Consider the following 71,637-nt stretch of genomic DNA (forward strand, 5'->3'; position numbering starts at 1 on the left):
CCTGAGCTTTTCTCGAGCCATGGAATGGTCGACCCAACGATGCACGGCTTTAACCTCGACACCAATTCTAGGAGGCTATCAAACGGATCCTGACTTCATAGATGCCTCCGCACAGCTAGAATGCTAGCGTTTGGACCTGTGCAGGCTATTGACAGAGGACATCCTGTTCCTATTCAGGCTGAGCCACACTCCCTTAGAATTACCCCGCTCCCTAGGTATGGTTCATTTTACTCCTACTAACCCTTAGTTCATTACTCTGACTTTGTCCTTATCTCTACAGCCGACAGCTTAGCCCAAGCGTCCCCGGTCAGGCCACTCCCCTTGAGTGATATGGAGATACAGCACCGGGGGTGAATAATATTGGACCGGAGGAATGCATCGCATCTAACTCCCCTCCCCTCGGAGGCAACCGTTTCCGCCACTCCCCGGTCATCTTCTCGAGCAACCCCCCAGGTTCATTTCGCTATGGAGCCTTCCCGACCTACTCCTATTGTGCCCCGCACTCGCCGACCTAGGACCCTGCCAGATGAAATAGACTCTGATGACCAGACACTCTCGTGTCGTCCCAAATATCGACCTGGGAGACCCGGCCTGGTTTCTAGACCTCCTATTGCTAAATCAGCATCCCGACCGGTCCCTAAGCCTACCCTAGAACAACCTTCTCTAAGAAATTCCCCAATGGCTTCTACGACCCGAGCTAGACCTAGGCGAGGAAAGACTCCGATCATTAAAAAAGAAGTTATTGCAGAGCCTTCTCCTGTTCCAGCAGCTCTTGCCTCAAATGTCCCTTTTCAACCTCCCTCTTCAAGGATGCCTCCTAGGACAGAACCAGATAAAACCACTGCAACTCAAACTAACCCTCCTACATCCCAACCTTCCACCTCTGCACATCCGCCTGTCCGTGAGACTGATGCTGGTCCATCAACCTGCCCTCCTTCTGGTGAGACTGGGGCTGCACCATCTCATTCGAAGTCATCCCAGTAGTGGTCTGTGACAATCACTAAGGCTTCAGAATAGAACATGTGTGATCAGTCAGATGCCCCCACTAGTCGTCTCAAGCTGAGGGGCCAATTGTCGACTCAATGGGAGGAGTGTCTTCGCCAAGTGCAAGCTCTTCATATACCTACCCAGCTGGATCAGTTATCCAAAGGGTCTGTTGTGGTAAGCTTTTACGACCCTTTGTCATTCCTCCTTTTTCTTTATTCTGACCCTTCGATTCTACCTATTCATTTTCCTGCCTAGGCCTTTGCTGATTCCATGGCGTCGGGTTACACACTTTCCCTCCTTCATCAGCAGAATAAAACCTTGAAAGAAGAGGTGGCTGACCTGAAACTTCAATTGTCTGATCTGACTTCATTCGGGTTCTTGCTGAGGGGAGAAGTGGCCACCCTGAAGAGAACAAGCGCTACTCAACAACAGCTTCTCAAGGAAACCAGCGAGAGGTTGATCTCCTCCGAGATGAAAAGAGCAAGTTTGAGTCTCTTTTACAAATGTCCGAGATGAAGTATCAAGAAGCCCAGTTGAATCTCTCGGGAGCCTTAGCTGCCCTGGAGACATATAAGGCAGAGGAGGTTGATCGGCTAAGAGCGCACCTAGAAGAATACTAACGCTCTCCAAAGTTTGGTACACAAGTGGGGTATTGGTTAATCCTAGGAAGATCGTACCGGTTCCACTGTACAAAAATTTTCTACAAGTGTCGAACCTTTCCTAAATAACCTATTGTGTTCTTTAGAAGTTAAATTAGGAATCGCAAACGGAACTTAACATTATTGATTTCAAATTTAACTTATCTGTTCTTAATGGTTTAGACTTGGATCGTAAGCGGAACTTAACAATATTGATCCAAATCCACCTACATTATAAATTCAATTATATATTAATTTACAAAATTGGCTTCCAGGTTAAACATGGTGAGGCACTAGGCCTTCTTGGATATGGGAGCAACCACCACTTCCTAGACAAAGCCTTTTAAGGAAAGCTAATATTTAATTTCCTTATATAACTCTAGGTTTAACCAAAAAGAACAATTGAATCACAAATTCGAAAAACAAAAAAACACAAACACGAATAACAAATTCGAAAAACTAGAATCTAATGTCTCTTGTGTTTAGAATTCATACAAAGAAAATAACTAGCATGATGCGAAAGAAAATTACTAGTTATACCTTCTCTTTGTATGCTAATGACCTCGAGATCTTCTGCCGTATTCCTCGCCTCGCCTTGGACGTCGTGTGGGCGACGATCCTCCAAGATGAACACCACCCTAAGAGCTTCTCCTCCTTCTCTATGTTTCGGCCACCACCACCACCACCACCAAGGAAAAGAGAGCAAGGGAAAAGGAAGAGGGGAGAGGTCGACCACAAGAGGAGTGATAACCATGATTTTGCTATATTATTTTGAATCATAATGCATATTTTTATTGGTCTATTCATAGCTTAATCTCACATGTACATCATATTTCATAATTGCATATGATTTTGGACCTAATTGTAAATTAGCCTATTTTCATGGTATTTGATGCTAATATTTGTTTATTATTTTGTAGGCATCAAAAGGGTCATGGACTCGATCAGATCAGGTCACACTTGGGCTCAAATCTAGGGCTAAACGAAGCGATCAAGCCTTGGAGTGTTTTGGACCTTCCATTGAAGATCAAGCATATCGGAGCCATCCATTGAAGATCCGGCTCATCCGACCTAATGAGGAGCAGATCTGGATCGTAGATGAAGATCAGTACTATTGGATCAGATTTTAGGCGATTTTCTACCGTTGATCAAACTCCAAAAAATCTCAGCAGTTGGATCAGATCTAAGGAGATTTAAAACCTGCGAGAAGCTACAATGCTTCCTGGGCTCGGGCGTTCACGATTTTCCACTGTTCCTGCGTCTTCTTCCTCAGCGACGCCGAGTTCCCGTTCCATAATTCAGATCCGAGAGCAGACATTCTTCTCTGACGGCGATCCTGAGCTGCCGGCGTCCATCTTCCGAGATCGGAGAGTGCTAGAGGGAGGTTTCTCGGCACAACTTGGAGTCTGTTTCATCGCCGCGATCCTGTGAGAGGGAGGTTTCTCGATCAGCGATCTTCGCATCCACCAGAGCTCGAAGGGAGGTTTCTGAGAGTCTCTGATCATCTTTCCGATCTCCATTCCATAGCAAAACTTGGACGATGTGGCCATTCGATCCGGTTTGCGAATTTACAGATTCATGCTCTGTTCTTTGTTTGATGGGGTTACTAGTCGGATGTGAGTTTGAGGGGAGGTTTCCAAGAGCTGTGATCGTTCTCTGGTGATGGTTGGGAGCTTAGTTGATTGTTTGTTGGATGTTGGAGGGGAGGTTTCCAAAGACATATCTGTTGATAGCAGATTGATGAAGTTTGGTTACGGTTTGGGTTTGTGGAATGTTTTAGGTTTAGGTTTATTTTGAATTGTTCATCACTTGGCTCAGATCTATTGATTTGATATACTTTCGTTGCTATTTTGTTCTGGTTTGAATTCCTTTTGCCATCCAATTTCTGAACTCGTATTTGCAAATCTGATTTGTTTGAATTACTGCAATCCAACCCCATGTTCAGCTACTACTTAGTTTTGCAATTTATTTCCTATTTAGAATTCTTTATTTCAGTTTATACTAACTCGTGTTTAGCTAGTGTTTTGCCTTGATTGTTTAGCTACTAGCTTGGTTTTCCTTTATCAGTGTTGATTTGGTTCTTGATCTTAGTGACTGTGAATTAATTTAGATGTCGAATGTATCACTTGATGCTCTTCATTGTTACCTATGTATCACTTTGTTGATTGAGGGGAAGAATTAGAGATTTGGTGATTGAATTCATTGTTGAAGTTGATTGTGTTTGTGACTTAGATGCTATTTCGGTCTCTAGAAGTGTAGTGAGATCTTGAGTTTAATGTTACTGTGATTTTGAATTGAAAAGATAATAATTGATCTATTGATTAAATGAGGCATTAGAATCCGAGTTTAGTTGATTTTAATTTGATGAGAAGGGAATAAATCATGTGAAGATGAGAACAATAATGTTTTGCTCCTATTTTAGATAGTTCTAGTGCACTTTTGGGAATTAAATGTATTCAAGTTGAAATGAGATATCAATTGGAACCAATACAAGAATTCTCACACACACTCACTAGTTATCCTTGGAGAAAAATACGACTTGGGACTCCATACTACAATATTTGTCTTAATTTTAATGAGTTTCAATTTTAATTAATTTGATGTGCCACGTGACATGTAAAAAGGCTGACACTAAGGAGCACCAACAAGAGAATAAGAATAGTTATCTCATGAGGCCTCCTCTCCCCTTCTTTTATATTACTTGCCCAAGGTAAATAAGAGAAAACTTTTTACAAAAATTAAAATCTTCCTCTTGTTTTTCCTTTTTCCTTTTTATTTTTCCTTTTATTTCCTCTTGATTGATTCAATCATCAAACATGGTTTGATTGCCTTGATTGGCCGGCCCTTGCTTGGGCACCAAGCAAGGGTGGCCGGCTACATCATCAAGAAGGAAAAATAATTTTTATAAAATTTTATAAAAGAAGAAATCCTCTTATAAAATTTTACAAGCTCTCTTTCTTAAAGTGGATGTTAAAAAGGGAAAGTTTTAAAAATTAAAACCATGTTTTAAAATTTAAAACTTTTCTTCTAAAAATTTCCTTTTTTAACATGTTTACAAAAATAAAAAATTTTAATTTTAAAACTTCTCTTCCTTTTTTCTAAAACCATGAGGATGGTTAAAAAAGAAAAATTTTAAAACTTTTAAAACTTTCTATTAAACCATGTGGCCTAATTCAAATAAGAAAAGTTTTCATTTTAAAATTTATCTTTTAAAACTTATAGTTTTCTACAAAGAGAAGATTTTAAAAATTCAAAATACCCCTTCACTTTTGAATTAATATGGCCGACCCCTTCTTGCTTGGACACCAAGCAAGGGGTCGGCCCCTTAAGAGAAGATAGTGGTCGGCCCTTGGCTTGGTCACCAAGCCTTGGGACCAAGCCTTGGGCCGGCCCTCTCTTGGACACCAAGAAGAGCTTTTATTTGGATGGACTTGAGGCTTTAATGAGGCTACGACAGGGACCTAGAGAAGAAATTGGTTTTGGCCTTCCGATGAGCTTGAGTATCCCGTGTTCGCCCCGAACACACAACTCAAGTTCATCAATAATAGCTCATTCCACTAGAGAGTTATTATTACACTACCACACCAATCTCAAATTACATTATGGGCTCCTTCTTATCATGAGTGTGTTAGTCTCCCTGTGTTTAAGATAACGAATGCCCATTAATTTAATTTAGTTACTGACAACTCACTATAATTAATGTCTTAGTCCAAAAGTAGTATCACTCAACCTTATTGTCATGTCGGACTAGTCCACCAACAGAGTTTAACATGACAATCCTTATGAGCTCCTCTTGGGGACATTCTCAACCTAGATTACTAGGACACCGTTTTCTTCTATAATCAACATACACACTATAAATAATATCATTTCCCAACTTATCGGGTCTATTGATTTATCAAGCTAAATCTCACCCTTTGATAAGTTAAAAAAATAAATACTAAATATATATACTTGTTATTATATTAGGATTAAGAGCACACACTTCCATAATAACTAAGGTCTAGTTCTTTTATTAAGTCAGTATAAAAAGAACTTACCTAAAATGGTCCTACTCAATACACTTAGAGTGTACTAGTGTAATTTATTAGTCAAGATAAACTAATACCTAATTACACTACGACTATTCCAATAGTTTGTTCCTTTCCATCTTAGTCGTGAGCAACTATTTATAATTTATAAAGAACTAATAATATGATCTTCTGTGTGTGACATCACTCGTCATATTATCTACATTATAAATTAATTGAACAACTACACTTAACAAATAAAATATAGACATTTGACCAATGTGATTCTTTTATTTCATAAATAAATGTTTACAAAAGCTAGGCTTTTAGTATACACTCTAACAATCTCCCACTTATACTAAAAGACTAAGCTGTCATATCTGCTGTCATACATCTGATTCTCATCCCCTCTACATGCCGATCAAAAGCTTTCGCTGGAAGGGCCTTAGTGAAAGGATCTGCTAGGTTATCTGCTGATGTAATCTTGGCGACGACAACTTCTCCTCGCTTGACAATGTCTTGTATCAGGTGGTACTTGCGCTCTATATGTTTACTTGCCTTATGGGCTCGTGGTTCCTTCGAGTTTGCAACTGCACCGCTATTATCACAATAAATTGTGATGATTTTGGGCAAATCAGGAATCACATCTATGTCCATTAGGAAGTTCCTGAGCCATACAGCTTCTTTGGCTGCCTCAGAGGTTGTCACATACTCAGCTTCCATGGTTGAGTCTGAAATGCATTTCTGCTTAACACTCCTTCATGCAATGGCTCCACCTCCTAAAGTAAACACATAGCCTGATTTAGACTTACTGTTGTCCCTATCTGATTGGAAATCTGAATCTGTGTAACCCACAGGGAGCAAATCGTTTGCTTGGTAAACTAGCATATAATCTCTAATCCTTCTCAGGTACTTCGATATATGCTTTACAGCAGTCCAATGTCCTTGTCCAGAGTTACTCTGATATCTGCTAACCATGCCCACGACAAAACAGATATCAGGCCTCGTATACAGCATTGCATACATTAGGCTTCCCACAGCCGAAGCATAAGGAACTGCTTTCATGTCCTCTATCTCCTTTGATATCTTCAGAGACATCTCTTTAGATAAAGTTACTCCATGCCTAAAAGGTAAGAAACCTTTCTTGGAGTTCTGCATGCTAAAACGAGCAAGAATTGTATCTATATATGAAGCTTGAGATAGGCACAACATCCTTTTTTTGCGATCCCTTATGACTTTGATCCCAAGGATGTGTGCACATTCTCCTAAGTCCTTCATATCGAATTGTTTGGACAACCATACCCTTACGTCCGATATCACTTTGACATTATTGTCAATTAACAAAATATCATTTACGTATAGTACAAGAAATATTACCACGTTTCCGTTACACTTCTTGTATACACAAGACTCATCCGGACACTGAATAAATCCATATGACTGGATCACTTCGTTAAACTGGATGTTCCAAGATCTTGAAGCTTGCTTCAGTCCATAAATGGACCGATTCAGCTTGCATACTAGATGGTCTTTACTTTTTTCAATGAATCCCTCTAGTTGCTTCATATGGATGTTTTCTTCAAGACTTCCGTTATGGAAAGCTGTCTTGAAATCCATTTGTCAAATCTCACAATCCATATGAGCGGCAATGGATAAGAGTATCTGGATAGACTTAAGCATAGCTACCGGCGAAAAAGTCTCCTCATAATCGACTCCCTCTTTTTGAGTATACCCTTTCACAACAAGCCTTGCTTTGAAGGTTTCTACCTTCCCGTCTGTCCCTCTTTTCCTTTTGTAGATCCACTTGCATCCAACGGCTTTTACACCATCTAGTGGATCTACAAGCTCCCAGACCTTATTAGAATACATAGACTCTATTTCAGAATTCATTGTCTTTTGCCAAGATACTACATCTTTATCTTGGAGTGTTTCGTCATATGTCCGGGGATCAGGTTCATATTTATCCGGAATCAAGTCCGAAGACTCTCCCAAAAACATGAATCTTTCAGGTTGCTTTACAACCCTCCCATTACGACGAGGCACTATCTCTGGTTGTGTATCATGTGTGACACGTGTTACAGTCTCTTGTGGTACTTCATCTTGTACTGTTGGTACTCAAGTAGACGTGTCCTCTCTTATTTCTTCTAGTACAATTTCACTCATGGGCTTATGGTTCATTATATAATCTTCCTCTAAAAATCGAGCATTGGTGCTTACAATGATCTTCTAATTTTTAGGATTATAAAACAAACCTCCTTTCGTTCCCTTAGAATATCCCACAAACAGACATACTTCTGTACGTGATTCCAACTTGTCAGTATCTCCCTTCAGCACATGTGCTGGAATACCCCATATCCAGATATGATTCAGACAAGGCTTATGCTCATTCCATAATTCCATGGGAGTAGAAGGAACTGTTTTAGAAGGTACCATATTCAGAATGTATACTGCTGTTTTTAGAGCATATCCCCAAAATGAATTTGGCAATTCTGAATAACTCATCATCGATCTAACCATTTCCATAAGAGTCTTATTCCTTCGTTCTGCTACACCATTCTGTTGGGGTGTACCAAGTGCAGACAATTGGAATTGGATCCCAGTTTCTAATAAGTAATTTCTAAACTCTCCAAAGAGGTATTCGCCACCACGGTCAGACCGTAGTATCTTGATACTTTTACCAAGACGTTTCTCTACATTAGCCTATATTCTTTGAATTTATCAAAGCATTTAGACTTGCGGCGCATCAGGTAAATATATCCGTATCTTGAATAATCGTCTATAAAGGAGACAAAGTATTCATAACCACCTCTTGCTTAGATAGATATAGGACCACACAAATCAGAATGAACCAGTTCTAACACATCTTTGGCTCTATGCCCCTTGGCCTTAAAAGGTCTCTTGATCATTTTACCTTCCAAGCAAGATTCACAGGTCTAAAAGTTTTTCACTACTAATGAGTCCAAAAGTCCATCAGCTATAAGCCTTTGAATCCTACTTAAGTTAATATGACCAAGCCTTAGATGCTAAAGATATGTTTGGTTCATTTCCGAAGGTTCTTTTCTCTTATTAGAGTTAGAAGATGTGTTATTAATTTACATTTATTGCTTTATTGGAGAAATTGGATTTAATGTATATAAATTGCCAACCAATGCACCAGAACAGATAACAACTCAATTTCTCTTTATAACCACATTGCTATTAAAAGAAACAGAATATCCATCCAAATATAGTTTAGAAACTGAAATTAAATTCTTTCTAAAACTGGGTACATAAAGACAATTTCTTAAAACCAAACTTCTATTCCTATCAAAAGATAAGTAGACGTCTCCCACTGTAACAGCCGCCACCTTAGTAGCATTGCCCATGTAGACGGTTATCTCTCCTTCAAATAGTCGTCAGGTTTCTGGAACCCCTGCAAAGAGTTGCAAACATGATCAGTGGCTCCCGTATCTACACACCAGGTGCTGGTAGATAACACCGCTAAACATGTTTCAACTACTAGAGAATGAGATATACCTTTATTGTTCTGATTCCTACGAGGACAGACCGCCTTCTAATGTCCTGACTGCTTGCAGATGAAGCACTTGCCCTTCGGCTTCTTCATTCCAGCTTTTTGTGCTGTACCCTGAGGTTTATTCACTTTCTTTGCTGAAAAGACTTGTTTCTTCTTCTTCTTGACTTTCGACTTAGAAGTAGAACTATTTTCAGGATAGTGAATCTGAGAACTGTGACGAAATATACCTTTTGCTGCCTGTAGTTCTCTCAGAAGTTCCGCCAACGTATGCTCCCTTTTATTCATGTTATAGTTCAAGCAGAACTACTCAAAACTTCTGGGTAGCGTTTGGAGAATTATATCGACCTGGGTTTTCCCATCGATTTCACCTCCAAGGACTTGTATTTCGTTCAAATAAACCATCATTTTGAGGATATGATCCCTTACGGGTGTCCCCTCTGACATGGTGGCTGTCATTAACTTTCTCATAGCCTCTTGCCTAGCAGTCTGACTCTGGTGCCCAAAGAGTTCTTTGAGATTGTTCATTATATCATAAGCAGTTGATAAATCTTGATGCTGATATTGCAATACATTTGACATTGAAGCCAAAATGTGACATCGTGTCATCTCATTTACTTTTACCCATTTCTTATGATACTCAATCTCCTCTAGGGTAGAATCACCATTAGTTGTATCTGGGCATACCTATGACAGTACAAACTTATAGCTTTCAGTAGTTAGAATAATGTCCAGGTTTCTTTTCCAATCTATATAGTTTGGACCAGTAAGTTTATTCTCTTTCAGTATAATAGCCAATTGATTGAAAGACATCCTAAGAATCACAAAATAAACTTTGGTCAGGACTCTAAATTTAAAATAATATTGATTCCTCAAACAATACTATTTAAATTTACCAACACCTCAAAACACCGTGAATATTGCATGCCACGTTAGTGTGGACGTATACAAATTCAACATTTGTAAGAGGAGGGTGTAACCCATTAATTTTATTATCTTGTCATCCTAACTTTATGACAAATAAAATTAATAGCTGGTTTTCCTTTGGTCACACAAAACAATAGCAGTGACTCCGTTGGGGAGGATACTATTGAATGCGTCTAAGTGTATATCATTACTTAATACTTAGTCCATTAAATAGGATTGTGCCCCTTTAGTTGGAGAAGATCACACGCTTCTAAATAATTTCCTATAACCATCCATAAAGGAAGTTTGATCTAGTGATCCGCAACAAACCCATCCGTTGTGGAGGGAGGCACTCAGAGTTAACACGCAAGCTTGTTACATCACTTACAAACCAGTAATGGAGACCGTGGAATTTATTTAAAAATCCCTCTCCCACTTAGTTATATAAGGTGAGGAATTTTAACCTATACATGCACACATCACATGCACACACACACATCATAGTAAATAAAAGCAATAAATATGGAAATTAATTTTTGAACTATTATGACATTTTCTGTCACTGTTCTCCGTGTGCTCCAACCCTAGCTGCTACCATCTTTAGCCACCGCCATCGGGTCAAGTTGTCGCATCTATCTTGCTTCTTATTCCGCTGCGCCTCTAGTCCTCCAATAGCACCACGCTTCGCAAAGATACGATCCGTGACAAAAATAGAATTTTACATATATCGATCCTATATTCCACGAAGGAATGTACATGTAATCTAGATCGAAAATAAAATTCTAATATCATAGGGCTAATACAGCTCCTGCTGTATTAGTTACATACAATCATGCACACACAAAAATAATGCCCTTGACATGTCCAAGGGTCCAATCACACACAATATTTATATGCCATAATAGTTGGAGCCTGCAACCACAAAGTTAGCATATCCTACTATTATACTGCCTAAAATATGTATGACAAGTGCATAATTAATTTGAATTCTAAACACACAGAGACAAACCCTAGCTCTGATACCAATTGTTAGTTGGTCCTAGGAAGATCGTACCGGTTCCACTGTACAAAAGTTTTGTACAAGTGTCGAACCTTTCCTAAACAACCTATTGTGTTCTTTAGAAGTTAAATTAGGAATCGCAAACGGAACTTAACATTATTGATTCCAAATTTAACTTATCTGTTCTTAATGATTTAGATTTGGATCGCAAGCGGAACTTAATACTATTGATCCAAATCAACCTATGTTATAAATTCAATTAAATATTAATTTCCAAAATTGGCTTCCAGGACTATATGGCGAGGCACATGGCCTTCTTGGATATGAGAGCATCCACCACCGCCTAGACAAAGCCTTTTAAGGAAAGCTAATATTTAATTTCCTTATATAACTCTAGGTTTAACCCAAAAAAAAATCGAATCACAAATTCAAAAAACAAAAAAGAAAACACAAACTCGAATTACAATTCGAAAAACTAGAATATGCCTCTTGTGTTTAGAATTCTAAAAAAGAAAAATAACTATCATGATGCGAAAGAAAATTATTAGTTATACCTTTTCTTTGTATGCTAATAACCTCGAGATCTTCTGCCGTATTCCTCGTCTCCTTTTGGAAGTCGTGTGGGCAACGATCCTCCAAGATGAACACCACCCAAAGAGCTTCTCCTCATTCTCTAAGTTTCGGCCACCACCACCACCAAGGAGCAAAAGAGAGCAAAGGGAAAAGAGAGGGAGAGAGGGTCTGCCACAATGAGGAACTCCACCAAGAGAATAAGAATTGTTATATCATGAGGTCTCTCCTCCCCTTCTTTTATATTACTTGCCCAAGGCAAATAAGGAAAGACTTTTTACAAAAATTAAAATCTTCCTCTTGTTTTCCCTTTTCCCCTTTTATTTTTCCTTTTCTTTCCTCTTGATTGAATCAATCATCAATCATAGATTAGATGATGATTTAATTTGGCCGGCCCCTTGCTTGGGCACCAAGCAAGGGTGGTCGGCCCCTTAAAAAGGAAGGAAATAATTTTTATAAAATTTTATAAAAGAAGAAATCCTCTCATAAAATTTTACAAGCTCTCTTACCTATTGTGGATGTTAAAAAAGGAAAGTTTTAAAAATTAAAACCAAGTTTTAAAATTTTAAACTTCTCTTCTAAACTTTCCTTTTTTAACATAGTAACAAAATTAGAAATTTTCAATTTTAAAACTTCCCTTCCTTTTTTCTAAAAACCATGAGGATGGTTAAAAAGGAAAGTTTTAAAACTTTTAAACTTTCTATTAAACCATGCGCCCTAATTCAAATAAGAAAAGTTTTATATTTTAAAAACTCTCTTTTAAAACTTATAGTTTTCTACAAAGAGAAGATTTTAAAAATTGAAAACACCCCTCCTTATTTGACATATTATGGGCGGCCCCTCTTTGCTTGGACACCAAGCAAAGGGTCGGCCCCTTTGTGAAGGAGATTGGCCGGCCCCTTTGGCTTGGTCACCAAGCCATGGGTGGGCCTCTTCTTGGACACCAAGAAGGGCTTTATATGAGTGGACTTGAGACTTTAATGAGGCTACGACAGGGACCTAGAGGAGAAATTGGTTTTAGCCTTCCGATGAGCTTGAGTATCCCGTGTCCGCCCCGAACACACAACTCAAGCTCATCAATAATAACTCATTCCACTAGAGAGTTATTATTGCACTATCGCACCAATCTCAAATTATATTATGGGCTCCTTCATAAATGAGTGTGTTAGTTTCCATGTGTTTAAGATAACGAATCTCCACTAATTAAGTAAGTTACTGACAACTCACTTAATTAATATCTAGCTCCAAGAGTAGTACTACTCAACTTCATTATCATGTTGGACTAAGTCCACCTGCAGGGTTTAACATGACAATCCTTATGAGTTCCTCTTGGGGACATTCTCAACCTAGATAACTAGGACACAGATTCCTTCTATAATCAACAACATACACTATAAGTAATATCATTTCCCAACTTATCGGGCCTATTGATTTATCGAACTAAAGAAATAAATACTAAATATATGTGTTTGTTATTATATTAGGATTAAGAGCACACACTTCCATAATAACTAAGGTCTAATTCTTTTATTAAGTCAATATAAAAAGAACTTACCTAAAATGATCCTACTCAATACACTTAGAGTGTACTAGTGTAATTTATTAGTCAAGATAAACTAATACCTAATTACACTACGACTATTCCAATGGTTTGTTCATTTCCATTTTAGTCATGAGCAACTGTTTATAATTTATAAAAAACTGATAACATGATCTTCTGTGTGTGACACCACACACCATGTTATCTACAATATAAATTAATTGAACAACTACACTTAACAAATAAAATGTAGACATTTGACCAATGTGATTCTTTTATTTCATAAATAAATATTTACAAAAGCTAGGCTTTTAGTATACACTCTAATAGATGTCACTCATGATCGTTCTATAATTAAGTAGTTAATTATGGACGACCAAAGTAAACCGGGAACCTATTGGGTCACACGTACTAACGAGTCTCTAAAAGACATAAAATAAATTAAAGAATAGGATTCTTAAATCAAGAAATAAATATTTGATTGGACCATACATAAGACAAATATGGAAATATTTGTCGTAATGGAAGCGTGGAAGAGTCACATCTCTTATGAAAGAGTTGGACCATATTTGGTTTAATCATGAACCAACTTGGTTTAGTTATGAACTAAACCAAGGGATTAATGGGCTAATTTTTTGTTAAGGGATAATGGGTTGGATTTGGACTTTCTAATCCAACTCATTAATGAGGGTTATATATTGATAAGGTTGAGAGAAAATTATACACATGAGATCATTAATTGGCTTGTAAGATTTTTGAAAACCCTTAACTCAATTTCTCTTCTCCTCTCCCTCTCCCCTCTTTCTTTGCCGCCGCCAATAAAGGGAAGCCTTTCCCCTTGTTGTCGTGACTACCACAAGGGAGAAAACTCTCCCTTGTATGCTTCTCTTCCTCTTCCTCTCTTCCTCTTGATCCCTCTTCTTCGCTCATGGTTAGTAACTTCCGAAGAAGAAACTTGTACTCAAAGAGTTGTTTTGAGGAACTCAGTGTGGATACGAATAGATATGAGGTTCGACAACGTCGTTACGATTAACCCTTACGATATAAATCTACTCAGGTAGACCCTTGGATCCCGCCCTTGGTCCTTACTAATACGAATCTACTTCATGAAGCCTGACCAGATCCAAGGGTTTACCCGAGTAGAGAGAAAAAAAAATAGAGAGAAGATAGTTAGAATGACGATCAGGAGTAGATCTACTCTCCCCAGTTGGCCCTTACGGTGTAGATCCACTCGGGTAGACCCTTGGATCCCGCCCTTGGTCCTTACTCGAACGAATCTACTCATGAAGCTTGACCGGATCCAAGGGTTTACCCGAGTGGATCTCCTTTACGAAGTCTGACCGAGATCAAGAATGTCATATCGGGATTCAAAGGACTACCCGAGCAAATCTTCCCTCCTCCTTGACTTTACTGTTCAGTTAAGTAATAATTGTGGTAAAAGGTGAATACGCTCGCCCTCAGCGCCCCCATCAACCCGTCTTAGGGCCAACACGGAGGAGGTAAATCACGGGCGGCTACTAGCCTTTGGAATAGTGACTAGCACATAAGGGAGGCATTTATCTCGACTTTATCAAAATTCGAATCTCAGATCTTATTGTGATAATATCTCATGCGCTAGCCACTAGACTCATCCGAGGAGACGTCCATTTAAATAATAACGCTCGACCCTTGAATGATGTGGGGCTCTCGTATCCACCAAATCAAACATAATGCCCTAGGCGAATCCAACGGCATGGATAAGTTCCCTAAAACAACTGACGGCTCCGATCTCGCTTCGCCTCTCCAGATCGAGGCCCATAGGCGGGGATCTCCCAAACACTCGCCGCCGACGATCGCCTCGACATCTTGATTGACACCTTCGTCGAGGTAATTAAACTGACCAAACCCTAAAAAATCGATCTGTGTGAGTGTCATGTCGTAGGCGGATTAGATATGGAGCTGGTGGTTGTGGGCGGCGGGCGGCGAGGGAGCTGATCATGCTGAGCCAGGAATGCCTGCGAATGTACGCGCCGGAGGAGATGGAAGCGATGGAGTGGGCGGAGGTGGAGGCGTCGATCACTCTCTGGATCCGACACCTCGAACTGGCGGTGCAGACTGCGTTCGCGGTCAAGGAGCACCTCTGCCGCGAGATCGCCTACCGCCGTCTTCTCCCGCTTCGGCGAGGGCGTCGCCCGGAGCTCCAAGCAGCCGATCAAGCTCTTCAAGCTCCTTGACATGTTCGACGCCTTGGACCGCATCTGGCCGCAGTTGGAGTCCACCTTCGACGGCGAGCCGGGAGGCGATATTCGCGCTCGCTTCCGCGAGCTCCAGAAGCTCGCCATCAACGCGGCCGCCAAGGCATTTCTGGGAGTTCGGCCTCCTGATCGAGGAGTTGCAGGACGCCGCCGGGTGACGGGTTGGTCCCAAGGTCGTCCGGGACGCCGTGCATTACCTCAAATGCCTCGCGACAGCCGGATACTCTGGGCCGATGGTACAATCGCTCCGAACGCAGCACAATTGGAGAACAGAACCGCAGTCTCGTCGCACGGCGGCAGACGTCGGCCTTCTCCGCGATGCGTCCCGCGACATCCTGGAGGCGTTGCAGAGGAACGTGGAGGCTAAACAAGCGAGGTTCGGGAAGAAGGACCTCGCGCTATGCAAGTCATGGCCACCAACGCGGGAGGGCGTTCTGCCGCCCGACTCGATACGGCGACTTATACGAAAGGCGCTCGACGCAGCCGGAGAAGGGGAGGAAGAGGAAGGAAAGAATACGACCACCGCTTCTATTGCCGGAAGTGAGAGAGTTCCACTGCAGAGCCGGCGGTAGCAGGGAAGCCCTGCCGGAGTTTGGAGGTTCCGGCTCCGACATTCGTGCAACGACTAAAGCCACGGTTTTCAACACGAACAACAGCATGAGCCCAACTAGAGACCAGTGGGCCGGTCGAGCCGTTATTTTCCCGATTCATGATCGTTCCGGTTCAAATGGAAGTATAATATATACATATAATCGATTGGCTTGTAATAAGAGCAAATATTATATAGTAGTTGTGCCCTGATTTTGTCTAGAAGGAAAATCCAGGGAAAAAAAACACTACCTCCCAAATTAATTATATAAAAATCCGGACACCTTTATTAGGGCATCTCCAACAATTTTACAAGAGAGATTTTTTATGGCCCCTACCATCAAAGGAAGAAAAAGAAAAAAACTGGGATCGATTTTTCGAACCTGTTGTTGGAGATGCCCTTTTGGAAAAAATATATATTGTTTATAAGCTTTCTTATAGAGTGTATTTAATTGTGTATATATTTGTACAAACTATAGAGACAAAAATGGAGGAGAAATACAAGAAAGAGTGTTACATTTCAACATAAGTACATAATCATTAATTCAATGGAATTGTGTTTTATGAGATGCGCAGCATTCACAATCCTCTAATGTTTAACAGGCAACTGATCGTGAAATTTCACAGAAACATTTTCAGCTACACTACATGAGATTTGGCGACAATCCTATGTCGCACCGAGATTACAAAACCAAAAGGATGATACAAACACACAACATGAGAAATAGGCACCGACTTATGAAATGGATGCCGATAAAATGAAGCTAAACATCTAGATGAGTCCTAACTTCAGTAATAATACCTAGTGTACACTGGCCAGCATACGATCCACTGAACATAGAACCGGACATCAAATAGCTGGAACATTTGTTTTGTTCCTGTCAAATACACTGACCGGGATATAGGTGACCATCACTTGGGTCCTCTTCCACGCCCTCTTCCTCTTCCTCTTCCTCTTCCTACTTTAACTATTGCTCTTTTCTTTGGGTTTCTACTGCTTGGCTGAGGTTCAATCAGAATATGCTCGATTGACTTGAATGTTGTGCCGTTCTGCGATTTAGTTGCAGTGTTGTCCGTTTCTTGGGCGACTGGTGGATTGACAGTTGGAGGCACGTAAATTGTTGCTTCAGTTGTGATTGCAGTTTGGTCGCCATTGCTACATTGGGTAGCACTCTCGTTTACCTGGCACACAGGTTGTGGATTGGGATTTGACTCCGAGGACCCACTGAATGAAACAGAACAAGCAATTAGATTAAGACGATTAAGAAGAATGGTCGCAAAGATATTCTTGTGTATTTATTTACCCATTGGTGTTGAATTCATTTGCCAATCCATCTATTCCATGCAGTGAACAAGTAACCATGTCGTGCAGGTTTGATTCTGTCACATATCATATAGTGCATATTCTTTTAAGAAATATTCAATACAGTATACAGGTATTAAAGCATTCATGCATAAATATAACCACAATAAAATGGGACATCTAAAGTGCAGAAGTAGGCATCTTTGGCACAAATGTTTTTGCCGAGCTTGATTCCGTTCCATTTTAATACCAATACCAACATCTAACATGAATGGTTGATGTGTGATGATTATCACCACCAGCGACCAAAAACTAACACAATCCAAGAAAGGATAACCAGACGGTGTATGTTAAGTGATTACCAGATTACTATGCAACAAAAGAATTGAATACCAAAACTGTAATTTTATTTTATTTTTTTAGTACCAAAAAAAAAAAGAGCAGAGAACTTGAAACCTGAATCTAGGTTCAATTCTGTAGAATTATTGGCCTTGATTACCCCAGAAGTAGTTTTATTTGCGCTAGAAGCATGAACCATATTCTTGAGATATGTAGCATCATCAACGTCACTGGCATGAAAAAGAAAGAATTCACAATAGTCATGGGTTAGTAAAACATGCATGACTAAGTTGTGTTAACAAACCAAACAGTCATACACCATACACAATCAAGAATTATGGACTGATTCTTAAATTGATAATTATGTTATTGTAGAAAAAGAGACCAAATCAACAATGTTGATGCAAACTCTTGTTTTGATTGAGATAGAAGCTTTCATGAAAAGGAGTGAGCATATTTCATGAAACCATTTGACAAGTGCGAGTTACTTATCAATGACAAGAGGCACGTCACCTATTTCCCAATAAACTGACTTTCCCTTGCTTGACCAGCAAGGTGGGGCAGGCTTCTTAGCAATTTGTAGCAGCAAAAACAAGCTAACCTTCTGTTCGATCATCATAAACTAATTCTGCAGATGGCTTGCAAAGGTATATGATTGACCAGTCCCTTTAACTTAACCACCCAAATAAGGCATGACACCTCCAGGGTCTCAGCAGAACAGTTCTCGCCTCTCAGCAGAGCAGTTGTCACTTCTAAGAGAGCCTCTAAATTTGGCAGGGCCCTTGACTGAGTGGTAGATAGTAGGGACCAAAATGTTTTCATCAACCCCCTCAGAAAATTGTGCTAATCATCCCAATACATTGTTCCTTGAGCCTAAAAATCAGCATCTGACCATTCTTTAAGATGAACATGCATCTAGGATATGTCGACACAAACATCAATGAAGGTTTCTAAAGCTTTAGAGCTGGTGAGATGTCAGAGGATAAAGAATGTGGGAATAACTGTGATAGAATGTCTTGCATCACTAATCCATTACAATGCCAGTAAATATGAATCCTATACCCACTTTACGAGCTTGAGAGAGTTTAAAAAGAATAAATGGCCTTAATCAGTGATATATGTATCATCTTAAAATAAAATTGAAGAAAAAAAATTATGAAGAAACTATAAAACATGTCATCCATGGCATAACTATAAATAAATGTATTGACTCACCGATCTGGTGTCTCAATTACTTTTTCAATATGAGGCGTGGGGTATCTGGAATCTCCTGAATTCAAACAAAATTAAACAATATTATATATTTATAAACAAACTGTTACTCATAGTACTCCCAGAAAGATAGTTTTTTCTTCAACAAAGAAATTACCGCCAGGCACCATTGATGTTGAAGCTGAAATGAAAGATTCACGAGGAACATTATTCTCAACAATCTCTTCTTGCACAGTTGACAAGTTGCTGACATCCTGATGACAGGAGATTTTCATAGTTTATATTCAACAATAATGTTAAAGTATGTGTTAAAATTCAAAGACATGCAACGACATAGAATATACAACAAAGGAAAATCATATAATGTTTAGTAAAAACAAGAAAACATTGTTTACCTGATTTGCATCCAAGTAAATATACAAGTTAGTCCCTGTAGGTCCATCTGATACAGTGGAATCTAAAGTGTTCACAGTTGGCATTGACAATGCAATTTCCTTTGGTGCCACCACTTCCTTAAGTATTTTCTTGGGTTCTGATGTAAAGGTAGTGGAGGTGGATTTATCTGTGAGTGGTAGTGTAGACGGGTTGGCAGAGTAAGTTTTATCAACTAAGTTACGAACGTCCTTGGAACAAAAATTTTCAACATGCTCAGTTAATGACTTCGCAGGAGCACTGACATTCTCCATAGATGATAAAGAAGATGAAAATTGCATTGTTCTTAAAAAGTCATGATCCCTCTCATTTGCTGCTGATGAGATCTTTGAAGTTTTTCTTTGAAATAATTCCCGGGAATCAATTTGTTTGAAGGAACAACTCTCCAGCCAAGTATCTGCCAAACGGGGTTTCTTATTACTAGTATCGTCTGGGCTTTCCCACAATCTGGCAGAGAGATACTTTCTCTTAAATTCCTGCAGCAAGCATTATATTGTCAGGTAAGAAACATACAAGCATCAGCTTGGCTTAAGAGCAACAACAACAATATGTCTTGAATTCAAATTTTCCATGAGCATTCTTAAATTGCATGGTTAGAGAAATCTGTGCCATGTTGCAAGAGTAATTTTGGCACTAAAACAACACATCATCGAGTAGTCATGCTATTCAGAATGGTGTGTGCCTTTAACATAGACATTGGATGTGCTTGTGCATTATCTACTTCCAATTGCAATTGCCTATGTTTTAATACTTTACCTTGAATGATGACAAAGAATTGGTACTTGTTGCCTGGTTGCTCCGATCAGGGAAAAGATTCACCCTGCTATCCATAGTAGATTTCAGAGTACTAGTATCAAAGCTCGGAGACTGACAAGGAGGAAGGGATTGCATATATGATTTCGCCAAATCCACTGGTGATACATCATCATGAGCATCCTGTAGAATGCGTGAACAGAAAGTAACTTCATAAAAAAACTTTCATGTTGGGAATAAAAACAGAGTACTCAAAACACCTCGTACGGTTAATAAAAATGACTCAAGTATAATGAACTCTCAGATAGAAAATCCAGACGTTAAAGGCAACACTGTGCCCTACGCCATACTTCGTTAAAAACGTGAGCCAGTGAGTTAGGAGCAATAAACAAGGGTGAGTCAGACTCAACAAACAAAGATGCATACATCAACATGCAGATCAATGTCAATAGTGCTTTTTCAATCAAAACAGATAGTGTAAAAGTAATCCATTTCTCTGATATGTTCTGTCACATGATCAAGCCCATGAAGCAAGGATGACTATAAATTATACAAAAAAATACTGTTTCTAGCAATAAGAGGGATTAAAAAGATTCCTGTGAAAAAGACTATTGGTTACAAAATCGAGACAAAGTAAGTGATGAGATCCATCAAGCAAGAACCAAGTATACAACAACAACCAAGCCTTAAACCACTAGGTGGGGTCTATGTCATTAAGCTCTATCTCCTATTATATCATCATATATATTTAAATAAATTTTATCTTATTTTATTATTACTAATTGAGTCTTTTTTGGTCTTCCTCTCCCTCGCTTGATATGCATATTTATCATAGTTTTACATTGTCTAACTGGAGCATTTATTAGTATCTAAGTACATGTTTGTGTCATTTTAAACATGTCCTCAATAAATCCAACCTCAATTTTTTTCTCTAATGTTCTCATTTCTTATCTTGTTCATCCTCGTATGTCCACACATCCACCTTAACATCCTTATCTCTGCAACTTTCATCTTCTACTCATGTGATTGAGTCATAGTTCAACATTCAACTTCATATAACATAGCAGGTCTAACAGCCGTTTTGTAGAACTTCCCTTTAAATTTTAGAGGTACCTTTCGATCATATAGAACACCCCACACTCTGCTTGTATTCTATGTTAAGACATCTCTCTCAATCCCTCCATCCTTTATTTTATTAAGCCTAAAACATTTCGCTTCCAGTGTTTCTGCCAAGATTTAAGTTTAGCATTTACTCCTTAATATGTCTCATCTAATAAAATCATATTATCTACAAACAACATGTATCACGTTACCGTGTACTGGATGTGTCCAATAAGTTTGTCCATGATTAATATATATAACAAAATAGGGACTTAGAGCTAATCTTTGATGTAACCCTCGTATTTTTATGTGAAATGTTTCAATTAATGCACTTGAAGTCTTCATTCTTGTCATTACATTCTCATACATAACTTTAATTAGTTCAATATATGCTACACTAACATCAATCTTTTCTAGAATTCTTTATATAATTTCTATTAAGACTCTATCATAAGTTTTTTTCTAGGTCAATGAATATCATTTGCAGAGTTTCTAGTGTCAACCTTCAAGCATGAATCCATATTGATTTTCGGTCATTATGATCTTCTTCCTTAATCTTTTTTCTATTATTATTTTCCAAAGTTTCATAATACGACTCATTAGTTTAATACTCTTATAATTTGCATAATTTTGTACCTTTCTTTTGTTCTTATATAAGGGAATTAGAGTACTTACCCTTCATTGATTCGACATCTTTTTCATTTTCAATATAGGTTAAATAACTTTATAAGTCATTAATACCTTGTTTCCCGAGAGACTTCCATACCTCTATCAGAATATCTGGTCGAACTATTTTTCCATTTTGCATCACATTTAAAATTTGTTCTACTTCTGAAGTTTGGATTCACCTACTTAAATTACCTAAGTTAAGTTAATCACCTAAACCTTCATTAAAAAGTTCATGAAAATTTCTTTATCATTTACTAATACACTATTACATTAATTTTTAATACATCATATTTAGATAAGATCTCTTGTCTGCCTCTCTCGCTTTAGCTATTATATAAATGTCTCTTTCCCCTTCTTTTGTATTCAATTTTCGATATAAGCATTCAAAAGTTTCATTGTTAGCTTCATTCACGACTTTCTTAGCCTCTTTTTCAACCTTTATCAACAAAACTTATAACAAACTCAAACTCAAACAATTGATTTTTTTGGGAGTATCGATTGACTAGTGCGACTAATAAAACCTAACTCATGGCTTATGAAGAAGAAAGGTAAGCTCAGTGAATATATCTACTAATACTGCAATTTCACCCAAACTATCCAATTCCAAATAATTTTTCATCTTTAGACCTAATTCAGACTAGATCATCCTTAAAATTTAAGTTAAATAAGTATTGAATCTCAGTAGACCCAAAATATTACAAATCCTTTCATCATTCTTCCTAACCATGTCAATTTACATTAATTATTCATTTGAAATCGATCTATGACTTAATATAAGGTCATATATGTCTAAACTCATAACGCCATACACCCTAAAACCTATTTCCTCAATCCATTCGAGAGCATAATCTTATACTAGTTGGATCTAAAACTCACTCGGTTATACCTTTTAACCTCACAATCTTAAGCATTTCTTATCCCTGCCGCGATAAATTGTTCCTTTTCACGTTATCTACACTAACAATCCTCACTTTATTCACACACACTTTATAACAATAAAACAAATTCAATATATCTAACATTTTTTGTTTTACCAAGTTCAAATCCTCAAATCTTAAACCATTAATTTTCCTATAATATTTGGTCTTACCCAACCTATTGTGTGAGAACTCTTGCATATTTAACACTACGCCAAAATTCTCGTGAAAATGTAACGTTACAGTAAACGCTACGCATATTCAACACTACGCCGAGGTGTTACAGTCAGATCCTACAACGCGTTAAACAAAATACTTCACAAGTAAACACACAATACACTGTTAGGACATGCATTAAAGAAATTTTGGCAATTTACTTTCACAAAAAAAAAACATTGGCAACACTGTTGATGTGGCACAATGAACCCAGGAACAAATGGTTAATCAAGAATGGGAAACAACCATGACTTTGTTGGTTTTGCATAGATATGATAGCAGTTATAAAGAGGTATGTTTATCAAAAATATTTAAAAGCAAAGACACTTCAAGAGAAGAATGAGTAAATGAAAACTGAAGCTACAAAATATTTTTCAAAAAATAATTTAAAATAAAGCTTACACAATGAAGCATATTGGTATTCAAAGTGCAAGGTTCTACAGCAAGATCAACCTTGGACTTCGATGTTAGCTTCTTCTCCTCCAGCCATTTCTTAGCTTCCATAATAGCCGCGTTGTGGACAACAGATGCACCAAAGGCCGGTGTCTTGGGAGAAGAATCACCAGGAGAGTATGGAACGGATCCAATTAAGTTAGGACTCTGCTTCGAAGATAGCCAAGGTTGAGGAGAATGAACAATGTTGCCAAGAACCCTATTTGCTGATGGTGAATCAACCACTCGAGATTGTAATAACTTAGTTAATCTTTCACATTCATCCCTGTAATAGACAACCGAGAATCAAATAACCATATGCAGGAAACATAAAAGAGTATAGGTGACTGAGAATGGAATAAATTGTTGACATTTTTTGACATAGATAATGAGAAAGTACACAAAAATTATTAATCACTCTCCTTGTTACTCTTAGCACTAACTGCATTCTTATACATGACTTTTATCACATCAATATAATTCCTAAATATTTCTTTCTCCTTTAAACACCTCACCAAAATAATTGTCTAGAGACAGTGTCCTAAAATTTTTATATATCAATAAAAAACATGCCCAAATCCTTCTTTTACTGTATATTTTTCCATTGATGTCCAATTAAACAAAATAATAAATATCATCTATAGTTGATCTTTCAGACATGAATTTAAAACGAGTTTATAAAGTATTCATCTCATTCTTATTCTCCTCTTAGAGTGGCATGCGATCAATGCTACTTCGCCAATAAAAGATAACAAGTTAGCATCTTTTTTACATTTGTTAAAGAGCTAGATCATCTCATAGTCTGCAACTTCACAGAAAATCTTACATCCACACAAAAATGGGTTACGCACAAGTGGAAAAGTGAAAAAGGAAATGTAAATGCATTGTGTGAACAAGAGGAAATCTTACAATGATGTCAAGGAAATATCAACAAACCTACAAGATGAAAAAATAAGAATAAATGAAGAAATTTTCAGCTACCTTGAGAAAGTCTCCTGTGAGAGCAACTTCTGAATAGCAAGTTTGGTTTCACTTATTGGAACAATAGCACGTGATCCCTCCACGTAGTCAGCAATCACATCTGAATTATCCAAACCCTGACCATATAGAAGCAACAATTTCCTCTATTAGCTAAGAAATGTTAAACTAAAACTTTGTATAGAAATGGAGAACTAATGGGTTCCAAAGGTATCAAGAGCACACAATTTTGTGCAGTATCATCTGTAATAATTCTCATGATTTTCAGTCAACATAAGTAGCTTACTAATAACATTAACAACAGAATGGAAATGGAAATGGAAATATCAATGCAATTACTTGTTTGGGTCCAGTAAGCATTTTAGGTGCATCAACATTCCCCTCTTCATCTGCATATGAGGAAAACATCAGACACTTTTTGTACAAATCAAAACCTTGTTACAAGCACAAGAAGATTTCATGCAAGACTACCAAACAGACATATTCTTTACAATAAAATATGCAGAAAATTTAAGAAATGCAATCAAATCTTAGAAAACATTAACTAAGTACAATGGATTAAAACAATCAGCATTTTCCCAAAAATACAAATAGACAGATGTTTGGTTCTTATAATAATAAGATGACTTTACCAACTCCAGCAGATCCACTTATTATTCCTAGTAAGAGAGTGGGATCCTCCAGTACTCCTAATAAGACTGCAGGGATTTACAATTTGTTGGAACTAAATAAAACTTATGCTGATTCAATAGACACATTTCCTTGGCTAATTTTTGACACAAAGCAAACTGTCGTAGCACTTGGAATCAAGCCAAACCAACTCAATGTAAATTTTGGTTTGGCCAATTCGATGTGAGATGAAACAAACATCGATTACTATAATTTTGGTTAATTATTACTAAGACTGCTTCTGAAATTTGGTGCCCCATGAGCTAAAAAACAGTTTCATAAGATTGTTGTACGAGTATTCATACTTTATAGATCAGAATGTTGGGTTGGTTAAAAACTAGCACTTACTAAAAGTTAATGCAGATGTAGAAAAATAAAATTAAAAGCACATCTATCCCAAGATTTATGTGTAGCTCTACTAGATGATAGAATAAAAGAAAATGGATTAAGGTAATATGCATGTTCAAAGGTGATCAATAAATATATATAGTTACACAAGTTAAATTAATTCTACTTTAGCTAAAGTAATTAAAAGTGAATTAAGAATTATTGGCGAGGTAGTTTTTTTATAGAATTACATTGAGGGTTAAGATCCATGTAATCCAACCCTATATGAGCATGCAAAGAACAACATTTTAAAAATATAAAAATGTAACATTAAGAGTGGGAGAAAGCTTGAATAAAGGACAGCCCGTGCATGAAGCTCCCACCAATATGAGGTCCGAGGAAGGGTCTATTATACGTAACCTTACAAGGTAATAACTTTATTATTGCTCCCCTTCGAGAGAAAACTTGAATGCCCTCACTTATTTCACATGAGCCTATAGGCATCGTTATTTGAGATAAAAAAATTGATAATCATTATTGAAGAGTGAGACGTATTTATATACAAATTAGGAATGTATCTTAGGAAACTATAATTAGACTAATTGACAATTAGCTAATTGACAGATATATTAACTAATATATACAGATAATATGGTAACTAATATATACAAATAATACTCCCCCTCAAGTTGGAACAAAGATATTAATCATATCCAACTTGTTACAAAGATCATCAACCCAAACCCCATTTAAAGCTTTTGTGAAGATGTCCCATAATTGTTCTCCAATCTTCACATATTCTATAGAAATCAAGCTTTGTTAAATTTTATCACGAACAAAATGACAATCAATAGGATTCGATGTGATATAGAGAGCAACTTGGTTATCACATCACAATTTTAGTGGTACTGAAATTTTAAATCCTACTTTAGTCAAAAGTTGATATATCCACATTATCTCACACATAGATTGTGGTATAGCCCTGTATTCTGATCGTGACACGACAATTTGTTTCTTGCTCTTCCATGAGACTAAATTTCCTCCCACAAATATACAATAACTAGATCTTCTATCAATTTTGGAACCTGCCCAATCTGCATCTAAAAAATATTAAATATGAGTGTGCCCATGATTTGCATATATGATACCCCGTCCAGGTGTTTCCTTTGAGTAACATAAAATTTTCTCTAATGCTACCCAATGATGAACGGTTAGAAATGACATAAACTGATTGGCGAGTCACGACAAGATAATTCAACTTCCCAACCAACCTTCGATATCTCTCAAGATGTTTAAATAATTCCCCATCTCCTGTGAGAAGTCATTGAAGGAGTACAAGACATTGCCCTCAATTTTCCTATCTTAGTTAACATATTTTTTCTAAAATAGAAATATACCTTTTTTACTCCTCGTCAGTTCAACACCCCGGAAATACTTTGGCACCCTTTCGTATGAAACTGAGTATGAATGAAATATTTAAGCGATGAGATTCTCGTAGTATCACTTTAGTGATAACAATATCATCCACATACACAACTAACATAACGATGTCATCTCCTAACTGCTTGTAGACACAAAATGGTCAGACTTGCTTTTCATCATACCAAATTTTTCAATAACCTGACCAAATTTTCCAAACCAAGCACGAGGACTCTCTTTCAAACCATACAAAGAATTTTGAAGATGACAAACTCGCTCTAACTCCTCCTGAGCAACAAAACTAGGAGGTTGCTCTATATACACCTCCTCCAAAAGATCACCATGAAGAAAAACATTCTTGATATCAAGTTAATGTAAAGGTTAATGATGAGTAGCGGCCATTGAAATAAAAAATTGAACAGATATCAACTTTGCAACATGAGAAAAAGTATTAGAATAATCCACACCATAGGTCAGAACATAGCCTTTAGCAACAAGACGGGTTTTTAATCTGACAACTGACTCATCCGAATTGACTTAACAGTGAATTCTCATTTGCATCCAATAGCTTGTTTCCCTTAAGGTAGATCGACTAAGTCCCAAGTGTCATTGTCATCTAAAGCATTCATCTCCTCTATCATTGTATCTTTCTAACTAGGATGAAATATGACCTCATGGACAATTTTCGGAATAGAGATAGAGTTAAATGAAGCAATAAAAGAACAAGAGAAGACAACAAGCCATTATAAGAAACAAAAGAAGTAGGATAAATACACTGACATTTACTTTTGAGTAATGTAATAAGAAGATCATCGCTTGGGACTGGATCTGATGACGAAGTAGTAGGTGCAAGACATGAATCAAGAGGTTGACGCCTAGAGTAGACTTGAATAATAAGGGGCTTGAAAGGAGTCCGTTCTGGGATGGGTGCGGAAGATGTGATAGAATATACCAACAAATCATCATCCTCCCTTTGACGAGTCGGAATAGGTGAGGATAGGAAATAAGGTGTGTCTTCTATGAAGTTAACATCAATTGAGACAAGATATTTACAATAACACCTACAACCTTTTTGAAGACAAGAATAACCCAGAAAGATACACTTCAAAAACTTGGGATCCAATTTAGTGGCATGCAGACGAACGTCCTAAACAAAACAAGAGTTACCAAATATCCCAGGGTTAAAAGGAAACAACTTATTGGGAAAAAAAAAAATTGTAAGGGAACTCACCATTAGGAACGGAGGATAACATACGGTTAATGAGACAACATGTTGCACATCATTCCAAAAAGGTTTGGAAACATTCATTTGAAAAAAAAAAGCGTGCAATTTCAAGAAAATGTCTATTTTTGTTAGGATGTATACTAAAAGTCTAGCTTTTTGTATGAACATTTATTTCAAAATAAGAATCACATTGATCAAATGTCTGTATTTAGTTAAATGCAGTTGTCCATTTAATTTATATTATAGATAACATGGTGTGTGGTGTCACATAGAAGATCATGTTATCAGTTCCTTATAAATTATAAATAGTAGCTCACAACCAAGATGGATTGGGACAAACCATTGGAATGGTTGTAGTGTAATTTAGTATTAGTTTATCTTGACTATAAAATTACACTAGTACACTATGTGTGTATTAAGCAGGACCATTTGAGATTGTTTCTTTTTATACTGACTGCATAAAAGAACAGAACCTCTGTTATTATGGATATGCATACTCTTAATCATGATATAATAACAAGCACATATACTTAGTATTTATTTCTTTAATTTATCAATGGATGAGATTTATTCGTTAAATCAATAGGCCGGATAAGTTGGGAAATAATATTATTTATATGGTGTGTTGTTGATTATAGAAGGAAACTGTGTCCTAGTTATCTAGGTTGATGATGTCCCCTTAAGGATCTTATAAGGATTGTCATGTAAACCCTGCAGGTGGACTTAGTCCGACATGACAATGAAGTTGAGTGGTACTACTCTTGGAGCTAGATATTAATTAAGTGAGTTGTGAGTAACTCATTTAATTAATGGACATTCGATATCTTAAACATAGGGAAATTAATGTACTCATGATAAAAAGGAGCCCATAATGTAATATGGGATTGGTGCGGTAGTTCAATAATAACTCTTTAGTGGTATGAGTTATTATTGATGAACTTGAGTCGGGTGTTCGGGTCGAAGAAGCTCAAGCCCATCAGGAGGCCAAAACCAATTCCTACTCTTGGTCCCTGTTGTAGCCTCTGTATATAAGCCTCGCATCAACCCAAGCCCAGCTTCTTAACCAAGTAATGGGTCGACCAAGCCCATCTTAGTGTCCTAGTTGTGGCCGGCCACAACCCTTGCTTGGTGTCCAAGCAAGAGGTCGGCCAACCCCTTGCTTGGTGCCCAAGCAAGGGGCCAGCCACTAAAGGAAGAAAAGGAAGATTTTATTTTTGTTAAAATCTTTCCTTTTATAGTCATCCATAAAAGGATTTAAAAGGGAGATTTTAATTTTAAAATTTTTTCCTTTTATAGTCATCCACATGGTTTTACAAGAGAGTTTTAAATTTTAAAATCTTTCCTTTTTTGTAGTTATCTATAATGGTTAAAGGAGAGATTTTAATTTTGATAAAATCTTTCCTTTTTTTTAGTTATCTACAATGGTTAAAAGAAAGATTTTAATTTTGATAAAACTTTCTTTTTTTGTAACCATAATTTAAAAGAGAAGTTTTAATTTTAAAGTTTTTCCCTTTTTGTAGACATCTACAATGTTTAAAAGAGAGATATTTTAATTTTTAAAACTTTTCTTTTGTAGCCATCCACAATAAGAAATTTAAAAGAGAGATTTTAATTAATTGTTAAAATTTCCTTTTTAGCCATTACCAAGGATTATAAAAGAGAGGTAGAGGGTGCCTTATGGGAACAACACATCTCTCTAAGCCCTCTCTCTTTTATTCTCTTGTGTGGTCGGCTCTCCCCTTCTCCCTTTCCTCTTCCTAAGGCCGGCGACACACCATCTTTTCTTCTCTCCCTTTCTTCTTTCTAAGGTCGGCGTATATCTTTTCTTGGTGGCCGAAACTTGAAAGAAAAGAAGAAGTCCTTGGTGGCCGGTTGCTTGGAGGGGAAGAAGAAGAGAAGGAGGTTTCCTATTTTGGCATCCCTTACTGGCCGAAACTTGTAAGTAAAGAAGGAGCTTGGGTGGTGTTGTCTTGGTAGATTGCCGCCCACACGACGTCCAAGAGGAGGAGAGGAATACAACAGAAGATCAAGAGGTCTTTAGCTACAAAGAAAGGTATAACTAGTTATTTGTTTCCGTTGCATAATTAGTTTGTGTTCTTTGTATGAATCCTGAAATACCAACACAAGAGGCTATCGATTTTGTGCTTCTATTGAGGTCTCTGTAGTTAAACCTAGGTTACTGTAAGAAGTTTAAATATTCAATTTCTTTGAAAGGCTTTGTCTAGGAAGTGGCGGATGATCTCATACCCAAGAAGGCCGAGTCTCGCCATGCTTAACCTAGAAGTCAATCCTTGAAATAGATATTTAATCAACTTCTGTAATATGGTTTAACTTCAGAAGAACATATGGGTTGAACTTGGAGTAAAAATGTTAAGTTTCGTTTGCAATCCAAGTTTAACTTCTGTAGAGCACATGGGTTGCTAGGAAAAGTTTTGTACTTGTACAAATTTTTGAACAGGGGAAAAGAACAGAATTCCAAGTAGCGTCCAACAATTTTCACGTTCAGTGACACCATTTTGAGATGGAGTATCAACACAAGAGGTATCATGAAGCATGATATCCTGACCATATAAGATTGGAATAAACTGGACGTATATTCCTTGACATTATCACTTCGCAAAGTACGGATAAATGCATTGAACTAAGTTTTAATTTCAACACAAAAGGCACAACACAGAGAAAATAACTTAGAATGATTTATGATTAAATATAATTAAGTTACACAACCTAAATCAAGTTTAGACAAAATAAGACAAGGACTCCAAATATCAAAATAAACTAATTCAAACAAAATAGTAGCATGTTTATTTACGCTAGGACTTGAACTAAGACGTGATATTTTGCAAATTGACACAACTCACAATCTAATAAAGACACCCTACCATATTGTAGACAAAGCTTCTTGAGCAACAGGAGAGATGGATGTCCCAACCTGCAATGAGCCTCGAAAAAAGAAGTGACACTCGAGAAAGGAAAAGAATATGAGAGCGGTGTGTAACGAATGTAGAGGCCTTCAGACTCATGTCCTTTACCTAATTTTCTTCATCAAAAGATCTTGAAATGAAAAAAATGGGATGTTATAGTTAAGATTACGAGTTAGTTGAGCAATTCAAAAGATAAATTAGGTAAATGTAAAACAGAGGTCAGAGGAAGCAAAGAGGTAGGATTGATAGTGTCAGACCCATGAACACAAAATGGAGACCCATCAGCTAAAGTAATGGTAGGAGTGTTGACTTTTGACTGAAAAGTAGAAAAGAAACTAGAATTACATGTCATATGATCCGTGACACCAGAATCAATGACCTATTTGGAGGATGAAGAAAGAAAACATGTATTTTGTTTACCTGAATTAGAAATAGCAGTGGAAGAGGGAAATGAAGACTTGAATGATTCATGATATTTTGAAAACTTAGCAAATTCATCATTGCAGAGGCATGGACGGATTTATTAGACCCATCATTAGTAGATGCAATATGGGCCAAAGTGTTTTTGTTGATTTTTATACTGAAGTTTTCTACACTCAAACTTTGTATGACCTGACTTATGACAGTAGTTGCACATAATACCACTCGAATTCTGCGTTTAAGTTTCAAAGTCCTATGAGTCGCCTCCTTTGTTTCTACTTTACTAATTTATCTTCCAAGCATGTAATTAGTACTACGACTCACCAAAACACCACTAAACGGAATAGGTTCAATGCTTGCTGTACGTAGAACATGACTAAATACATCTTGTAAAGAGAGGACCTCATAACCAGAGAGAACTTGCAACTTAGCAAACTCAAAGTTAGGAGATAGGCCAACGAGGAAGCTCATGATACCATTTGCTCTCATTGACGTTGTTGAACCTTCACATCAGGGCTAAAGGGCAGCAGCATATTAAGCTCCTCATATGTTTTTTTGAATGCCATAAAATAATTGACCAAAGGCCGATCTTAATTTTCCACAAGTAAAATATTTTGCAAACCTCATAGGAGAGATTTTTTTTTCCAAAGTACAAAAATTCTAAGTAATCCATTAGTTCTTTAACAAATTTACAAGATTGATCAAACCAGTTACCTCACTATCAATACAATTCCGAATCTCAAGGAACAAGCAAGCATCCTCCCTAAACCACATCTGCTTCGAATCATCTTGAGGAGGGTCATCAATCAAATGATCATATTTGTCAATACTTCGTAGATAAAGATGAATAGTCTTACTCCAATCCAAATAGTTCAAACCATTTAACTTATAATTCATGATTTTAGATATCACAAACACCACATCCGTCACAATAAAAGGCTTATTTTCAGCCATAAAACTTTATCCCAAAGAAGTCAAATAAGAGAAGAATATGAAGGAAGCTCCGAACCAACAAGTACAAACAAACCCACACACGCTTAGGTGCGAGAGCAGGGAGAAAGGTTCAAGCTGGCTGTAAGGATCGATGGCGGCCGAGATTGGGTGACGTCGGAGATGCTTCTAATGACACGTATTGGGAGAGAAGCGGTGGTAGTTGCCGGGGATAGAGTCGACATGATGGCTGCTCGGCGGTTGGAATCTAAGACAACAGAGACGACGCCCAATGCGGCAATGGATCAACACATGAGCAACCTCGTGTGTTGTGCGCCAGGGAATGGGAGGCGCAGCAGCAACCGGTGCAGTGATGAGCAATAGCCGACTTAGTGCGCGGACATAAGAGGGAAGGAAAGAGTGCCGACGAGAAGGTCATGGTCGACGATGGAGGCGGGTATGTGTGGGCGACGGTGAGGTAGTGACGTGCCACGGAAATGAAAGTACATGAGAGATAGAAGAGGCGGAGATGGAACCCTAATTTCGAATCCCTAATTTTGAAGTTGCTCTAATATCATATTATTTGAGATAAAGAATTGATAATATTTATTGAAGAGTGAGACATATTTATATATAAATTAGGAATCTATCCTAGGAAACTATAATTAGACTAATTGACAATTAGTTAATTGACAAATATATTAACTAATATATACATATAATACGGTAACTAATATATACATATAATAGGCACAAAGTACTAAAAAATGACATTTCATATAACAGACAAGCATATTGCTCCTAATGATTTCTGACCAAGTTTTAAAAAAACATATAAAGGCAATACGCAACCAACCCATTGCATAGCGCATCACAATTGATGACGAAAAAGTATTTATATTGGTATCAAAAAATTTATCACTTTCAAAGTAGTTCACTTCAAAGTCATAAGTTACTAAAAAGGGTAACTTAAGGGTTTTAAATCAATTTGATTTATTTTAAATTGTTTACACAGACAGCATATGTCATATGCAATTACATGTCGGCTATGAAATCCCCATCAAAATCTGCCTAACCACTGCTTATGTGAGTCAAGTGGAAACTTTTAAAACCCATGTTTTTCTGATCATATATTTGAGCAAACAGACTGTTAGACTAGTGCAGCACACTCCATTGAGACATGAACATCGGAGAAAAATATCAGGGTGACTAAATGATCTTTAGCTATCAAAAGGTAACGCTGCAGGAACTGACCCTACTATGCACATCAATGTAGTCCGTGAACCTTCTTTTTCATGGAAATACATTCAATATTTACCCACGTGGTACTACTACTTGCAAATTAGGAAAGAAAACTTAAATTGCTAAGTATAAGTTGCAGACTCAGCAAATAAATATTCATACTAGACCTAGTATAACTTCAATTCCTACGATAATAATTGTTATGATTATAAAATATTTGTTGTTCTTAATATAAAAGCACACATAAGTCACTTCACAAGACAATTAAAATTTCAGTATAAATGATCACTTAGTCTTATGTTATCAGAAGAGGTTTCTGGTCTAAATTCTGCACATTAGGTAAGTTGAGCTAATCTACATGTTGATCTTTGGCATTGGCAATGAAGAGGAGTGTGTTATAAATGTAAAATTATATATAGGGCACATTCTAAATAGGCTATATTTTTTTGTACAAGTAACCAGCTAACCAAATTTAGCAATTAAGATTACTAAAATTAATTTAAACCATATTTGAATCGGGACAAGAATAATTTAAGGTATGCAGTATGAAAATGCATGATTGCACTAAACTAAACAGAACGATAAAATAATCCACCAGTATCTCTTTCCTGAACCTGCGTCTAATACTACATACCAACTAGTATAAAGATAAACTGATAGTTGCAGCTATAGCAGCCCCCTCATAAGGTGAGAAAGGCATCAACTCACCGGATCGAGGGCTGTAGTTAGTAGAGGAGGAAGAAGATGACGCGGAAGAGTCGGGGGAGCTTCCGTCGGAGCGGAACGCGGATGAGATGAGCTTCCCGGCCCCGGAGACGAGGCCGAGAAGCCACCTAGGGCTCCCGGCAGGAGGTGGAGGCGGCGGGAGGGCGAGCGGGGGAGGGCGCGCGTAGGGGGAAGGCTGCGCCTCCCGGCCTCCTCGCCGGTCGCGGAGGATCTTCCCGCCCGATCCACCCTCCTCCGGCGCCTCGCGGCGAGCCCTAAACAAGGACGCCATGGTGGAGGGAGGAAGAGAGGCGGAGGCGCGGAGAAGCTACCGGAGGACGAAGCGCAGGCGGTCGCTCGATCGTATTCGAGGGGTAGCGGAATCGGAGAGGAAGAGGGGAAGTGGTTTAAATCGCCACGGAAATCTGCCGCACGGAGAGAAATAGGGGAATATTTGCCTCTTTTTAATTTTAACTATTTACAATTTACGATACGAAGGGCTGACAAAAAGCTTTTTTTTTTTAATAGTCGTTAAAGAAACTAGCAGCCGCTCCAGAATAATAATGATTATAACAGTGAAATCGTAATCGTTATAAACACGTGAGAGTAACTCTATGATAGTAACTCTATTCCGTACTAATCAATTTAATTCTATCCCAAGAGCACGAATCAAACTCACTAGCATATTTTAAAAATATAAATGAGCTTCTATCGATCTAGCAGTATGCTTGACAATTAAAATTAAGTGTGACGATGGGTTGAAAATATGTCTAATTAGGAAAAAGAAAACAAACCTTTTAATAATTCACTAAGGTCAATCTTTTCAAGTCAAACTTTTACTCTTTGTTTTCAGAATCTAAGCGTTCGGAGTTTGTGACTAATTTTGAAAATAGATAGTTTTCTTACTTAGTTCTCTAGTGAGTAAATCCAAAATACAATTTGTGAATACTCAAACCTCTAAAATGAAGATAAAGAAAGAGAGAGAGAGAAAGCAAATGTTTATATTGTTAAAGGGGAGAAAGGAACGAAAAAGGATGAAAAAAAATCAGATTACCATATAACATTTATATTATTAACCTGAAAAACAAAAAAGGTAGATTTAGGATAACAAATAAGAAAACTAAAATTTGAATCCCAATAGAGATAATATTGTGAAAGTCAATCTCTAAATGTTCATAAACCGAATTCCGAATTTACTTGGTAAGTGGATTAAGAAAAAGGTCATCTATTCGGGCAAAATCCAAACTGGACGAGAGATGAATGCCCTGTTTACAAGACCACAAGCGGATGCGAATATGGATAATGAGTAAATGCATAACTCAAAATGCAAAGTATTTTCATAATGATTGGTAGCATTACGAGACCACGACATCATTTAAAAAAACAGATGTCTCTCAAGATCAAAATGTCTGAGATTTTACATAAAGCATGCTGTGCTTTCTACTTTGCTTATCATTTGAATCAAATTAATGATCTGGGCTCTTCGAGTATTTGCATAATTTGTATGCACTATGAAGCTAAAACAACAGATCGATGGTCATGTTGATCATCGTACCTCTAGAAAAATGAAGAGCATTACCTTAACCAAATTAAGTGTAAGAAACTAGATGCGCTAAATACGTAAACGTGCAGCGGAAAAATACTAGTTCCTTCAGGAGATCTATGCGAAGGGAAAAAAATAAATATACTAAGTTTACATAAGAGCATGAGAGATTATACCCTTGGTACGTGCTCACAGACTCTCGACAGCTCGGATACAGCGCAATCTCACGTTCATGCCTCTACAATATCCACACGAACAAGCGCTCGTTTGTCTCATAAACTCACAAGTGGAGACGGAAACCACCTAAGATTGTACTAGCAACCACACCAAGGGGTTTCGGCCAAGAGAGGGAGAGAAGAGGAAGGAGAATGAAAATCTACACCAAAAATGAAGAGAAAAAATGATTAAGTATTTTCATCCAATGAAAATACTTAATTAGCATTAATAGTCTTAATGAGCATTTAACCTCCATTAAGGACCACATTTGAAACTCCTCATTTAAAATTCAATTTCGAAAATTAAATAAATGAATCATTGAATTTCGAAATTCAATGAATATCTCATTAATCCTCACTTAAGTCTAACTCAAGTCTCCTCACTTGAGTCTAACTCAAGTCTAATTCACTTGAGTCTAACTCAAGTATAATTCAATCGAGTCTTACTCAATTAATCTCATACAATTAAAATTCAATGAATCACTATTTCATTAATTCAAATTGACTCCTTGAGTCTAGTTTGAATTAGACTGAATCTAATAATTAGATCCAATTGAGTGTAACTCAATAAGTCCAATTCGAATTAGACTTAATCAAATGATTCATCATATAAACTCATCTCCAAATCTACTTGTTCTGTGTGTGTGACCCAATAGGTTCTCGTAACGTTGACAATATACCCAAATCAACATTTAGATACATAAGCAATGAGTGGCATCTAGCAAGGCATCATTGCTACCTAAGTGACGAGAAAGTCGAGATCCGACCTAACCTATCCGTGGCTATTATCTTGTATGACTTAGTCCCTCTATGCTTGATATCTTGATTGATCAATGAGGCATAGATCATGACATCCTCTTATCAACTTTTGTGTTTCTTGATCTCTAAATAGACACACTCAATCAAATAAGCTCAATATCTCATATTGACTCATTTGCACATGGTCATGCTTTCTTGTGTCCTCCTAATCAAGGAGCCCACAGATATCACTTTCGTCATATGGAAGGGATAGATTCCATCTAGATCACTGACATCCCTCCGCATAATTCATTGCATACTCAGTGATCAATTTTATTGTCTACCTTGTTACAGGTGGCGTTTACCGATACCAGAATACACAACTCCTTATGTAGGAAACCGTAGTGACTTCAGGTCTAAGGACTATTCATATCAATAGTCACATGAGAATATTTATGACACTCATATAACGATCTATGAAACATTCTCATGACGGACTATTCAATATATATTTTCTAATATATACTCATGTGTCAACCTGATATCCTATATCCATGACTTGTGATATTAAGCCATCCGTTAACCTACATGCTAGTCTCAACGTATTAATATTGTCTTTGTATATTAATGTTTGACTAGAAATAGTTAAGAGTAGTGTTCTATGTATATCTATAATATTTCACTATCAATTCAACTAATTGATATGTTGTAGATAAGAACCTACTATCTAAGGACATTATTATACTTATTCAATCAACACTGAACTGAAATAAATATAATAATCAATTTTACCTTTTATTAATAATGATATATGGTACAAAATGAACCTTTTACAATCCTCTCATAATTAGTACTAAGATTAATATTAATATTAAGTTCATCTTCACGGGTAGCAAAGGTCTTCGATCCTTCTATTTAGTCGATCAGTAACTGGGCGAAACTTGATCTGATAAAGCTTCGGCCATAACTTACCTGTCACTGGTAAGACGAAACCATAGAGACAAAGAATTATGTTAAACATGACCCAAATTTAAGTGAGAAAAGTAGTGTTCTCTTTCAGAGAAAAAAAGGTTGAAGCAGAAGAAAAGAAGTTATACACAAACTTACCAAACAAACGCTTCTTTTCGTCATCCCAAGCAATGCCATTCAGAACATCAATGCCCTGGAAAAGTTGTAAATTAGATTAAATAAAAAAATAAAGAAGGTGCACCAATAATTAGGTCTGAGAACAGTGTATATAGTATTTACGACGGGGCGCTATGTTGCTCACTCGATGATTTGATCAAGGAATGCCTCGCCAAGCCCTTGTGTTCGTTTGATTCTACATACGCTAGAGCATTTTGCATTTTGTTTGAATTGATATAAAATTGTGTTTGAATTGTCTTAGCTTTATTGTAAACTATAGTGATCAGCCTGTACCACCCGTAACTAGAGCCTTGTTTTATTAACAACTAGGGAACCCTTCAATGTGTTTCTGCTGTTGAGTCTAAAGATATTGATTCAGACCCAAAATTTTAGTGTCATTTCAATGTAGACCAATTCCACCATGAATCAAAGTAAATTAAGGGCAAGCTGGGATGGTTTAAAGAAAACAAAGTTGACATGATTCGCTGAGTCAAAGGCAAAACTATTATATTTATAAACATCAAGTCTCCTAATTTAATCAGGTCATTTTCCTTATACCAATAAGGTAACGGAGTACTTGTGTCATGAACAAAAAAACACTTTTGTTCCTCCAAACCCTCAAGACCCGACCAGTTTTAGTTAATACTCCTTGGATGCGCAATCAATCAAGAAATGCTTCACACAAACTAGGCTGGAAAGTCCATATACCAAATCCCATAAAAGACCTTCAGAATTGGGGTTTGCCAAGTAAAAAAAGTAAGTCTCGTTTAGGCTACCATTTAAATTTTCACAAAGTTATTATGGGTTTTAATGGTAATTGAGGTTCTAGATGCTAAGCCCAGAGTGACCTAAAACCAGGAAACATAGAAAAGTTTTTCACCAAGATGAACTTAAAGCTTGTTGAAAGGGAAAATAAGGTGTGACCTCCCAAACGCACAAAATGCAAATCTATAGTTCAAAGGTAGAAATAAAGGGAAACATAAATTAGGAACTCACAGTGTAACCGGATCTCATCAATCCTTGCCTGTTGAAAACATCACAGATTCAATTTCAATGTGAAGTAGCTAAAATAATGATGAATGTTAAGAATACACATACAAAATAAAAGGTATAAATTGATCCCTTCCCAATAGGCTTAAAATAACATATAGTTTATGACACAATTAAACTTCGCCTTGATATTGTATCCGTTAGGAGACTTTAGTTCATTTGCATGTTGGTAATTGAAACAATGATTCCTTCCGTAAGTTAATCCATGTATTAGGCTTGGGCTATCATAGTCTGCCTGATCACATGGGAGATTTTGACAGATCAGGCTTTTTCACAAGTGATTGTCTGGTCAAACTTAACAATCTATACCGATGTTTCAAGTTTAAAATTCAAATATCTAATAGAACAAATCATTTGATGAAATCATGTACCTTAATTCATGGAGAGCAATCCAACTTAGTACCTTGCCATCTTCATGTGATATTCTAGCTATGCAATCTGTCTGCACCATGAGGTAGTTAACATTTCTGTATAGATTTAGTGGGACTCTGGACATGCTTAACTAGTGTATGAATGAGAATAAATGATTTTCAAATTAACAAAGAAATGAAAATGAAACTCCAATCCTATAATTTCATGTGGTTGATGACAGAAATAAAAAATTGTGAAAGAAATAACAGCTCGAAGATTAACACAAATGCCACAAAATACTAAAATTTTGTATGCCTAAAATGCATACAAAATACTAAAACTTTGTATGCCTAAAATTCGGAGTTGGTTCACAATATCTGTTGGAAGAATAATAATATGTTGGTCATGTGGATTCATATGATGAGTATTTTCAGAACCAATTAAAACAAAAGATTATCTACTACAATTATTATCTGAAGGGGAACAATTGCCATACCTGCCAAACATTTGCCCATACTTCCCCATCTACATATTCCAACTCATTAAGAAAAGGAATTTCATGATCATTATATTTGACAGTTACTCTTCTAATTTCTGCAGGAATAAAAAAAAGAAAATCATAATCAATACGAAAATAACACAATTGTATAACTACTGCAAACCTTTCAAAGTCTGGGGATCAAGATGATATAGAGTCGAAGTTCCATCGGTTGCATAAAGGATCTTGCCATCAGTCGCTAATCCCCAACCATCACTCATAGGATGAGTAAACCTATCCTTCTGCTCCATCAATTGTGGAAAAATAATTACTTTCAAAATTGATAGCTCATGTATATACAATTCTACGTGCAATAATCTATAGTCAAAATACAAATGATTGTTCACGCAATAGAAATGATTATTTTAACTTACTTTGGCACAACTATCTAATGGAATTTATGCACATGGATGTAAAGAATATGTGCACAGTAATCAAATATGGTAATCAATTGTGCAAAAGGATGATGTGTGACCAACCAATTGAAGAGTTCTGAAGATTGTCTAGCACATTAACCAAAAGTTCTACTATTTCTTTCAACCAAATGCCCAAATACATCCAAATTTGATGCTTCTCATAGATATTTTGATTAGGGAAATGTTTGAACAGGGTATCTTGCTGGGCTTGTGAAATATTGTAGGCAAGAGTAAGCCTTTGAACAGAATTTGGCAAACTCACACCTAAAGAGCAAATGGGTTGATGATTCATCATTCAAGTGGTTGAAGGTGCATAATATAGTATGTCTAACATTAAATCTTGCGTAGGAGAATTTTAATGTGGAGTCTAACCTTTCAAGATGATCCAATTGAAAATTGGCATATATCAGCTATGAACTAAGAAGCATTAGCTTGTCTCATTATTCTCCCTTACTAGACAAATCAGGTTGAATATCCAATAAGAGCAAAGGAAAGATCAAGTGAAGGGTCACAGGACATTCTGCTGAAAAGGAGGATGATTATGATTGTAAGAGAATCATTGTTGGAACTTTGTGAAAGGATATAGCACATGCCAGATTGATGGAAAAGGTGGATGAGGCTTTGATATAACAGTTGTATATCTATCCACTTATTAACTCAGAAGGGAAATTGATTTCCAGGAACAATATCATGTCCCATTTTCTTAAAATGCAATACAAGGTCTAGCATATTTGGTAAGTTACTAATGCTAATACTAACCTTTGTCTTATGTCTTTCTCATGAAGTTGAATTCATATGCATATGGCAAATCTTACTCAGGCAAAGTCAGTATGTTCAATCACCTAAAACAATTCTAGTAGTACTGGTCAAAAAGTGAATAAGATTGCAGAACTATGGTTCTATATCACTTAGCTGTTTCCATTTGGATTGTTAATTTTGCAGGTTCTTTTCAGAACACAGTTAAGAAAAATACACTTTTATAATGATAGTCTCCACCAGTGGGGTCATTTCAACAAGGTTAACCTAGAGTAATAGGTACAACAAGAAAGGATAAAGACAATTCATCTATGGGTTCATTTGTTTCATGTAAAATGCATTTACATAAAATACTCTTTAGGTTTTCTAGTGTTTAGACTTTAGTGTAATATAAAAATCATGGCCAATGAAAATGTTTGTGTCAGTTAACAAAAAAATGTGGACTTTGAGGGAAAATGGCTTCCAATCAAAATGAGCAGAAGTTATTTTCCCTCACACGAGTCATTATCTCTTCTCTCCCCTCAAGCCTCATCCACTACCTCCAACCCTTGTTTGAACACTACATCAATTCTTGTTGCCTCCATTCCATTTGTCCCCATCAAGCACAAGATTGTGCCCCCCGGTTCCACCTCCCGCTTGCCCTCACCACCTCTCCATCTCATGCTCTCCCACCAACCACGATATCAATGCTCCCACTACCTCGGCCTCACTTGTGTCCAAGTTTCATCTCTCTAAGCCCGACATCTTTGCCCCCTTTAGATTCCAGAAATAGACCCCTTCCACTGATGTTGAGCAACTTCCATGATAAAAAAAATGTTCATTTTGCCAATTTTAGTCATGGAAGGAAATGGACCAAAGAAAGGGAAAACATTTTGTCCGTATCATAACTAAACACAAAAAAACAATTTTCCCTATAGTTCTTAGAAAATATTTTACGCAAACAAATTATTTTACACAAAACACACAAACAATAGATATATATATGCCGAAAGGCATGATGAAATATTCCCTTTGCTTGTATGTGTTCATAGATCTACAAAACATGTTGGAACCTCTCCAGTACCCTGGTACGTGTATCAAAGAAGTTCTACAATTTTGCAATTTGTACCAAGGTAACTACAGTTTCCGTACATATGTCATTGGTATAAAACATATATTTCCAAAACAGAAAAAGGAAGTAAAAACTTCATACGTCACCTCATAAGCTACAATCAATGTTTACTGAAAATTATCTTGGAAAATGAAGGAAGAATATATGAAAAGATCTAATTAGTGAAGAACAAACCTCCCTAATGTTATGTCGATCATAGATGAAACCTGTGTTTGTTAACCAGGTAACTTGGTACAACCTGTGTAGCAAGAAAATAATAACAAATTAATAGGATTCTTTGGAATAAAATAAGAAAAGAATTACTTGACTATGAGATTTGTCATTTAACCAACAGAAAGTGCTATCAACTTATGCCTATCTAAGAGGGAAATATGCTTAGTTGAGAGGGGAAAATAATGTATTGTATTGTTGTAGTGTATCCTTCACCAAAGGAAACTACAATCCATGTATAGATAGGCTTGAGGCCTAATAAATTATCTGAAAATATAGCCATGACTTCTAATAATACTACTAGTTAATTAATAAAATAGCTTATTAGTTCAATCACTCTCCCCCCAAGATGTAACATAATAGAGTAGCTAAGAAAATTGATTTGTAACCTTTCGCCAAAAAGAGTGAGACCTTCCCCGAAGAAGGACGCATCCATTTGATGAGAAACCATAACCTGAAAAACATGAAATAATAGATATTCTATCATTTATTAAAAAACACACACAGAAACAACAGTTGATCACATGACTACTAAATTTAGGGGGCGTTTGGTTTAGGGTAATAAGAGTGGGGAATGGGAATGGGAATCATTGATTCCCATTGTTAATGTTTGGATTATAGGAATAGGAATACAAATAAGGGAATGAATCCTTGAAATTGGGTAATGACTCATTCCCATGTACCTCCCCTTCAATGAGCCATTACCCTATTTTCATCAATCAAAATATTCCCTTATTCCAAAAATACCCTTGACTTAAAACTAAAATTTTCTCTATTAATATCAAATATCAAAATTTATTTATTTATTTTTTCTTTTATATCACTTATCTCTCCTTATTCTCTCTCATTACATTTTTCTCTCTCATCATTGTTTCTCTCTCATCATTTTATCACACACTTTCTCTCTCCTTAATCTCTCCTATCACACTCTCTTTCCTCTTTTTTTCTCATTACACTTTCTCTCTCATCATACTTTCTCTCTCCTCAATCTCTTCCATCGCACTCTCTTCCTTCTTTTGTTCCTTATCACACTTTCTCTCTCCTCAATCTCTCCCATCACACTCTTTTTTCTCATCACACTTTCTCTCTCATCATACTTTCTCTCTCCTCAATCTCTCTTATCACACTTCCTCCTTTTTTCCTCAACACACTTTCTCTCTCCTCAATCTCTCTTATCACACTTACTTCTTTTTTCCTCAACACACTTTCTCTCTCATCATACTTTCTCTCTCCTCAATCTCTTCCATCATATTCACTGTTCTTTTTTCTCTCACCATACTTTCTCTCTCCTCAATCTCTCTCATCACACTCTCTCTCCTCATTTTTTCTCACTATATTTTCTCTCTCTTCATCCTCTCCTATCATACTTTCTCTCACATCATATTTTCTCTCATCATGCTCTCTCTAATCACACTCTTTTTTTTCATTTTCTCTCATCACACTTTCTCTCTCATCATTCTTTCTTATCACACTTTCTCTCTCATAATACTTTCTCTCTCATCATTCTCTTTCATCATATTTTTCTCTCACATTCATCTTTCTCTCACATCTAATTTTTTCTCTTATTTTCCTTTAAGGGTAAAAAAGGAAACTTTGATTTATTCCGATAGAAGATATACAACTAACCAAACATTGCTTTTAAGAGTGATATCCATGCTCATACCTATTCCCATTCCACAATACAATGATTCCCATTCCGATTCCTATTCCTAGGAAAGAACCAAACGCCCCCTTACTTTTATATGAAAAAATTAAAAAAAAAAAAATCATAGATTTAATATGGGCATTGCACACCGTTGATAAACAAGCCTAATGCACAAGGGTCCATCCAGCTATGTATAAGGATTTCATTAGACCAACGGCAAGGATGATTTAGTTATATACTTATATCTAGCTATCTAAGGTTTCATCCAACAAAAATTAATCTACACTATACCAATAATTGCACCTCTCGCAATTCATCCCCTTAGATGATTGAGACCACAAATCATCATGAAATGAGAAAGTTGAGTTGTTAAAGAAAACATACACATCTAATGCAATTAACCACACTGGATGAAAAAGTTGAGTATAACTCATCATGAAATGAAAAGTTTGTGTTGTTCAAAAAACCGCATATCTAATTCAAGCATCAATAATATAAACCCAGTATTAATTGAAGGAAGACATCAAGAAGTGCAGCAGTTGAAAAGGACGTTCAAGGAATCATGGAATTATATAGATTAGATTCCATTGCCAAAAATTACTAAAATAAATGCAATAGCAGTTCAAATAATGAAAATCCATGGATAGTGTAATAGAGAATTACCTTCCCAGTTTGCAGAAGAACTTCTCTGACTGATGACTGTGCACCACAAAATATAAAAAAGGAGTCACTAAAAATAAGAATTAAACAAGTATAGATAATAGTCAGTTGTATTCAATTGATGTCAGAATATCAGCATAACATTTTATAAATGACATCAAAAAATACTGAATCCACGTAATTATAATTTTTATATTTTCTCCACAATGACTCGAAACTAGGTGAATAAATCCAAATAAACAGATGACATCAAATTAAACACAGCAACAATTCCTATAATTGTCAATATTAACTAATTCCTATAATGACACAGGATTCTGTTCTATGGAAACTAAGAATTAAGCTTGTGAGCTTTTTGAAAATGTTGGTGGTTATTTTTTGAAAAATAAGGTCATCAACTTAGGATAATAACTAATTGTAAGGCACTCTGCATTTTTTTTTTTTGAATAATCCTATAGCCCTTTTTTAGCTTTTTTAAGACTGAGATTTTTAGTATTTAAACTCACACAGTAAAGGTAAAATCTTTAAGGGATATCATAAATTACAGAGTGCAGCACAAAGAAGGAATGAGCCTTGTGGCACCTTTTGGGATAGAAACGAAGTTTATATGGTCCCTTTAGCAAATACCAACGTAGAGATGATAAAAAGGAAGGCAAATGTGAGAACAACTTAAGCTTTATTATGTAGGACTCATAATGAAATCTAGCTTACTTTGGAATAGAGACCAGTGGATTCAAACAATGTTTCATTTCCTCCATAAACAAGACCCTGTGAAGATTTAGAAAAAAAATTCACATCACGTCCATATAAAAAATTGAATTGAATATGAAAAACAAGAAGTGTCATAGAACAATTAATAAGAAAGAAAATGGGATAAAATCAATAACCAAAGTGTAGTTTATTCTTATCACCTGTTGAGTTTTGAAAAATCAAATAAATCAATATAGCATCATACGACAATATGATTGGTAGGAAAAATAATATTTACAATGAACACATACTAGACAGAACAAAAATAGCACACTGTGCACATCCATAATAGCTTCTAATGCAATCATATATGTTATTTTTTCATCCTACCTTATAGAAATACCACTCAGTTTACATTGAAAGATAACCTTAAATTTGGAAGAAGAAAAATGCAAACTTAAATTTCCAGGAATTGGTACAATTTAAGTCGAGAGTAAAATAATTTCAAACAATTAAAGAATTTACAATGTTATCGGAAATTTCAAGTTGAATTGCAGAATTCATGATCCGACTTTGAAACAAAACAAAATTCTGGAGTCTTTAATATTGCAAAATTATAGGAGTAACTAAGACAGGAATTCTTATATTTCTGGTAATTTATTATCGGTGGTCTTTATTTATATTTCTTCAATAGCATCCAAACTTTGTTAGAATTACAATCTTGCTGCCTCTTCTAAAACAATGTAGCAGCCGACTACTGCATTCTTTTATTAATGTAAACTGCAGACTGAAGGAATAAGTCCCTGGCATAAAATCACGAGTGAGCCGACCAAAATTCTAAATTACAAGTGAAGCATCATCAAGCATGCAACTAAACTATACTAAGAACATCGTCAGATAAAGAGGATGAAGGTGAGCGGGATCTTGCCTGGGTGAAGGCATCCGGGTCGTGGGGGAACTCATTGACGATATCAAAAGTGTAGAGCTGAGTAGAAGGCGGAGGCGTGCGCGTCCACTTCCATGTGACCCAGAGGAAAAACAGGGCGGAAATGGCGACGATGGCGACGAGAAGTGAAGCTCCTCCGCTCCTGCAACAGCAGCGTTTGCTGCTCTTGGATCGAGCGGCGGTGGCGGCGGAAACCGACCCAGGAGCCAGCGGATTCGAGGTGGAGATATTGGTCATCGGCGGAGGGCGCTTCGGCCGCATCCGGGTCATCTCTTGTTCCTCCGAGTCAATTCCCAACTCGTACTTAAATAATTAAAAAAAAATGATTTAGAAAGAATATTTTTTAAATTAATATATATATATATATGTATATAATTAATAAAAATGATTTAGAAAGAATATTTTTAAATTAAAAATATATATATAATTAATAAAAATGATTTGGAAAGAATATTTTTAAATTAATATATATATATATATATATATATGGTATGATTCCACTGATGCCAAATTGTCGACTTTCTTTTTTAAATTAAAATAAATAGTCCCCAAAAAAAACTTAAATTGCATTAAAAGAGATATAAATTAAGATGTTGAATTTGAGTTAAATATACTTTTTTTAATATCTTACAATTTAATTTATATTGCAACTTAATGTGAGTTAAATATAATGCTCAAATTATAATAAAATATTTTATGATACTCAAATTTTTATATATTTATTAAAGAAAAAATATTTCAATTTAATATGTGCCTTATTTATTTATTTTTAAATCTCGTCTCTCATTCACTATAGCAAAGTTTTCAAGTTGGCAAAAGGAGCGCCGACCAACAAGAGGTAAATTACGGATGATTAATAGCAATTAGAATAGGGAGGGATGGAAGAGGGATGTAGCAAAGTTTTCAAAATGGATCATAAGGTTTGATAGTTTTTAAAAATGCTGCGGTCAAGTATTACTTGTAGGATTCAATACAATGACAGATCACAGCTTCCAACGGATAAACATGAACATTTTTTTTCTTTTACGTATTCAGCTACAGTTCACCGTAATTGAGATCAGATCTTATATCTCTAGATTATTTATTAGAGGATCTAATCATTACATTATTACCCCGAGAGTAAAATTAATGTTACTTAACCGCAATCCCTTCTTGACTTAATTGATGGGCAAATTTTGGTTAAATCATTTATGATTCTATAAATTATCGAACAGGTAAATTTCCTAAATATCTAAATCATGTATTCAACTTTTAAAATGATTGTACCCATATCCATTTTTGCCCCTCCATATTTACCTCGGTGTAGTAATACAATTTTTTTTAAAATAGACTGATTTTTTCAAAAGACCGACTCATATTTAAAAAATCATTACTCTCAATATATTTTATCAAATTAATATTTGGAAATATGAATATAATCATAAGAATTAAATGAATATATAAAATTTATTTTCCGTCATTCCGAGTTATTTATATCCATCATCCAGTTCTAACAAAAATCGATCAATAGACGTAGAGAACTTAGAATAACATGGAACCAAGTTATATGTGTTCATCTAGTTTTCCTAATTATATTCATTGTTGGATATTGGGGCCTTAAATGGACCAAAACGATTTAGAGGAAGGAAGCCATCAATTGTTGAAAGTCGTAATTGACTTCAAAATTGAAATCTACGATTCGCGTAGATAGATTTAGACTATTAATTTGCTCAAAACCGATTAAGGTGAATGAGAAATTAATGTTTAAAGTCAGCACAAAATAACATTTATTATTCATTAATAAAGTGCATGGGAGAATAGTCTCACATCGGAAATTCTCGATGTGTATTCTCTACTTATTAATGAAGATGTGTTAATGGAGTTAACACAAAAAATAAAAGGACGGGTGACCCCTTAGCCCAGGGCGAGCAGGTGCTCGCACCTGTGAGCCCGCCACCCGCCACGTGCGCAATGGGCGCTTTGTAGGCGCACTTTGCACTTTATGCTCCAGGTGACATTGCAGTGCCTACGTGGCACTCGGGTGACGTGTCAGGCTCGTACCTGACGTGGCAATACCTACGCGACATCCTCGTGGGCAAAGGGAGATGACTGGACAGTTGACTTAGGGAATGGATGGCTACCGTTGATCAACGTTGATCAAATAGGTATGATGGATCGCTTGTGATGCGATCTAGAGCGTTAGATCGCAAAGAGTAACGATCTGACGGCCTGGGATGAGACTTGATCTGAAGCATCGAATCAATGGATCCAGATCCGATGGCCGATGACAATAGGCGGATCTGAGGGTCACAACTCCTCAGATCTGATGGATGAGATTGAAGTGGGCTTGGTGAAGGGTTACAACCCTTCAGAATAGATGATCTAGATCGATCCAGCCCAAGGAACACATCCACTCACCCAAAGGACACTCAACCTCTTCTTTCAGTATAAATAGAACCCTCCAGATGATGGAATACTCACTCAATCCTCTCTTCTCTTCCTCAAGCATTCATCTCATCTTGTGCATACAAGAGTCCAAGAAGTCTACTAAAAGGTTCGCTGGTCTCGGAAGTCGGAGTGCTATGATCGTCGTCGTATCTTGGGAACGAATTGCAACAATCCGTTAAGCACCGTAGCGGAGCAATATCGTTTACGGAGATAGTGTCGAACACTAGCCTCGACGATCAGTTTGCATACTCCAGAAGCTACCCGGGGATCAACAGTCGTAAACGATATTTCCTGCAAACTGATATGGCTACCAACGACATTCCGACGGCCGTTCCGACCGTCGTTCCGACCGCCATTCCGAGAAACATTCACCGGAACCGACTTCAAAAGATGGCAGCAGAAGATGTTGTTTTATCTAACAACGCTAAACCTTGTACGATTTTTGCACGAAGACACGCCAGCCGCTACGGAAGGTAGTAAGGCTGCTAGCGATGCGTGGTCTCATGGAGATTTTCTGTGCCGCAATTATATACTCAACGCCTTGGACAACACGTTATATAACGGATATTGTTCTCTGGAGACGGCGAAATCTTTGTGGGAATCCCTTGAGAAGAAATACAAGACCGAAAATGCTAGATTGAAGAAATTCATCGTCGGTCGGTTTCTGGATTTCAAGATGGTGGACTCAAAAAGCGTCTCATCTCAAGTCCAAGATATGCAATTAATATTGCATGATCTGGACGCCGAAGGCATGAAGCTGAACGAGACATTCGCAGTTGCTGCGGTAATTGAGAAGCTCCCTCCGTCATGGAAGGATTTCAAGAATTACCTAAAGCACAAGCAAAAGGAAATAGGGCTGCAAGACCTGATCCTGAGGCTACGAATAGAGGAGGATAATCGAAAGTTATCCGACTCCAGAGGAACCAAGCGGACTATAGACGAAATGTCCAACCTAGTCGAGCCGAACGCCAAAAAGCCGAAGCAGTTCAAAAAGAAGGCTCAAGCAAAGAAGTTCAAAGGCTCCTGCTACAACTGTGGAAAGGCAGGACTCCTATCCAAGGACTGCAGACGCCCAAAGAAGCCAACCAAGGGGCCAAAGGATGTTGCGAATCATGTTGCAACCTCTCTTGAGGACTTGGATCTCACTGCGGTTGTATTTGAAGCCAACTTGGTGGATACCAACCCGAAGCAGTGGTTCATTGATACTGGAGCAACTCGTCATATCTGTTCAGATAAAGCGATGTTCTCCAAGTATACTCCGATAAATGGCAGGAAGCTCTATATGGGTAATTCCACGACGTCGCCAATTGTTGGACTCGGAAAGGTTGTTCTGAAGATGACGTCCGGAAAGGAGCTAACACTCATTGATGTACTCCATGTTCCCGACATCAGTAAGAACCTAGTTTCTGGAGCGGCATTGGTCAAGGCCGGATTTAGGCTAGTGTTCCAGTCAGACAACTTTGTACTTACGAAGAATGGTGTATTCGTAGGAAAGGGGTACCTAGAAAAGGGTCTATTCAAAATGGTTGTAATGCCTGTACTCCGAAATTTTGATGGTAATAAAATAAATGCTTCCAGCTATGTTGTTGAGTGTTTTAATTTATGGCATGATCGACTCAGATATGTGAATAATAATACTCTCAAACGTCTCGTCAAATTAAATTTATTACCAAACGTCAATGTTGACGGAACACACAAATGTGAAGTGTGCGTGGAAGCGAAAATGACGAAACTACCTTTTCATTCGGTGGAAAGGACAACAACTCCTCTAGAGTTAATACATAGTGATTTATGTGACTTGAAATTTGTGCAAACTAGAGGAGGTAAAAAATATTTTATTACTTTTATCGATGACTGCACAAAGTTCTGTTATGTTTTTCTTTTAAGAAGTAAAGACGAAGCCCTAGAAGCGTTCAGAACCTATAAAACAGAAGTTGAAAACCAACTTGACAAACGAATTAAAATAATTCGAAGCGATAGAGGTGGAGAATATGGTGCACCGTTTGATGAATTTTGTACAGAATCTGGCATTATCCATCAAACAATGGCGCCTTACTCACCTCAATCAAACGGTGTTGCCGAACGTAAAAATCGGACACTAAAAGAAATGATGAATGCCTTGTTGATAAATTCAGGCTTACCTCAAAACTTGTGGGGGGAAGCAATATTATCAGCAAATCACAGTCTCAACAGAATCCCTCATAAGAAAAATGATAAAACTCCATATGAACTATGGAAAGGCCGCGAGCCATCGTACAAATACCTGAAAGTGTGGGGGTGCTTGGCAAAGGTCGAAGTACCTAAACCAAAGCAAGTAAAGATCGGACCTAAAACGTTCGATGCGATATTTGTCGGATATGCCCATAATAGTAGTGCATATCGTTTCCTAGTTCACAAATCAGACATTCCTGATATACATGTGGGAACAACCATAGAATTTCGGAATGTGATATTCTTTGAAAACGTATTCTCAAATAAAAAGGGAAACGTTGAAAGTGATAACAACGGAAGTTCAAACAAAAATGACGTTACCGAACTTAGCTGTTATAAAAGGACTATTGACGATCAAAGTGAAGAGCCACGTCATAGCAAACGGGCTAGAGTTGAGAAATCGTTCGGGCCAGATTTCATGACTTTCATGTTAGAAATGGAACCAAGAACATTAAGTGAAGCTCTCTCTAGACCCGATGCTCCAATGTGGAAAGAAGCTGTCAATAGTGAAATTGAGTCTATCATGAATAATCATACTTGGGAAGTAGACCTTCCTTCTGGTAATAAACCATTAGGTTGTAAGTGGATACTAAAACGTAAGTATAAAGCTGATGGATCAATTGACAAGTATAAGGCCAGACTTGTAGCCAAGGGGTACAAGCAAGAGGAAGGCCTTAATTACTTCGATACATACTCACCGGTGACAAGGATTACGTCCATACGAGTGCTAATAGCCATTGCAACACTGTATGACCTTGAAATACATCAAATGGATGTTAAGACTGCGTTCTTAAATGGTGAGTTGGAAGAAGAAATTTATATGGAGCAACCCGAAGGGTTCATGGCTCTGAAATGAGAAAAAGGTGTGTCGACTTGTTAAGTCGTTGTACGGACTTAAGCAAGCGCCTAAACAATGGCACGAAAAATTTGACAAAGTAATGCTGTCAAACGAATTCAGAATAAATGAATGTGACAAATGCATTTATGTCAAAAACACACCTGAAGGCTATGTAATTGTCTGTCTATACGTAGACGACATGCTAATAATGGGCAGTAATCATGATGTAATCATGACTACAAAGAAAATGTTGACCAGAAATTTTGATATGAAAGATATGGGTCAAGCAGATGTTATATTGGGAATTAAAATTCTCAGGACATCAGAAGGGACAGTTTTAACACAATCCCATTATGTAGAATCTGTATTGAAAAAATTCAATGCGTACGATCTCTCTACAGTGAAAACACCTATGGATCTAAGTCAACACTTAGCGAAAAACCATGGTGAGACCATATCGCAGTTGGAATATTCTCGGATAATAGGCAGTTTGATGTATCTCACAAACTGCACACGTCCAGATATTGCCTGTACGGTCAACAAACTGAGTCATTTTACAAGTAATCCAAACGACACCCATTGGAAAGCATTGATGCGAGTTCTCAGATATTTGAAATATACTATGAACTATGGATTACATTATGGAAAATATCTCGCTGTGTTGGAAGGATATTGTGATGCTAATTGGATATCAGATACAAAAGACTCCAAATCCACTAGTGGATATGTATTCATGATCGGTGGGGGAGCAGTATCTTGGAAATCCACTAAGCAGACTTGCACTGCTCGGTCAACTATGGAATCCGAGTTTATAGCACTAGACAAAGCAGCTGAAGAAGCTGAATGGCTGCGGAATTTCTTGGAAGATATTCCTAGCTGGGTGAAACCTGTGCCTGCCGTACTAATCCACTGTGATAGTCAATCGGCGATTAGAAGGGCACAGAGTAATATGTATAATGGGAAGTCACGACATATACGTCATAGACATAATACCATTAGGCAGTTGATCTCGAATGTAGTGATTGCAATCGACTATGTTAAGTCCAAAGATAATTTGGCAGATCCTCTAACGAATGGGTTGAGTCGAGATCAAGTATACTGTTTATCAAGAGGAATGAGATTAAAAATCTACAACTAAAAATGACTGTAGCGGTAACCCAACCTTGTTGACTGGAGATCCCAAGATCTTGGTTCAATGGGACAACGAAGTTACTGTTGGTGCAACATCCCTCAGGTCAAGGTTGACCTGGTTGACCAAGCTGAGTCTTGGTTTGAGTTTAGATGTTTGACAATAAGAAATTGATTGTAGAAGAGTCAAGTAGGTCAAGGTTGACCGGATACTTGACTGGGAAGTCCTAACTGGGATGTTAGGAAGAAGGAAAGTCCTAGTGAGTGAAGTTAGGCAGATGGAAAGTCCTAGTGAGTGAAGCTAGGTGAAAGTCCTGGTGAGTGAAGCCAGGTGAAAGCCCTAGTGAGTGAAGCTAGGCAGATGGAAAACCCTAGTGAGTGAAACTAGGTGAAAGTCCTGGTGAGTGAAGTCAGGCAAGGGAAAATCCAGATGGATCAAGGATGATCGGACATCTGGTGTTGGGAAGTCCAAGTAGGTCAAAGGATTGACTGGATACTTGGCACGAGGAAATACGGATAGGTCAAAGGGATTGACCAGACATCTGATGGAAGTCCAAGTAGGTCAAAGGGAGTGACCAGATACTTGGCATGAATAGAAAAGTCCAAGTGGGTCAAAGGAATTGACCAGACACTTGGTGGGAAGTCCTAGCAGGTCAAAGAAGTGACCAGATGCTAGGCATGGTGTACCAACAGGTCAAGGTTGACCGGGTGTTGGTTTGGTAGGCTTGGGACTTGGTTTTGGGCAAAAACTAAGTACTGGATCGATCAGTGGATCGATCCAAGCCTTTCCTAGCGAACAGAGAGCCGCTGGATCGATCCGTGGATCGATCCAGATGTCCCAATCGATCAGTGGATCGATTGGGACGCAGCTGCTTCGCGCGATAAGGGCTGGATCGATCCATGGATCGATCCAGGCGTTTTTCCCAGAGCACAGAGGCGCTCTGGATCGATCCGTGGATCGATCCAAAACCTCCCCGATCGATTGGGAACTTTCGAATCGATCGAGATCCGACCGTTGGCGTCGATAAAGGCCGCAGGCGCACGATTCCTTCGATAGCCCTTCTCCGATTCACTCCAGATCTCTCGCCAGCTCCTCCACAGCACTCACAAAGCTCAGATCGCCAGTTCTTGAAGGATCTTGGAAGTTCTTCAAGTCAAGAGGCGGATCAAAGCCAAGAAGAGAAGCTAGGGTTAGGGTTTATACTCATTGTAAGCTTGTAAGCTTGTATTTCTTGTATCCTTTCCCTCTCTTCTTGTATTGAGTCTTGTAGGGCTTCTCCGCCCTTGGTAGTTACCATAAAGGAGAGTTTTATTTAGTGGAGGGTGTGTGTGTTGGTGTGGATCCTTGGATTAGTCACCTCTTGTGAGGTGGATACCAAGTAAACCAACCGTGTTAGCATTGTGTGATTGTTTCTTTGTATTTCCGCTGCACATCTTTGAAGAAACAAGCAACGCCGAGCAACGAGCGAACGCGACGAGCTATTCACCCCCCCCTCTAGCTACTTTTGGTCCTAACAGTTACAGAAGTTGTGGTCCAGCACATTAGATAGTTTATCTCTATCCCAATCCTAGGATGAATTTGTGTTGTCCTACCTCATGTAGTGAGGTTAAGCTTATGCTTTTAGTGACTTCTATACCTGATAAGGTGGAGTATGGTAGGATACTCTTGATAGAAGTGTCACCCATGTGAGTGTGAAGACAGCCCGCTTCAATGAAACACTCATGAATCCAAGATGGTATCCATGGCCGAAACGGAACCAACCATGAGAACCTAAAGTAGGTGAGATAGATCTCTGTGTGGATGTTATTGTCTAAGTATACACCAACAGCTGAGCAGTTCAAGACATCACGTTCATTGCGCAGCCTAGTATACTCGATAGCATTTCACTACGGAAGGTTCAAAGCCACAAGCTACCTCTCCCGATGCAGTGACTTATCGATTGGACTCTTGTAAAATGTCAGCATGCATACACGCATTGCATTAATTTCCATTCATGTGGGGGATTGTTGGATATTGGGGCCTTAAATGGACCAAAACGATTTAGAGGAAGGAAGCCATCAATTGTTGAAAGTCGTAATTGACTTCAAAATTGAAATCTACGATTCGCGTAGATAGATTTAGACTATTAATTTGCTCAAAACCGATTAAGGGTGAATGAGAAATTAATGTTTAAAGTCAGCACAAAATAACATTTATTATTCATTAATAAAGTGCATGGGAGAATAGTCCCACATCAGAAATTCTCGATGTGTATTCTCTACTTATTAATGAAGATATGTTAATGGAGTTAACACAAAAAATAAAAGGACAGGTGACCCCTTAGCCCAGGGCGAGCAGGTGCTCGCACCTGTGAGCCCGCCACCCGCCACGTGCGCAATGGGCGCTTTGTAGGCGCACTTTGCACTTTACACTTTGCACGTACGCATCGTCGCGAGGAGCATTGAGGAGCTTAAATTTATGCTCCAAGTGACATTGCAGTGCCTATAAGGCACTCGGGTGACGTGTCAGGCTACCGTTGATCAAATAGGTATGATGGATCGCTTGTGATGCGATCTAGAGCGTTAGATCGCAAAGAGTAACGATCTGACGGCCTGGGATGAGACTTGATCTGAAGCATCGAATCAATGGATCCAGATCCGATGGCCAATGACAATAGGCGGATCTGAGGGTCACAACTCCTCAGATCTGATGGATGAGATTGAAGTGGGCTTGGTGAAGGGTTACAACCCTTCAGAATAGATGATCTAGATCGATCCAGCCCAAGGAACACATCCACTCACCCAAAGGACACTCAACCTCTTCTTTCAGTATAAATAGAACCCTCCAGATGATGGAATACTCACTCAATCCTCTCTTCTCTTCCTCAAGCATTCATCTCATCTTGTGCATACAAGAGTCCAAGAAGTCTACTAAAAGGTTCGCTGGTCTCGGAAGTCGGAGTGCTACGATTCCGAGACGTTCGTCGTTGTATCTTGGGAACGAATTGCAACAATCCGTTAAGCACCGTAGCGGAGCAATATCGTTTACGGAGATAGTGTCGAACACTAGCCTCGACGATCAATTTGCATACTCCAGAAGCTACCCGGGGATCAACAATTCATACCCTCAAACATCAATTTAATACACTATATTGAGAGCAGTAATTTTTTTAGTTTTTTTAAATACAATTCGTGTTAAATAAAATCAATACTCTCAATAGATGAATACATAGAACTTGATTTTATATTATTCAAAGTTCTCTAAGTCAATCTATCAATTTTGTCTGAGATCAATCAAAATAGGCTATTCATGCCCTTAAACCAGTGTTAAGAAAACTGGGTCGGACTGGCCGGTTCGATCGGTCGAACCGCGAACCGACCCTTGATCCGGTCCGATCAACCATTAAAGCCGAAAAAAAACCGGTCAAACCCGCTTAAAACCGGTCAAAACCGTTTAAACTCAGTCAAAATCGAAGGTTCAATTAGGATTGAAGCATGATTTTTAATTATTGAAGCATGATTTATATATATATATATAACGGTTAAACCACCGGTTTGACCGGTCAAACCTAGAAAACCTCGACCCGATCACCTCACCGGTTCAGTGACCAGTCCGATTTTCAAAACATTGCCTCAAACATTAATTTGACCTAATGTATTGAGTACAGTGATTTTTTAACATGAATTAGATTTTTGGACATATTCATATTCAAAAAATCATTATTTTCGATATAGAATACTAAATTGATATTTAAAAGCATATGTATATTAGAAAAACTCGACAAAAATTTAGAACTTAATTGTATGTCATTCCGAGCTTTCTAAGTTTATTAGTTTTGTTGATTAGTTTCGAATAAAATCAATAGATAAACTTAGAGAGTTTAAAATGATATAAAGTTAGATTCTATATGTTCATTTAGTTCTTTGATTATGTTCATGTTCTTAAATATTAATCTGACATAGTATATTAAGAACAATTATTCTTTAATATAAATATATTTAAAAATTTTAATTCATGTTATCAAAATTATTATTCTCAATATATTATATCAAATTGATATTTGAGGATGTGAATGTAATCAAGAAAACTAAACGAACACATAAAACTTATTTATATACCATTTCGAGCTTTCTAGGTCTATCAATTAATTTTTATCAAAATTAGTTGATAGACATATATAAAGAGTTTGAAATGACATGGAACTAAGTTTTATGCATTCATATAATTCTCTTAATTATATTTATACTCTTAAATATCAATTTAACATAATACATTGAGAATAATAATTTTTAAAATATGAATTCGTTTTAAAAAAAATTGACCTATGTTGTTTTAAAAATTTTACCTTAATCAATTGTTGCACTGAAATCCATTAGGATAAATGCAGAGTAAAGTAGACATGAGATACATAATTTGGCTAATTTAAAAAGTTGGGTAATTTGGATATTTTAAAAACTTACCTAACGGTTGTGTAATTTACCGTTTACGATTGATCGGATTGTTAGATCTAAATTCGTGGTTTTTTTTTAAAAAAAAAAACAAAAACAAAACAGTCAGGTGGTGCGATTGTGTTACTTTTCACAAAGGTGCACTATGATTTTATATAGTGAAAACCAAAACTTTGAAGCCCATTTTAACAAAAATAGTGAAATATTGGGGCGTTTTGAAAAATTACCTTCTCGGTATGCTGTATCTGAAACGCCTCCCTCGCCTCCCTATGTCCCTGCTCTCTTTCTAGTTCTAGAACTCAAACGTGAGGCGAGATCGAAGACTTCACTGGCATTAAGATTCCAGTCGGTAGCGCCTAGGGTTTCCACGTCGGCGCTCCACTTACCGGGAATCGGCCGCCGTCGGCGCCCAGGGAGTAGGCAGCCAGGATGGCGGCGATGGACTTGAATGTGGCTCTTCTTCGGTATCTACGGTGATAATGGCGCCGGGTGGTATGCTTCTCTTGGCCGTCTCCTCACGGGGGAAGATGCACCTGCTGGCGATCCTTGCGCTTGCCTTCCACTTGAGCCCACTTTGTTTCGGTATTCTTCTCGAGCTCTTCACTTGTCTGTCTTTATTTATCTGTTGGAAACATCGGAAAATTTGGCGCTTGATGTGCAGTGGTCGGGTTCCCACATGGCTCCTTTCTGTTGGCTTCATGTCTTCATTAGAAGTCTGAGAAAGTCGCCAACTTGTTGGAATTCTAGGTTTGCCCGACCTGTTTGTTTGAGCGTTCTACTCTGTGCTCGCTTAGTATTCGTTAGGGTTTCAAAATCCAAAATTTGGAGTGTAAACATGACTGGAAAAAAGTAACAGCATGGTGTAAAGGCATCTCATTGACCGCAGTTTTGATGAGAATAAGACCAACATGATTAATTGAATAAACGCATTTCACTCTTTAACTTGTTTCATTGTAGTACTAGGAAATTCTTCCTGTGTATCTATCTTCATAAGTTCCAGAAATATCTGATTTTGAGCGGGTAATGTACAGTTTTAGCTGTACATCCTCATTATTCATATTCCATATAAATGTAAAGCAATGAACTACTTGGGACTAGGGTTAAGCTCAACCAACCCACCTGAAAACAGAAAGGGAACAATTAAACGAGGACCTGTCCCAGATTTTCCTCAAAATCCTCATGGTACTCCGGCTGATTTATTTCAACTTCTTTTTTAAACTTCCTTTTCATATCAAATATCTAATTGGATTTTCCTATGCCAGTAAACGCTCAGGATCCTATTCCAAAAGATCACGATAGTGTTTCTCTTGCATCATCACCAGCATTATCTACTCCTTGGCGAGGTCAAGGTTTGTGATCTATTCACTTATCGTTGTTTGTCATAGTAACTCAGTCTTATACACAGACACATGGAAGGTTCTTTTTTCAGCTAAAGCCCGTGTCAGTTTATATTTCAGCTAAAATACCAATTCTCCTGTGACTTTTCACTTTTGGAATAACTTGTATGCCATTGTTCGCAGATTGTGATGACGTAGTATGTTCTGAACCGTTCATGTCAACTGCAATTGGTTCACCTTGTGATTGTGTGCTGCATGTTCGAGTAACTATTGATTTAGGGGTGCCTCCATATATATTTTTTACACATATTACAGAATTTGAAGCTGAGATGGCAGCAGGAACATTCTTGAAGCAGAGTCAGATAAAGATTATGTCTGCTGTTGGTCTGAAGGAGAAGGAAGGAACAACTCGTGTCACTATATTCTTGGTACCGCTTGGTGAGAAATTTGATACTACGCTAGTTATGCTTATTTACGAGAGACTTTGGCAGAAAAAGGTGCCCATCAACAAATCTATATTTGGTGATTATGAAGTAATATATGTTCATTATTCAGGTGCAACATTTTTCTTTCATGGTGAATACTAAATTACTAATCATATCACATTTCTTCTAACCGATCTTTCAAACATTGTTTAAGGACTTCCTTCTTCCCCACCATCTATGCCTAGGGGATCTACTGTGCTAGGTCCTGATTACGATGGAAGCTACCAATATCCCCTGATAGCAGTTGTTCCAATGAGCAAGTTGAAGAAAATAAATGCTGCAATCATCGCAGTAATTGTAGTATCCTCATTCATTCTTATACTAGCTTGTTCTGGCATTATCCTTTTTATTCTAAAATGGAAAAATCTTGGACGACAACCTGCTTCTCTAGGCTCTACAATCACCCAATCAGTAACTAGAACATCTGGTAAGAAAATATTTGAATGTATTTTTGCAGTATCCCTCTTTTATCTCTTCCATACATGCCTGAAACAGAGAGAATTATCTGTAAACTGTCTTGACCTGTAGATGGTCATCATCCTTATATCAGACAACTTTCTATTGTTTCTTTCAGATTTTCTTCAATATACCTATTCCACATCCCGGTGTTAAGAATTTTTTCTTCTTTACCTAATCTTGATCCACTTATGCTAGAATATTAAATTCATAATGCAGGCATTAAATGCATGGTGCCAAATAGCATAAATAACTCACCTTCAGATGCCATCGTTTTGGCTTCTTGCCCACCTGCATTGAAGGTATTTTCGTTAGCTGAGATTGAGAAGGCTACAGAAAAATTCTGTTCAAATAAAATATTAGGGGAAGGAGGTTTTGGATGTGTTTACCATGGGACTCTGGATGATGGAAGTGAAGTTGCTGTTAAGCTGCTTAGCAAAAGGAATCAAAATGGAGAACATTTCCTTTCAGAAGTAGAGATGCTTAGTCGACTGCATCACCAAAATCTTGTAAAGTTAATTGGTATTTGCACTGAAGACGATAAAAGTTGTCTGGTTTATGAGCTTGTACGAAATGGAAGTGTTGAATCCCATCTCCATGGTATGTAACTGAAGACCTGCTCATAGAATAGATTTTCCAAACTTGTGCTTATTTTGCTATCTTATCTTTACTAATTGCCTGCAACATCTTTATGTCCACTTTATGACTTCCTTAAGATGCTGATATAGGGAAGTGAAAAGAATAGGATGTACACATCTCCCTTTACTAAAGTGTAATAGCACAGTGAATGAATGCACAGATCATGATAATTATTAATTAAAAACAATAGTTATTTGATTTCAAACAATAAGGTGAAAAGTACATCTAGATACTAAGTTATTTTTTATGAAAAAGAGTTGATCTTCCCTTGCAAATTCCATGAACTAAAAATCAATTTTTATGAGAGAGATCGTCTCTAATCCGAAAATATTTGCAATTTCTTATCAATGCTGACGCCTACTGCAAGGGATACTCAACATCCACAATTAAAAAAATTATGTTTGCTGACTCTTACCCAATGAAATAATAAGTATCCAACATGCATAGTTATGGAAAACTTTGTATGACTTATTTTTTTAAAAGAGAATTCTTACTCCTTCAGTTTGCTCCAATACACTTTTTGTTGGATGATCAACATTTCGATCAAAGTATATGCAAAAACTGAATCTGTAATTCCTACAACATCCTTCTCTGATCTGCATATTATAATTTTTGTTGCATATTCCATATTGAGGATATTACTTAGAAATTTTCTCCTGTTTTGTCACAATCATGGCAGCTTAACAAAAGTAGAGAAATCCTAAAAAAGCTGCTGAAAGTTTGTAGTTTTTTTGTGTTTTTTATTGAGTTTGACATTAAAGATATTGGCTTAATATTTTCAGAAAGTTTGATATCCTTCACATGGTGACAAGATTTTGAGCTAGCCTGAAAGCACAATTTAGTTTTCTGAATCAATTGTCAATATCTTTCTGCCATCCTATTTAAGTAATAGTTCCATGAAGAACATGGTCGTTGACTGCTGTTATTGCAGGTGTTGACAAGAAGAAAGGACCCCTAGAATGGGATATTCGGGTCAAGATTGCGCTTGGTGCAGCTAGAGGCCTTGCGTACCTACATGAGCATGCCAACCCTCATATTATACATCGAGACTTCAAGTCTAGTAATGTACTACTAGCGGAAGATTTCACTGCCAAGGTGACAGATTTTGGTTTGGCTAGAGAAGTATCAGAAGGTAGTCAACATGTTTCAACTAGAGTCATGGGAACATTTGGGTGAGAATTATCTCTAATCTCTTATTTAGCATTTTTTTTTTCTAAATCGCAAGTGATGACCAGGTGAGTTTTGTGATAATTTTTGCATGACTCTTTTAGGTTTTCCATGACTTAGGATGGTCACCTCTTCTAATCCGTATACGGACATTCCATGTGATTGCTTTCGACTAGTCTGGTCCCCTTTTTTTTTTCCTTGCAGCAGCTATGAACTTTTCCTGATTTACGATCGTGAGCTTTTAGGTATGTTGCGCCGGAGTATGCAATGACGGGGCATTTGCTTGTTAGTAGTGATGTATACAGCTACGGGGTTGTGTTGCTGGAGCTTTTAACTGGTCGCAGGCCTGTCTACTATTCCTCATCCCGGGAGCCAGAGAATCTTGTGACATGGGCACGCCCTCTCCTTGCCACGAGGGAAGGAGTCATGCAAGTCATGGATCCATCCTTGCATGGAAGATGTAACTTTGACGACGTTGTCAAAGTTGCAGCCGTAGCATCAATCTGTGTTCATAGCGATCCGTCTCAAAGGCCATTCATGAGCAGAGTTGTTCAGGCCCTGAAGCTGATATGCCATGACATGGATGATGCTGATTCACAAAGCCAGAAAGAGTCATCTTCCGGCCGGGAGCATGACTACGGAGGAGATTTGGAAGCTGAGATGAGCTGGTGGAGCCAGACTTCGCCGCTGTCCTACAGGCATGGCTCTCCCTTCATCACCATGGAGTACAACAGTTTGGACTCAATGGATCAATTGCGGAGGATACAACGGGCTTCAGCATCAGAATCTAAGTACAGCAGATCTGCTCCTTCAAGAATAAGCAAGCAAAAGACCTCCCTCTATAAATTGAGAAGAAATGTTAGCGAACATGGACACCTCTGTGCAAATCGTCCGTATGGATCAAGTTTTTGAAAGGCAATGATACTCATTCTTACCTTTTTTTTTTTTCCGTATTTTCTATTAACTTTACAGATTTGTAATAGAGATGGCTATGGCCAACCATGTCCTAAGGAAGAGGTTGAGCCTTTGGATTTCATTTCGTATGAAATCCTTTATGGGTTGAAGTTGTCGATATATGTTATCCCTTTAACATGACATATGAATAAGTTGTAATTTCAACCAGTTTGAATCAGCTACATGGATGTACTGCATCATATTATCGATATAAGACCTGAATCATCAAACGCTATTCTCCATTTTATACCGAGAATTGTAGTAGTTTTCGGAACTCAACCTAATGCAACTAATGTTTCCTCTTCGCTGTCCCTAAATCTGGTTCTTCCTGCCGTGGCTCTTCTTATTGTTACTTAGAATTCTCAAGCTCTGCTTCAAGATATCAATCTCTCGGTCTCGTTTTGATGCCTCCTGTTCCATTGCCTTGACACGCGACTTCAAGGTTTCCATTGTGTCTTCCTTTGTCTTCAGCTCCTTTCGGAGTCGCCCGATCATGCCTTGTTCTGATCCAAAGTAAAATCTCTCCCCTACGATATAAGTTTTCAAATTATAGGGGGTGAATGAAAATTTCAAAATTTCGAGGGGCGAATGGAAATTTTGTTAGTTTAATTCGTCACCTTGTGGGGTCCGTTGGATGAGCTCGTCGAGCTCCGTCTTGATGGCGACGTAGAGCTGCTTCCACTTCCCCGCCACCTCTTCCGGCCGCGCCGCCGCCGCCGCCGCCGCTTTTTCCTTCTCCCCCTCTTCTCCGCCGCTCGCCGTGGCCTTCTTCTCCTCCGCCTCCTGCAACCGCCTCCGCAGCCGCGCGGCCTCCTCGTCTCGCTCCCGCCGCTCTGCCTCCCACGCCTCCTCCCTCGCCGCCGCCGCCATGCGCGCCTCCCGCAGCTCCTCCTCCCGCGCCGCCACCTTCGCGCGCAGCAGATCCCGCTCGCCCTCCCGCCGCCGCCGGTCTGACTCGACACTGAGCACACTTCCCATGGCCTGATGGCCTCTCTCCCGCCGCTCGGCCTCCCACGCCTCCTCCCTCGCCGCCGCCGCCGCCCTGCGCGCCTCCCTCAGCTCCTCCTCGCCACCGTGTACATCTCTCTCTCTCTCTCTCTCTGAGCACGACAAGGAAGAAGGAACAGAGAAGAGACGAATGACAACGTGCATGAGACGTCTCCCTCCAACTCCCTGTTATCATCCTTAAAGTGATCAATTTAGGGGGGAAAAAAACAACTCTCTCAGCCAATATGACGGTCAAAAATTGATGTGATAATTTACCTCTTCCCATATAATTTAAAAATTATAAGGGACATTAAGATGATATAATCATTTTTATACTACAATTAAAGTGATCAATTTAGGAATGATAAATTTAAGAATACTAGCCGGATAAATTATAGTTAGATTTTTATAAATTTTCTATTTGAGGTAAAAGAAATCCCTATGGACAAATGACTAGACCAATCATAAACAAACGACTAAACCTGAGTTAACTGCATGCATATATCGCATAAAATAGATATACATAATAAACTCTACCTAACTAGTATAATCACTAATGGTAAGAGGGACTAGTTCTCTTTAGGGTTTGACTAAGGATGATTAGAGTGTAACATACCGAATGAATATGCATAATAATATCTCAACATAGTTAAAATTGATCGAGTTTGAAATTATTAAAAATACTTATTTTAAAAGATATAAACTAAGAAAAGTAATGTAAGCCAAAAGAGGGGGCTCAAGCTTGTCGTCTTTAGGATTTTGGTATTTCCCTTTGGATGTCTTCTTAGGATTCCTACAGTGATGGGGACTCAAGCTTGTCCTATCACTTAAGGGCCAACCATCATTGAAAGACCTAGCAAGAGGACTCCAACATAATTGGATCATGAAATTGTAATGGCTTTTGAAGAATTAGGTCATCATTCTTCAAACAGAGTCAATTCGAAACTTGGTTTCGGTATGAGAGATTCGAATGATCCAATTCGATCCGATAAGAGAAGCCTTCGACCTAAGATATGTAACCTTCTAGGGTTTCATCATGTTTTCACCAAAGCAAATTTTATATGAAGCTTGAGTTTGGCATTTAGTCCATGTTTTTGTTTTGTTTTCTTATTTGCAATGGAGGTTGCACGCGTTTGTCTTTGTTAGTGACCAATAAGTGTTATATTTCAATGTATCGTATTCATACCCCATAAGTAATACTAAACATATATCGTAAAAAGTGATAGATACTACACTAGATTAAAGATAATTACATATTTTTAGATTGGTCAATGATTTTTGGAATATATATTTCAATTCTCTCAATAATGATTGTATAGATCTAAAGGACAATTGTGACAATAATCATGGCCAATATATGCCAATTGAAATAATTAAACAATGGAAATTAAATGCAGGGGGGAATATTGTACAATGAAATGATTACTAGTAGGAATAATTGTTTTTTTTTAAATGAGTAATTTATCATTTACTATCCTAAAGTTTCATTTTAGTCTCAAAGTAATTTATCATTCAAGGCGTGTTTACTCGACTAGAATCACATCCAATCGGCTTCACTGAAAGCCATTGGCAATCAAGTGGATATTGTTAGATTTAGTTTTTAAGGAATGATCGATGAACACTGACTCAGTAACTTGATCTATAACACTAACAAGATACCAAAAACACTTCCATAACTGAAACTTAACATCTTGTTATAGAAAAGAAGAGTTAAGAAGAGATTAAAAGATCAACAAAAGGTTGTAGCCTTGTTATGTCACCTGAAGCATACTGATGAAGTCGCTTCGTCCTCCTGTCGGTAGATACACCACTCGGCTGCAAGACACTCATCTGAAAGACTGAAATGCGTTGCTTTCATACGATTTTCTGCCATTGGTAGCAAAGGATTTTTTCAAAGACTTCAATCTGAGAATCACAGATCCACCTCCATACGGTTACATCAGAAAAACAAAGGAAACAATGAGATTATTGCGAATCCAAACATGAGATGATCAATAAAAATATCGAGTGTCCAATCGAGGTGTTAGAGCATCTCCAGTGGGAGCTGAAGGAGCTCCCACTGGTGACGTGGCATGAGGGACGACCCTCCCTAGTCCCTCCCATTGGTCAGTCCCTCAAAACGACGGAGCGGCTCCGCGTTTGCAGAGTTGATCCATCGTCGGTATTTTTTTTAATTAAATTTGTTTTTAATATTTTTTATTAAAAAAAACACACACAATATGTTGAAGAAGATGAGACGTTAAACAACGGCTAATTTATTAGCCCTTGTTCAACGTTCAATTTTTTTTAATTAAAAAAAATATTAAAAAACTTATAAATAATGAACTCTTTTTTTTTATTCATCTCTTCCTTCTCTATTTCTTTCAGTTTTTCATTCTCTATTTGTATTCGAGATCAATACTTCTTTCACAAATCTTTTGAATTTTTCAAATGCAAAAGAAAATGCATTTTCTCAAAATACTCGCATTTCTCCAAACCATGATGCCCAATTATTGGTGCAATTTGTACTAACGGTCTAACTGAGATTTTGATGAATGACAAGTGAGTTAAGTTAGGTATTATCGTAATCTAATCTTGTTATCGAGTGTACAGGGTTGACTAAACCCTAGTCAGGATGTTTGATTTCTGATTGATTGAAGGCCAGATGTGTGATTCCTGCAAGTCGGGATGTTCGATTCCCGACAGGCTGAAGTCCAGATGTGGGATTTTGGCAAGGGTCAGGATATGCGATTCTCAATTGGAGAAGACCAGATGTGCGATTCCGGTAGATCGGGATGTGCGATTCTCGATTGGAGAATACTGGATGTACGATTCCGATAGGTCGAGATGTTTGATTCCCGAAGTTCGGATGTTTAATTTCGGAAGGTATCTCTACACCTGGTAAGAAAAGGTAAGTTACTGGAGGAGAGTGACTAAGTGAGGATGTGTTCTCGTTCGAAGGGACAGTAAACGTCGGTCCAATTTAGGTAAATTTCGAAAACCTAAATTGAGACCTTGACTCAATCCTGATCTCAGGGAGATAAGATCTAATTACTACTCATTATTATTACAGTGCTAACACTTGTCGTGTAGGTTATTAGACAAACACTTTTTGCAGGGCAAAAGGAGCACAAAAGGCATCAGGTGAACAGTGCCCGAGGCGCCTTCAAGCATTGGACGACGCCTTGCTCATGGAAGGCGCCTTCGGTGTTGTGGAAGGCACCTTCTATAAGATAAAATTCATACCTCATCGCAGATAAGGAGTAGTGGTTCGGAATCAGATTTCTCACGTTGGAGGCGCCTTCAAGGCTATGTAGGGTGCCTTCCATGCTTAATAAAAGGATGTTTGGTAAAAAGTTAACTTCTGTATTTACTTTTCTACAAACGGGAAGTGTAGCGTATTACACTTCTCCGACCTTTGTATTTGATTACTCTTCTGGCGAGATTCTACGCATCCAATTGAATTTCTGACTGCTTCGGCTTGCTGATGCTGCCTTGCCGTGACTCTACTACGTCCGACTGCCGCTAAGAAGCCGCCCAAACACAGAACTCGAGCCAATTGACTACAAAGAAGTGTTTGGTAAAAAGCTAATTTCTGTACTTACTTTTCTACAAATGGGAAGTGTAGCGTATTGTACTTCTTCGACCTTTTTTGTATTCGATTACTCTTCTGGCGGTTTCGGAAGAGAATTTAGTGGATTACCCATCAATAGATCCGCGGGACTTGGGTCTTGGAGTAGAAGTCGCCGAAGGCTCCGAACCAAGTAAAAACTGAATCGTATTTTTTTTGTTTGTTTATTTCGCTTTCTTACTTAATTTTTCGCTGCACACTTTGTTATTCAAAACTGAAAAAAATCAGTTTTCTAAAAACACGTGATTCACCTCTCCTCTCACATGCGTCTCAATCCAACACCAATATCCTCAATTTTTCTCTCACACGCATTACCATCTAAATTTTTAAAATATTTCATATGTTCCATAAGATATTCTAAATTTCCCAAATTTCTAAAGTTCTCAAAATTTTTCGTTCCCCCTTCAGAGTAGCACGCCCTAGCTCCATTTGGTATGTATTCACTCCAAGATTGGTCGGCCATAAGTAACCAATTTGGGATGCCTTCTCTGCCTTTCGTATTTTCACCTCCTCAACCCTCAGTCATGTTTTCAAATGACGCAAGAAGGGCTACTATCGACCCATCTATTAGCGACAAAGAACCTCTAACGCCATCGTCTGTTCCAACATCTTAGTGGCCACCACACTTATCACAAGAAGAGTGTGAAGTTGAACCGGAGAAAGATGATTCAAAACGAAGATTTTGGTCTCTTGATGAAGACATGTCCTTGCGAAGTCATGGGCAACTATCAGCACCGACGCAGTCATTGATAATAACTAGAAGAATCGAGCTTTTTAGAAACGTATAGCTGATTACTACGACAAGCATCGACCCATTGGAACTATGAAGAGAAACTATCAGGTGCTAAAATCACATTACTACAAGTTTGCACCGATAGTAAATAAATTTTCTGCAACCTATAATAATTTATATACTCATCGTCAAAGCAGATGGAGTGACAAGAATGTGTTAGAGAATGCACTGAATATGTGGAAAGTCAACAATAAAAACAAGGATTTCAAATATATGCATGTGTGGAGGGTTCTCAAAGAGTATGAGAAATATGCTCCACAATCAGTTTCTCATTCTTCTAACAAGAAGGTAAGGATATCCGAATCAGGGGGAACACTTCAGCATCAAATCCAAATCCAGATACGAGTGTTGATGTGGATGACTCTAAAGCCCGCATTCGTCTAATAGGGCAAAAGACAGCGAAGAGGAAGGGCAAATCCAAAGTCAGAGAGTGTGACACAATGGAACAAATCCTCGACAAAGAATGACAAGATATTAAAGAGTATCAAATGAAAAAATGGCTTTGCAAAAAGTTGAGATCTTTCATAAGGATTATGAAATTCTTATAAAGGATACTAATGAGATGACACCAGGACAACTTCGGATACATGAGAAAATGGTTGAAAAAATTAAACAGAGACATGGCCTGGAGTAAATGTGTTTAAGTTTATTTTTTATATATTATTATACTTTACGTTTTTTTATTTGATGTACGGTAATATTATGTATTTTTTTAATTATTAATGTTATTCAGGGTGTTAGCAATTTATGGATTTAAATTTTATAAAAATATAATTATATATAAGGTAAAATATGAAGGAGAGATAAAAAAATATATATAATGAAAAAATGTGGGACCCACGAAGTTGTTAAAGGGTTTTTTTTATAGTGGAGAGATATATATGGGTTTTACTTTTGACGTGACGTTGACATGACATAGAAGGAGCTCCTTGAGGGTGTCCACGACCGAGTTTCAATAATTGACACACAGGCACAAAAGGGTAGATGAAGAGTTCAAGTATCAAAGAAAGAGAGGCTTGTGATCAATTTCCCTAACAATTTTAGTCAGAGATGGATGCTAGCAACATAAAAGCGAATTTGAGAGTGAAAGAAGATGACGATACTGCTAGAAATGCTAAAAAGCTAGACAAATAAAGAAGAGGTATAAATTCATCTGCATACCTTATAGAAATAACATTCACATTCATTTGTTTTCAGAACTCAGTTGTCTTCCAAGCAACACAAGCCCTACTGATGCAAATGCAGATAGAATCGTCGATGAATAGAATATCACTAGAAGAGCTCCTCTCAGTGACTGATCATAAAAGGCATGGAACAAATTGATCATCAGGACCAATTCTTACCCAAAAATCCAAATTCAAACTAAATCACCTTTGCCAACAGCAATGCATTATCATTTGCATATTCTAGAGAGCTTTCTGGTATGCTTTGGATGCCTTGACTTAGCTGCCATGAAATAACCCTAAAATTAAATCCATAGAAGTCAGAAAAACCAGTTAGAATCCTGCTAACTACAATTCATAATAACTCTTTAATGGTAGCAAATGAATGGAGTTCACACAAGGAGCACCATAGATGTAATATACTATACCCAAAAATAAGACCAATTCCAGCACCAATATAAGCCTTTTCAGAAGTCAATGCAACCTGTAATTCACCAAACTGCAAAAAAAAAAAAAAAAAAAAACAGTAGATTGGTAGTCTTCGCCAATTGATACATATATAGTAGATAGTTATATTAGCAACATATAAGTTACCTTAAAAGCCCTGGTTTCTGATTTAGATTTTTCAGCTGTTTTGATGACAGGAAATCTAGATAGCTGTTTGCCAGTCTTAATCATCACTGTGGCTATCTGCAGAAATTCATCATCAGATGTATCAGTTTGAAAGGTATACTACAATTCTTATTTTCATCTTTAACAGCTAGAAAAACATAAACAAATATCCACTTGCTTCATATAATAATATCAGAGAAGGTTAACCATGAATTTTTGTTCCATGATTCACTGAAACACTTCAGGAGTAGCTACAGATTTTGCCCAAAAAAAGTTATTTTGCAAAGAATAGCTACTCCTGATTCCATCAAAGAGCTTGTTTCTTACTTTCAAATGTTTTCAATTTGGGCTCAAGAAACAGAATTTTGATAAACCAGTTCATGTTGTCAATGCTAAAGGTATGAAAACCTCATTAGATTGATCATTGATCAACCTTTTGCAGCTCTCCATCACCGTATTGCCCCATCGCCTGAAATCTCCTTCCAGCTGCTACCAACCGTTTGCCAAATGCTGCATCCAACAGAACACAAACTTGGCAAAGGTTGACGAAGCGTAAACAATGACTATAGTCCATACATGCTTTAGCTTTCTCTGTCAAGAGGCGATCCATTGATGGCAACTGCCTGGCAAGGCGATTGGACGTCGAAGTATCAGCTTGTTCCCATGCTCTTGAAATATTCAGAAGCAAATTCCCCAACTCTTCGCCACACTGAATCAAAGTTAGATTGAATCGAGTTACAAAGTGATGGATAACAAAAGCACGAGACATCCGCCAACCATTTACTCGCCTCGTCCAAGATAGGTCCGTTCGAGAGATCAAAGGCAGCATCATTCAACTGAAAAGAGATAAAAGTGTTGTAGAAATCCCCACATTATGATGAACGAAGCTAAATTGGGCGATCTTACATCGAGACGGAGATCGCGAGGGAGCTTCGATAGGTAATCCGGAGGGAGAACAAAGCTATCCTGATTTAGGGTACCGACCGTCACAAAAAGGCGAAAGAAAGCAAAAATCCATCTTTCCGAAAACTGAAATCCCGATTGAATCAAAATGGAAAATTATTCGTTACAGCTAGGTCGCGGAGGAGGGGGAGTAGATCCTCATCGTCGCTTCCTCCTTGTCCGTCTCCGCTGCTGTCACCGCCCCCCGATTTAGCGAAATCGGACTCCGCGAGGGCGAAGCAAGCGAGAGCTCCACGCCTCGAAGGATCGTTGCGCCACGGGAAGTATCGGGCGAAGACGAGGTGGGGGATTGGGAAGCATGAGGACAGCGCGAGAGAGGAGCGGAGTCTAGAGGGAAGAGGAGGAGAGACGAGCAAAGACGCCATTTTGACTCCTCGCTTCTGTTTCCGTTCTGCAGCCCTATCCATTTCCTTTTATAGTGTTGATTTGAATTTTTTTGGTTCACACGATTTTTTTTTTAAATGCAAAATTTTCTTTTCAACAACCACCACGCTCGTCTGATGCGTGCTCCTCCTCTGCCTCTTTCTGCTGCAGCCTGCAGGTCTTAAACGGGAAGCCGCTTACTCAACGCCGTCCCATGCCTTCCACCTCGGCTCCCATGGCCGGCGGCGCTGGCCAGTCCATAGAGGAGCGTGCAAGGAACAACTCCAGCTCCGAACCCAGCGCGGATCGAAGTTGACAAGATCAAGCACGAAATGCCCAGCCGACCAAACCCTGTCTCAAAATGTTGAACGAGGTAACCGATTTGTGGAGGATGGTATAGAAGTTCAATATTTTTTTAATTGTAGGTTCTATTTAGAGAAAAAATTTCTATAAATATATCCTAATTAGCATTAAACTTGAGATTTAGAATTTGAAATTTAGGATTTAGTTGAATTTAGATTTTTTTTAATAATTCAGGTATCTTACTTTTTGAATCGATTAATCTCATAGATGATTGATCCGATCCTACAATTTTTTTTTTTATTGACCACCCGAGTAAATCTGGAAAGCACATATAAATTTTAGCGAGCGTCCCAACATGATAAATGGTTCTAATGTGTATGATGCACCTTGCGAGATATTCAACTCTCATTGTATGATAGCTCATCCTATCTCTTACAATCGCATCATGCCTTGAGGGCATTGTTCTTCTTCTTCATATTTAGGATTTAAAATTTGAAGTTCAGGATTTAACTCTATTGAATTGAAACTTAGTGAGAAATTTATAATTTAAGGGATAAGTATTTATATTGAATCCTGAAAAGG

At 37.7% G+C, this 71,637-nt stretch overlaps 5 protein-coding genes across 9 annotated transcripts; 1 reads left to right on the forward strand and 4 right to left on the reverse strand.

Annotated features, from left to right (window-relative positions):
* Positions 1-16,483: 16,483 nt before the first annotated feature.
* On the reverse strand, positions 16,484-34,645 carry LOC122023601. 2 transcript variants are annotated; one of them, XM_042581803.1, is made up of 11 exons: positions 34,201-34,645; positions 24,676-24,725; positions 24,340-24,455; positions 23,329-23,644; positions 20,027-20,206; positions 19,234-19,746; positions 18,996-19,092; positions 18,842-18,896; positions 17,744-17,856; positions 17,289-17,364; positions 16,484-17,209 (listed from the first exon to the last, which is right to left on the reverse strand). In XM_042581803.1, exons 1-11 carry the CDS (start codon positions 34,487-34,489, stop codon positions 16,897-16,899), a joined length of 2,118 nt encoding a protein of 705 aa, XP_042437737.1. In that variant the 5' UTR covers positions 34,490-34,645; the 3' UTR covers positions 16,484-16,896. The 2 variants fall into 2 exon arrangements, with proteins under 2 accessions (XP_042437737.1, XP_042437738.1); XM_042581804.1 differs by having other exon boundaries at positions 23,380-23,644; positions 34,201-34,644.
* A 2,813-nt stretch (positions 34,646-37,458) lies between these two features.
* On the reverse strand, positions 37,459-46,474 carry LOC122024683 (glutaminyl-peptide cyclotransferase-like). The gene is made up of 11 exons (XM_042583355.1): positions 46,174-46,474; positions 45,267-45,323; positions 44,559-44,594; positions 42,640-42,704; positions 42,215-42,278; positions 39,882-39,999; positions 39,716-39,813; positions 39,240-39,310; positions 38,815-38,842; positions 37,801-37,855; positions 37,459-37,671 (listed from the first exon to the last, which is right to left on the reverse strand). The coding sequence occupies exons 1-11, from the start codon at positions 46,459-46,461 to the stop codon at positions 37,577-37,579; spliced, it is 975 nt and encodes a 324-aa protein (XP_042439289.1). The 5' UTR covers positions 46,462-46,474; the 3' UTR covers positions 37,459-37,576.
* An 11,024-nt stretch (positions 46,475-57,498) lies between these two features.
* Positions 57,499-62,429, forward strand: LOC122023582 (receptor-like serine/threonine-protein kinase ALE2). 2 transcript variants are annotated; one of them, XM_042581759.1, is made up of 8 exons: positions 57,499-57,805; positions 57,885-58,405; positions 58,486-58,572; positions 58,744-59,115; positions 59,200-59,472; positions 59,721-60,101; positions 61,072-61,312; positions 61,553-62,429. In XM_042581759.1, the coding sequence occupies exons 2-8, from the start codon at positions 58,303-58,305 to the stop codon at positions 62,217-62,219; spliced, it is 2,124 nt and encodes a 707-aa protein (XP_042437693.1). In that variant the 5' UTR covers positions 57,499-57,805; positions 57,885-58,302; the 3' UTR covers positions 62,220-62,429. The 2 variants fall into 2 exon arrangements, with proteins under 2 accessions (XP_042437693.1, XP_042437692.1); XM_042581758.1 differs by having other exon boundaries at positions 58,322-58,405.
* On the reverse strand, positions 62,402-65,140 carry LOC122023584 (translation initiation factor IF-2-like). Its single transcript, XM_042581763.1, has 3 exons — positions 65,009-65,140; positions 62,879-63,434; positions 62,402-62,788 (listed from the first exon to the last, which is right to left on the reverse strand). The coding sequence occupies exons 1-3, from the start codon at positions 65,015-65,017 to the stop codon at positions 62,574-62,576; spliced, it is 780 nt and encodes a 259-aa protein (XP_042437697.1). The 5' UTR covers positions 65,018-65,140; the 3' UTR covers positions 62,402-62,573.
* Positions 64,905-70,791, reverse strand: LOC122023583. Of its 3 annotated transcripts, none has more exons than XM_042581761.1 (10): positions 70,497-70,791; positions 70,333-70,392; positions 70,215-70,262; positions 70,003-70,135; positions 69,860-69,936; positions 69,409-69,504; positions 69,243-69,313; positions 69,023-69,113; positions 68,813-68,945; positions 64,905-65,114 (listed from the first exon to the last, which is right to left on the reverse strand). In XM_042581761.1, exons 1-9 carry the CDS (start codon positions 70,752-70,754, stop codon positions 68,835-68,837), a joined length of 945 nt encoding a protein of 314 aa, XP_042437695.1. In that variant the 5' UTR covers positions 70,755-70,791; the 3' UTR covers positions 64,905-65,114; positions 68,813-68,834. The 3 variants fall into 3 exon arrangements, with proteins under 3 accessions (XP_042437695.1, XP_042437694.1, XP_042437696.1); XM_042581760.1 differs by having other exon boundaries at positions 64,905-65,153; XM_042581762.1 differs by having other exon boundaries at positions 64,905-65,172.
* Between the last annotated feature and the right edge of the window lie 846 nt (positions 70,792-71,637).

Source organism: Zingiber officinale, chromosome 9B, assembly GCF_018446385.1.
Source record: "Zingiber officinale cultivar Zhangliang chromosome 9B, Zo_v1.1, whole genome shotgun sequence".
NCBI lineage: Eukaryota > Viridiplantae > Streptophyta > Magnoliopsida > Zingiberales > Zingiberaceae > Zingiber > Zingiber officinale.

Excerpts from the sequence above, each read along its gene's own strand:
- LOC122023601 (XM_042581803.1), bottom strand. The coding sequence starts at position 34,489 with ATGGCGTCCTTGTTTAGGGCTCGCCGCGAGGCGCCGGAGGAGGGTGGA. Across the intron at positions 23,645-24,339 it reads TCACAGGAGACTTTCTCAAG|GGATGAATGTGAAAGATTAA; the intron begins GTAGCTGAAAAT and ends TGTCTATTACAG. Across the intron at positions 18,897-18,995 it reads AACATCAATGGTGCCTGGCG|GAGATTCCAGATACCCCACG; the intron begins GTAATTTCTTTG and ends GTTTGAATTCAG.
- LOC122024683 (XM_042583355.1), bottom strand. The coding sequence starts at position 46,461 with ATGACCCGGATGCGGCCGAAGCGCCCTCCGCCGATGACCAATATCTCC. Across the intron at positions 42,705-44,558 it reads TTCTTCTGCAAACTGGGAAG|GTTATGGTTTCTCATCAAAT; the intron begins GTAATTCTCTAT and ends CATGTTTTTCAG. Across the intron at positions 37,672-37,800 it reads CGAAAAGAAGCGTTTGTTTG|TGACAGGTAAGTTATGGCCG; the intron begins GTAAGTTTGTGT and ends TCGTCTTACCAG.
- LOC122023582 (XM_042581758.1), top strand. The coding sequence starts at position 57,703 with ATGGCGCCGGGTGGTATGCTTCTCTTGGCCGTCTCCTCACGGGGGAAG. Across the intron at positions 58,573-58,743 it reads TACTCCTTGGCGAGGTCAAG|ATTGTGATGACGTAGTATGT; the intron begins GTTTGTGATCTA and ends CATTGTTCGCAG. Across the intron at positions 59,473-59,720 it reads ATCAGTAACTAGAACATCTG|GCATTAAATGCATGGTGCCA; the intron begins GTAAGAAAATAT and ends TTCATAATGCAG.
- LOC122023584 (XM_042581763.1), bottom strand. Across the intron at positions 62,789-62,878 it reads CATCCAACGGACCCCACAAG|GGGAGAGATTTTACTTTGGA; the intron begins GTGACGAATTAA and ends CTTATATCGTAG.
- LOC122023583 (XM_042581761.1), bottom strand. The coding sequence starts at position 70,754 with ATGGCGTCTTTGCTCGTCTCTCCTCCTCTTCCCTCTAGACTCCGCTCC. Across the intron at positions 70,136-70,214 it reads ACGGACCTATCTTGGACGAG|TGTGGCGAAGAGTTGGGGAA; the intron begins GCGAGTAAATGG and ends ACTTTGATTCAG. Across the intron at positions 69,114-69,242 it reads GGAATTGGTCTTATTTTTGG|GGTTATTTCATGGCAGCTAA; the intron begins GTATAGTATATT and ends ATTTAATTTTAG.